Here is a 72,089-nt window from a genome sequence, read left to right as displayed (position 1 = left end):
TGCCCTATTCGGTTTGGCATATGATCAACCTATTGTGCTGAAGAAAAGAAAAGGGGAAGCTGTCCAGAACGCTAAGGGAGTAGTGACTCGAAAGGGAAGAACTCAAAGAAAGAGGAAGGCTGTCCAGAGCACCTCTAAAGCTGCTGCTTCTGCCCTAAAGAAGGTTAAATTTGTATGTGGAGGAACTAAGCCTCAGATTCCACAAGGACAGGGTGGATCTAGGTCAGCTGAGAAAAGACCTAGGCAAGCTGAGCCTGAGACAGAAGAAAGAGAGGTTGATGACTGTAGACGAAAGCCTACCTCACGAGCTTTCACCCACGGGAGGTCCGTCATGACTACTACGGTGCTGTTTGGACTCGAGGTCCACTAGAGAAGACGACTAGCTCGGCAAGGCCGGTGTCGGAGAAAGAGTCGCCACCCGCATTTTAGGTCCGAGAATGTTACTGAGATTCCTTGCGGGAAGCAAGTGGGTTCGGAAAGTTAGGTACGCTTGGGGAAGGTTAATATCTCCTCGAAAGGAAATATTAAGCACCCCCAAAATCGCCCGGTGAACCCACCGGCCTCCTACTTAGCATTTCTAAATACAATCAGGCTATTAATAACTCTTTTAAGCTTTTTAAATTCGTTTTGAATATGATTTGTTTGAAAAAATCATCTTTTCGTGTCATATTGCATAGTTGTATACAAAAGAAAACAAACAACAAAATATTACAATCCCAAAACCAATGATATATGTACAAAATTAAATACAATTACATCCGGGCATTCCCGGGTCTTCAATCCGCACCAAAATAATGTTTCTTCATACTCATATCAACCAAAATAAAATATTAGAAGCAAATAACATAGTTGTACAATTAGTTATGGTGTAAAAATGGACAAAGGACTAAATTGAATAAACTTAAAAAGTTTATTTAATGACCTAATTGAAAGAAAGTGGAAAACTTTAAATTAAGGACCAAAGTGAATAAAATATAAAGTTCCAAAATAGAGACTAGAATGAGTAAAAGAAAAAATTCTAAATTAGGGACTAGAGTGAATAAAACAAAAAAAAAGTTCTAAATTAGAGACTAGAGTGAATAAAACAAAAAAAGTTCTTAGATTAGGAATCAAATAAATAGAAAAGAAAGTTTTATCATAACTATTTGTGCATGAACAATCGTGAGATAGAATTTATCTCGAGTTGATTCGTTTATCCCAAATCATTGTTATGAACAAAGTGATTTAACTGGTAAATCATTGCTTTAGGGTTAATTTAAATCAATTTAGGGATCAAATATATATAGAAAATATATTTGACAGTCTATTGATGATAAAAATCGAAACTAAGAAATAAAATAAGGAAGGAGATGAACAATCTATATTTCAGAGTACCAAAAATTAAATAAGAGATAAGATTTGTCCCTCAGAGACCTTTACCTAGGTTGTGGGATGATTGGAAAAAATCACAAATAATGGAACACGGAATTAATATTCAGACGGCTCGAGTGGTAGAGACAGAGTTGCGGCTATTTTTAGTGTAATCTCCCTTTTTTTTAAAGCTGTGTAAAGGCTGCTATTTATAGGCTAGAATTAGGGTTTCGGGTCAATTTTGAGATTAATTAAATGAGGCAGGGGTTAAAAGGGAATTTATGGCATTAGGTTTGTAAAAAAAACCTAAAAAATGAGCAAGGGGGCGAGCTGGGCCTGCTGCTGGGCCCTGCGCGCGGCCCAGCGGCCAGCAGCAAGAGCCCAGTCGCACCAACGGATTACTGACGGAATTTCCGTCGGTAATCCGTCCCAGCATTTGTTTTATATGAAAATTGATCTTATCGATCTCCGATTTTGACGATTCTTATTCCGTTGGACTCGTTTTGACGAGAGGGACATTTTTGTGTCTAATGGGCTAAGGCTAAAAATGACCCGAACTAAGGTTATTGTCCATTTTATCCCGATTTTGACTTAAAAACTTCAACTAGTCACAGATTCTTCGTTAGACCTCTCAATTGAGCCCGGAAAAGTGCGTTATGACACTCTCGGGGGACATGACTTACTAAGATATCCTAAAATTCAATTTGGTTCTCTGAAAACTTTGATTTTGGATGAAAGATGGTTGACTTTGACTTTCTAACGAGGGATTTTTCCGTGATCCATTTCTGATCATATTTCCAATCATCTTTAAAAGGGTTTCATCACAGGGCTACGGCTCCAATGTCTACAGTTACCCCTACTTTATCATGTATTGTGAGTTGTGTGCATTTTTAGAAAACTGAATTCAAAGTAGATGTTTTGAGAAAAACGGTTTTTGCCCCTACTTTGAAGATGTAGAAAGAAAATGTGTGTAATGGAACAAAGTATGATAAAGTAAATACTCATCTGGAGTTGGAGGATGTTGTGATTGATTCATCGATCCAGTCTCTTAAGCGACTGGGAACATATGGACATCTGATTATTGATCTCTTCAGCGATCTCAGATTGTAGGTCTCTTGAACGACCTGTAGTTGTAGATCTCTTGAACGATCTGTAGTGGTGGATCTCTTGAACGATCTTTGATTGTAGGTCTCTTGAACGACCTGTATTTGTGGATCTTTTGAACGATCTGTGATTATAGGTCTCTTTAACGACTTGTGGTTGTTGATCTCTTCAGCGATCTCAGATTGTAGGTCTCTTCAACGACCTGTTGTTGTGGATCTCTTGAACGATCTTTGATTTGTAGGTCTATTCAACGAACCATGGTTGAGGATCTCTTGTGTGATCCTAGATTATGGTCTCTTCAACGACCTGTTATTGTGGATCTCTTAAGCAATCCTGGATTGTAGGTCTCTTCAACAACCTGTTGTGGTTAATCTCAGCGATCTCAGATTGTAGGTCTCTTCAACGACCTGTAGTTATGGATGTCTTCAACGATCCTGGGTTGTAGGTGTCTTCAACGACCTATAGTGGTTGATCTCAGCGATCTCAGATTGTAAGTCTCTTCAACGACCTGTAGTTGTGGATGTCTTCAACGATCCTGTGTTGTAGGTGTCTTCAACGACCTATAGTTGCAGATGTCTTCAACGATCCTGGGTTGTAGGTGTCTTCAATGACCTGTAGTTGCGGATGTCTTCAACGATCCTGGGTTGTAGGTGTCTTCAACGACCTGTAGTTGCGGATGTCTTCAACGATCCTGGGTTATAGGTGTCTTCAACGACCTGTAGTTGCGAATGTCTTCAACGATCCTGGGTTGTAGGTGTCTTCAACAACCTGTAGTTGCGGATGTCTTCAACGATCTTGGGTTGTAGGTGTCTTCAACGACCTGTATTTGCGGATGTCTTCAACGATCTTGGGTTGTAGGTGTCTTCAACGACCTATAGTTGCGGATGTCTTCAACGATCCTAGGTTATAGGTGTCTTCAATGACCTGTCCCAAAAGTTGATTATTCTTGTCAAATAATCCACTTGTGAGCTACAAAACCCCACTCTCCCTTCAGGAGCCATTTGGCTTTGTTGAATTGATGATAATTTTTCTGTGACCCAACTCTTCCTTCGGAAGCCATTTGATCTGTAGAGGACAAAACTCCACTCTCCATTCAGGAGCCATCTAGCCTTGTTGAATTGATGATGATTTTTTCTGTGACCCAACTCTTCCTTCGGAAGCCATCTGATCTGCAGAAGACAAAACCCCACTCTCCCTTCAGGAGCCATCTGGCCTTGTTGAATTGATGATCATTTTTTCTGTGACCCAACTCTTCCTTCGGAAGCCATCTGATCCGCAGAAGACAAAACCCCACTCTCCCTTCAGGAGCCATCTGGCCTTGTTTAGTTGATTGGAATTCTTCTCGTGGGCTGACTCTTTCTTCAGGCCGCTATTGAGAAATTTTTCTGTCTGTTGACAATTCTGTTGTTTTGCTTAGGACTAAATTTTCTCATTCAATGCCCTTGGATTCTCTTGCTTCAGAAGATGTTGTTTTGGTGATGATCCCTGGAGTTTCAGGTATTCCCTTCAATAAAGCAAGATGCCCATTTTCTCGTAGAGTTGACATCAAATCAAATGACAAATGTGTAGTGATGCGTATGTAGCCTAATGTATGCATGTATGCATGTGTGTGTGAATGAATGTGTGTGCTAGACATGCATTTTACTCTGTGTTGTTACACTGGTACATGTGTGAAGATTATGCATGCATGGGTGAAATGATTTCACAGATTCTCTTTTCAGACTCGAGAGATGGGGCGTCTTTAGGATCAATGAATGGTGTTTTGACGATATGCCCAGTTTGTGAGAGCTTATACTGTCTGCAAATGATGAGGATAGATAAGTCTGACATGAGAAGCTCTAGGGTGAGGTTTCAGGGGTAAATTTCATCAATGGTGTACAACCTTTGCTCCATTTCACACTTTGGTGTATAACCTTCAATTTGTCTCAGTAATATGTATGAACTTATAGGTGACCTCCCACTTTGGTGTACAACAGGTAAAAATGACCGGTCAACACGAAGTCAACGCGCCACATCAGCAATTTGACCGGTCAAAAAGTCAAAATTTGACCACCTAATTTAAAATGACCTCTATACCCTTCTCTTCTACTTTCTCCTTTCCCTTTGCTCCTCTCTCTCTCCTTTATTTCTCTCTCTAAATCATTCGTCCATCTGAGCAATGGTAACTTGTATTTAGCTTCAGCTTCAGTTGCATCAGCTCTTACTTTCATTCTCTTATTTTCGTCCAACATTTTCACAAATGGAACCATTTTCACGATTTGCTGGCTTCGCTGCAAGATACTACAGGGTCTTCTCTTTGGCCCATATTCGACCTCCACAAAGAGGATTTTCTGCCGCTGCAGAAATTGGTAGTGTCGGTGATCATTCCGGTGATGAGCCGAAACCCTCTGCTCCCATCGGAGAACCTGAAGCAAGTGTCTATAATGAAAAAAAACTCATTTGTATAAAATCGATTAGGCATCAAATTTTGTTTTTCTTAATAGGAAATAAGAGATCGTTACGAGCCAGAAATGGGTAAGCGAGAAACCGATGAAGAAACGGAACACATGCCGCCAAAAAAAGGAACAGAGCCATTGGTACATCCAAGAGTGGCATACAGTTCTTCCTCTAGATTGGAAAACAGTGGAGTAAATAATCCTACTGTTAGACGAGGTGCCGCGGCCTAATCTCCCGGGCGGACCGGGGGGTGGACAACCTCATGGCGACGTAAGCGGTGATTGGCGCCGAAAGCAACCAATCGTGGAATCAAGCTGCTCGGCAGGACCGGAGCTCGGAGATATGGAAGAGTCGCCACCCACGAATGGGAAAATGAACACTGATCCCTTGCGGGAGACCGGTGTGGGTTCGGGAAACTTAGGTACGAGACGAGAAGGCTAGCTCCTTTCCGGAGAAAGGCTACTAGGCACCCCGACATCGCCCGGTTATGAACCACCGGCCTCCTACTCAGCATGTTAGGCGATAACGGACTAATCGTATACTTCTTTAAGTTTAAAATTCATTTGAAACTCTTTTCTTTCTCTTTTTAGAAACCGTTTTGAGCATATATTATTGAAAAGCCACATCAGTAAAGAATCACCCATTTATGTTTATACATACACAGAGAGGGGGAAGAAAGAAGTGATTTATTTACACCCGTATTAAATGTGATGTTGTGTGTTCATTCTACATTAACTTATTTCCCCCAAAACGAGTTCATTTACATGGTTCGCACCTTAATCGCCGTTGGAACGATTTAGGTGCGTTTTAAAACCCCGTTTGATGAAATTTACCCGAATCGCCGTTGGAACGACTCGAGTATTTGAAAACTTTTGAGATAAAAACCTTTTAATGAGAAAACATGGTTTAAACATACAAGTCAATTTTATTTTGTACAAATTCTTTGAGAAAATGATTCAAAACTCTATTATTCACAAAGAAAACGATTTTAATTACAATGATCATTTAATCCGCCTTTGGAACGGATTAAGGTTTTAAAACGTGGTGTTTTGAGAAACGATTTGAAATATTAACAAGAATGACTCTATTTATTTACATTAGAAATCTAAAAACTCATTAGTTTAAATAATTCAATTGAAAACTCTCTTTTTGTGATTTATTTTCCCCACTTATTTAATGGACTCTTTACTAATTATAATTACCATAATAAACCGATTTAAACCACCATCCATACTCAAACAAAGTCCACTTGAAACATGGACCCATGATTAAGCCCAAAAGAATAAAGAAAGCAATTCAAAAATAGAATATGAAAAAATGAAAGTTAATACAAAAGGAACTATATGTATATAAAAATAATAGGTGCAATATATCTATACTTTGAAAATGTAAAAATAGTAAGTAAATCCTATAACTAAGAAAATAACATTTACCCAAAAATAATTTCATTCAATAATCAAGATAACCCAAATATCCCAAAACTATATATATGTATACATAACTAATATAGTTTTAAATATAAAAAATGACACATATTAACATTTATCCATTATTTCTCAAAATATCAAGTAACTAATATTCAAAACATAGCCTAAATCAATAAAAAGGAAATACATATATATATATACTTATACTCATATTGTAAAATAGAATAAAAATTATATACAAATATTCTAAAATAAATATATATGCTAAAGTTCTAAAATAATTTAAAAAACATATATTACGTAATTATACATATATATACTAAGGATCAAAAGCTTAAAAGTTAAGAAAAAGGGACTGAAATGGCATTTTTCACATTTTGGCAGATTTACCGACGGAAAATCCGTCGGTAAATAGCATTTAGTGACAGAATAGGTAAATTACAGCAGCACTCCTAAATGTTTCCAGATTTATTCAAAAGCTTCAAATTAAATCTAATTCAAATCGTTTTGGGTTTCCGAACTACCAAAAATAGATCATAGTCGAAAACGGAAGTTCCTAAAACGACGTTTTTATTTTAAAACATTATTTGAAAATTTCTTTTAAATTAAAATGTTATGATTACAACGTTTTCGATACCCGAACTACCTTTTATCGGATCACGGTTCGTATTGGGACATCAAAACGAGGTTTTTTATTTTAAAACAAAACCGAATTTTATTTAACACGAAACGAAAATTAAATAAATACGCTAATTAAATAAAATGTGACAAAATAAATAAATGACTAAATGAATAAAAACTATAGTATATAAAAAAAAAATAGGAGAAGAGAATAAATTAAATAAAATAAAGAGTCTAGTCCTCGGATAATACCTTGAATTTGGTATCTGACAGTCGAAGCCGATTGATTCCACGAACCGCGAGCTTCCGTTTTTTATGAAAAATTTAGTAAAAATTGAACTTAGGGAATTTGGAGATTTTCAATTTTTAGGAAAAAAAATGTTTTCTCCTAAAAAAATCAGCTTCTTCTCTCTAGAAAAAATATTCTAGTGTGAGAAGCTCTCCCTCTCTCCTCCTTTTTTTCCATGGGGATCCGTGCCTTTTATAGGCAAACGGGTCCCCGGACCAATGGGCGACGCCCAAAAGAAATTGGGCGTCGCCCATTGGGGTTGGGCGGCCGCCCAACATTTGTTGGGCGAGCGCCCAACGCTAGGTTGGGCGTCCGCCCGACGACCCTCGGGGCGTGCCTCGAGCCATCGGGCGTGCGCACCCCGCGGCCGCCGAGCGCGCGTCCCGCGCCGCCGGACGCTCACACGTCGCGGCCGCCGAACGCGCGCTTCGCGCTACCGGGCACGTGCGCTCAGCGGCCCACGAGAGCGCGCCCCGTGCCACCGGACCCGGGCATTGCTCGGACGTCGAGGGCGTGCCACTTGCGGTGCGTCCGACGGACGCCGAGCGCACGTCCCGCGCCGCCGAGCGGGCGTTCGACCATTGTCGTCCGCGTGCCGGATGCCGCTAAGCATCCGCGCCGTGCCGCTAATTTTCCTTCGCTTATTATTCTTTATATATTTTTCAAAACTTCCGGAATCAATCGCTTCAACCGTCTTGTTTTCAGGTTTTCGTCACAGGTCCTCCGACTCGGTGTCTACACCTACAGAACCTCAAATTCAACAAAGAAGAGAGAAATCAAGCTGATAACAAGAGCATCTAATGAGACAGCGGATGTGAAAGGGAAATATGTGATTGGATGGTTGCCGGAGCAGGTGGATACAACGAAGGAAGCATTGGAAAGAGCTAATAGGATATGGCGAGAAAATGCAATGCGTGGTAATCCAGATTCTCCTCATAGACGGGTTCTCAGACACCATGGGGAATGGTTTTGAGTGGTCATCCCTGTATTAAATTGTTTTGTTTTATTTTATGCATTCTTTTTATTTGGCTGCCTTGTTTTCTTTTTCCGTTCTATTATGTGTGTGTATATAGAACTAATATAATTGCAGCAGAAATTAATAATTCTTGTTATCTTGGTTTTTATGTATATATTTTTCTTTTGATAACTTCTTGGATTTTATATGAGAGAGAGGAGTTAGGAAGGGGAAGGGGAAGGGGAAGGGGAAGGGTTCTTTTTAAATTAGGTGGTTAAATTTTGACTTTTTGACCGGTCAAATTGCTGGCGTGGCACGTTGACTTCGTATTGACCGGTCATTTTTACCTGCTGTACACCAAAGTAGGAGGTCACGTATAAGTTCATACATATTACTGAGACAAATTGAAGGTTGTACACCAAAGTGTGAAATGGAGCAAAGGTTGTACACCATTGATGAAATTTACCCGAGGTTTCAGCTTGATGAGGCTCATATCTTTTTTTTCAGGAAGTGTTGATATGTTCGTTTTTTTCCTAATTTTTGCCTGAGCCGCCCTTTTCGGGTTTTCAACTCAACGGGATCTCTCTGTTGTTCTCTATCTCTCCTTTTGCCTGAACTGCCCATATGGGTTTTCAATTAAGCCTTTTAACATCTCACAGTTTTTTTCTCTATCTCTCCTTTTGCCTGGACTGCCTCTTTTGAGGTTTTCAATCCAAAATTTTTTTTTATTTCCACAGATGCAAGAGAATTTGGATAATTTGAAGTGCATGGTCCCGAGAGTCATTTTGTTGATTTCCATACTTAGCATCGAAGGTGAGTTGGTGCTCAGTCTTTTGACCAGTGGAAAAGCCTTTTGAACTAGCTGACAGGTGATCAGATCATATGGATGTACCCCTTGATGGAGATATCTTGGGTGCTAAACAAAGTTTGGGTGGATGCGCATGAAAAACTTGAGGTGGGGCCTCATTTGCGTTTATACTGTGGAACACCACCATTAGGAGTGAACCATCGTTACTGTGTATACAGATGAGGAGTGAGAACTCAATATATTCCTCAGTTTGGACTGGAGTTCACTACTCTCGATGATTACAAACGCAAGATGGTTTTGTCAAAGTCGGCTCTTGAGAGGACAACAGAGGAGCAAAGAGACCAAGCTTCAGGGAGCATAAAGATGGAGGAGTAGTCTTTTTTACTCAAATCTTATTTATTTGATTTTTTTTTTTGAAAATTCTCTTGAGGTGAGATATCTATTGATTCAAACATTTCATAGTATATACAACTTCTAACTGTTCAACTCAAACAAAACACTTGGCAAATATATATTGAATTGTTTATTGCTCAGATTCCTAATCACTGTCACTGAAGTGCGCATTTACAGGTTTTCACGTTTCAGCTATTTTCTTTCCTCACTTTTGTTCCCGGAATTTTCAAATGAATGCCTTTTTACGGGTTTTCACTCATTGGGGAAGTCCCTTATTGTTGCATAGATCGTCCTTTGCGGATTTTCAACCTATCAGGATTTTTTTTGCATTTTTATGAGAAGGATTTCCTGGATTTACTGAGGGTGATCGTCTTCCCAAACTTGTGGCCGTGCTTGTCTTCACTTAACTGCACTCTTCATCCTGGCTATGAACTTCCATGTTGGATATGAACTTCTGAGAACGTGATTGATAGACTCCAGATTTTCTTCCTTGACTAAAGTGAGCTTTTTCTTGAAGGCTTGATTAGCCACTTGTGAAGCACTATTAATTGTTTTTTTTCACCTTGAAGCCACTTAGTTGATTATGTTGGCTTTTAATCTCATTCGAATTCTGCGGGAGCTTTTTCCAAGATGGCTTTGGATGGCTTCATCTTCATTTCTTATTGCTAGACTTTGCCCTTGGATTTTTCTGGCACATTCTTTGTAGTCTTGGATTATCACATCATGGATTTGGATCGTGTCGTTCCTCGTGGAATAAGTTCATTCATCATCTATGGATCGGTTGCCTCTTCATGCTTCAATCTGAATGGTGTATCCAGGTAACTGTGTCCTTTTTGGAATTAGAGATGACCTTTCTCACTGTGCTTGGGAACGGTATGATTTCGGCTTGCTATCCTCTTCTTCATTGAGCTCTGTCAATTGTTGCTCAACCTTCTTTGTGTGAAAGTAGGTTAGAACTCTTCGCTTCATGAATTTAGGTCTGGCTTATCGCTGCAAGGCCAAGGAAACCCTTCTCATGATTTATTTTGTTTATTCACTCTATTAATTTTCTCTCTTCAGTGGTTAAGTTCTGAGCAATAAGTATATTTTTGAGACTTTCATCTGTGCCATGATAACAATGGAAGTGTTTCAAATGAGCGAATGTCAAATGCTGATATGTGGTGCAGATAAGAATGTATCAATATCGCAAAAAATGTAATTTTATTGAAATTAAAAGAGTAATTCATGATGTCTTATTGAACAAAAACAAAGATAAAAGACAAAGACTAAAAATGCAATCTCCATTCTCATGCTGCTTCAATGAGCTTTAGGTGCCTCTACTCCATTAGCATCCTCAATCTTGAGAACTTTTTCTTCGGCTCCTTTTGGTTCATTACGGAGTTCCTTTATTCAATGCATTGTTGAAGGATTCACTTGTGGGATGAATTTGGATCACTTAACTTTCCTGCATCAATAAGATCTTGAATCTCATGCTTCAACCTAGTACAATAATTCGTCTCATGACCATGCTTTTGGTGGAAATTGCAGTATCCGTTATGTTCAGCTCGTGCAGAGGCTAAGGCATCACTAACTGGCAAGGGATGGAGCAAATTAAGCCTTTGTAGCCTCTCGAGCACTTCAGACAATGATTGAGTAAAAGTGGAGAATTTCCTTTTCACTTTAACAGACTGAGGGTGTGACGAAGGGTGAACAACTCTGTTAAACTTATTGCCCCAATTGGGTGGAACTTGTTGTTGCTGAGGAGTAGGTAAATGCGAGGCAGGTCTTCATGGAGTGGATGTTGGTGAAGCAAACTGCGGTATCAAATGGAAAATAGGCTCCACAATAGCAGCTTTAGGAGTATCAATGATCAATGACTCATTCAGGATCTCTTGGATCAACGTTTTCACCCCATTCTTGAATTGAATTGAAGAAAGAATATCAGGGAGGACTTGCTTAATTGCTTCTTTGAGTTCAAGATCTCTAACCATCCCATTGGAGCTTTGAAATTCCTTCTTTAATTCTCTAACTCGGCCAACTGCTTCATCAGTCACATCATTCTCAAAAGCCTCTTTGATGTTAAGAGCATGCTTGAGCTCATCAGATAGGAGGCACTCCACTAAGCTCTTTTGCACTTTGCTCTCAAGATTGCGGTCTAAACCATTAGATTGGGCCATGACTGTGATCTAGACAAAGAAAAGGTAAAGATGCATGAGTGAAACCTTCTAGACATCATGAAATGCATGTACAAGATAAATTTTTGGAACTACCTATTTGTGTGTTCTACATATGGATGCATGATTCGTGGTGTGTGCCTTTTTTTTTATTTTTACAAAAAGAAAGAAAAAGAACACAAAACCAACAAACGGTTAGTCATAACACACATATCACATGTCACAACATTATTCCTTCCAACCTTATTCCTCCCATACACGTAGTGGTTCAGGTCCTTTCCTAGGATTTTTGGCTTTGGTTCGTTTTGCATCAACAGGGGATGCACGAAACCGACGACATGCATAACTCTCAAAGCGATGTAAATTAATCATCATACAAGGTTGGACTTTAGTTCGCCTTTAAGATAGACCGTATCGGTTTTTTAGGTCATGTGAGACCATGGGATACGACGTGGCCTATCTTAACGGTTAGGGTCTTGTTTAGGACAAACTTATACCAATCTAGTTTGTGGAATCCGCCCATTTCAACATTTGGAGTTTTAAGTCTCCTTAGGGTGATTTTCAAAACTTGGATATAGCAAAGGTCGTCTTAGACAAGTCGATGTCTTTTAAAATAGGTTATGTCAGATTTATTTCGAAAGTACCCTTAAGATAGAGTTGAAATCTCTATTAGGGTTATCTCCCGTTTCAAGTATGACACGTACTACCTTTAAATGACATGTTCGTTTCGTTTACTATAGGTTGCACCAACCTTGATCTCCACTACCATTTTGATTTGAACGAGGTAAAAAGCTCTTTTGAGTAAATGGAGACTTCGAGTGTAGTACATACTATATTAAAAGACACGAAACCCTATTCTTTTGACATGGATTATAACAAACTGAAATTTCAATTCTAATATGACATGACTTGAACAAAAGATGTCGAAGTGGTCTCTTTGAATCATGGTTTGTACCGACCTAAGATTTCATTTTTCCCTTATTGACGAAAGAGGTAAAATCTCTTTTTGGGAAACATGAAATTTTTGGGTCTAGTATAAGTCATGGTTAAAGAGACTACTTAGTTCCTTTCAGAATAGGTCATGCTAGATTAGAATTTTGCTCCTTCTTTCGGGTTTGAACAAAGAGGTAAAATCTCTATGAAAGAGGTATGAAACTTTAGGTATGTCATAGGCTATAACAAAAGACAAACAAAAGGCCAAAATACAATGGAAAATCAAAATCATTATTAGGGTCATGCTTTATCCTAGGGGAAGTAACTAAAGCCATTACATGAGGTTTGGTTGAGACATGGGGACCATTGCAAAAAGATCAAACTATTCCTTTCGAGTGGAGTTAGAATAGTCCAAAACTTTTTACAAGGGGGCATTGACACTAGGTAATCTCCAAGTATCGAATGGATCTTGGAGCACTTTCGTGAGAATTTCCCAAAAGGGTTTTCTTGATGCAAATGCTATGCAAACTTAAAAGAGAGTAAGAATAGTTCCAAGTGTACATAAGAAATTGCTTTTCGGAATCAACTTCTCTGCATCCCCAGCAGAGTCGCCAATGTAGACGAAAGCCTACCTCGTGAGCTTTCACCCACGGGAGGTCCGTCATGACTACTACGGTGATGTTTGGACTCGAGGTCCACTAGAGAAGACGACTAGCTCGGCAGGGCCGGTGTCGGAGAAAGAGTCGCCACCCGGATTTTAGGTCCGAGAATGTTACTGAAATTCCTTGCGGGAAGCAAGTGGGTTCGGAAAGTTAGGTACGCTTGGGGAAGGTTAATATCTCCTCGAAAGGAAATATTAAGCACCCCCAAAATCACCCGGTGAACCCACCGGCCTCCTATTTAGCATTTCTAAATACAATCAGGCTATTAATAACTCTTTTAAGCTTTTTAAATTCGTTTTGAATATGATTTGTTTGAAAAAATCATCTTTTCGTGTCATATTGAATAGTTGTATACAAAAGAAAACAAACAACAAAATATTACAATCCCAAAACCAATGATATATGTACAAAATTAAATACAATTACATCCGGGCATTCCCGGGTCTTCAATCCGCACCAAAATAATGTTTCTTCATACTCATATCAACCAAAATAAAAGATTAGAAGCAAATAACATAGTTGTACAATTAGTTATGGTGTAAAAATGGACAAAGGACTAAATTGAATAAACTTAAAAAGTTTATTTAAGGACCTAATTGAAAGAAAGTGGAAAACTTTAAATTAAGGACCAAAATGAATAAAATATAAAGTTCCAAAATAGGGACTAGAATGAGTAAAAGGAAAAATTCTAAATTAGGGACTAGAGTGAATAAAACAAAAAAAGTTCTTAGATTAGGAATCAAATAAATAGAAAAGAAAGTTTTATCATAACTATTTGTGCATGAACAATCGTGAGATAGAATTTATCTCGAGTTGATTCGTTTATCCCAAATCATTGTTATGAACAAAAAGGAACCAATTTGATCAATAATATTAACTTGTAATATTATTAATATCAGATTCAAAAATAAAAGTATAAAAAGGAGAGCAGATTAATTGGAATGAATAAAAAGACTCAAAACAAGTAATTTAACTGGTAAATCATTGTTTTAGGGTTAATTTAAATCAATTTAGGGATCAAATATATACAGAAAATATATTTGACAGTCTATTGATGATAAAAATCGAAACTAAGAAATAAAATAAGGAAGGAGATGAACAATCTATATTTCAGAGTACCAAAAATTAAATAAGAGACAGGATTTGTCCCTCAGAAACCTTTACCTAGGTTGTGGGATGATTGGAAAAAATCACAAATAATGGAACACGGAATTAATATTCAGACGGCTCGGGTGGTAGAGACAGAGTTGCGGCTATTTTTAGTGTAATCTCCCTTTTTTTTTAAAGCTGTGTAAAGGCTACTATTTATAGGCTAGAATTAGGGTTTCGGGTCAATTTTGAGATTAATTAAATGAGGCAGGAGTTAAAAGGGAATTTTGGGTATTAAGTTTGTAAAAAAAACCTAAAAAATGAGCAAGGGACTAAATTGAATAAACTTAAAAAGTTTATTTAAGGACCTAATTGAAAGAAAGTGGAAAACTTTAAATTAAGGACCAAAATGAATAAAATATAAAGTTCCAAAATAGGGACTAGAATGAGTAAAAGGAAAAATTCTAAATTAGGGACTAGAGTGAATAAAACAAAAAAAGTTCTTAGATTAGGAATCAAATAAATAGAAAAGAAAGTTTTATCATAACTATTTGTGCATGAACAATCGTGAGATAGAATTTATCTCGAGTTGATTCGTTTATCCCAAATCATTGTTATGAACAAAAAGGAACCAATTTGATCAATAATATTAACTTGTAATATTATTAATATCAGATTCAAAAATAAAAGTATAAAAAGGAGAGCAGATTAATTGGAATGAATAAAAAGACTCAAAACAAGTAATTTAACTGGTAAATCATTGTTTTAGGGTTAATTTAAATCAATTTAGGGATCAAATATATACAGAAAATATATTTGACAGTCTATTGATGATAAAAATCGAAACTAAGAAATAAAATAAGGAAGGAGATGAACAATCTATATTTCAGAGTACCAAAAATTAAATAAGAGACAGGATTTGTCCCTCAGAAACCTTTACCTAGGTTGTGGGATGATTGGAAAAAATCACAAATAATGGAACACGGAATTAATATTCAGACGGCTCGGGTGGTAGAGACAGAGTTGCGGCTATTTTTAGTGTAATCTCCCTTTTTTTTTAAAGCTGTGTAAAGGCTACTATTTATAGGCTAGAATTAGGGTTTCGGGTCAATTTTGAGATTAATTAAATGAGGCAGGAGTTAAAAGGGAATTTTGGGTATTAAGTTTGTAAAAAAAACCTAAAAAATGAGCAAGGGGGCGAGCTGGGCCTGCTGCTGGGCCCTGCGCGCGGCCAAGCGGCCAGCAGCAAGAGCCCAGCCGCACCAACGGATTACCGACGGAATTTCCGTCGGTAATCCGTCCCAGCATTTGTTTTATATGAAAAATGATCATATCGATCTCCGATTTTGACGATTCGTGTTCCGTTGGACTCGTTTTGACGAGACGGACATTTTTGTGTCTAATGGGCTAAGGCTAAAAATGACCCGAACTAAGATTATTGTCCATTTTATCCCGATTTTGACTTAAAAACTTCAACTAGTCACAGATTCTTCGTTAGACCTCTGAATTGAGCCCGGAAAAGTGCGTTATGACACTCTCGGAGGACATGACTTATTAAGATATCCTAAAATTCAATTTGGTTCTCTGAAAACTTTGATTTTGGATGAAAGATGGTTGACTTTGACTTTCTAACGATGGATTTTTCCGTGATCCATTTCTGATCATATTTCCAATCATCTTTAAAAGGGTTTCATCACAGGGCTACGGCTCTAGTGTCTACAATGACCAACCATTAAGGAAGAGAAAGAAGCAGCTCAATTTTGAGTTAAGACCTATCGATGCACTACCAACTGATGTCGTCGTTCCTCCTAACTCACACTATGTACAAAGTCAAGACGTTGACGCTGAGCAACAGTTAGATGATCAGGAAGAACAAGACCAACTGGGTGGTCAGTTTGTCGAGGAAGAACTGGAGGAACAGTTTGAGGAAGAAGAACTGGATGATGAGTCTGAAGAAGAAGAAAGTGGTCAGGATGACACTGAAGAAACAGCTGATGATGAGCACCTTGAACCAATCAACACTGAGTTGGTTGACGAAGAAGGAACTGAGCACACAGCAAATGCTCCCGCTGTTCAAAGGGAAGCTTCACCCACTGACTCCATTGAGTCCATTCCTTGTGACCCTACTCCTCCAAAGCTAAAGAGACTAAGGAAGAAGAAGGCATTTCGAGCACCCGTCATTGACCTAATGGGTGACACACCGCTAAGGGATGAGATCTCAGACCTTACAGATGTACATCTTAGGTTCTTCTCCACCCCTCCTGAGTCTCAACCAGAGCAACAAGAAAATCAAGCCTTTGTTTCTCAGCCGAAGGAACATGCTGACTTAAATGCTTCCGCCAACCAAAGTAATGCCGAGCAAGTGCTTGAAGATTCCGCTCCTCAACATGTTGAGCAAACTAAGGAATTACCTGCTCAGGTGAACACTGAACTTCCTCAACTTCCAACACATAGTCAGCTTCAGCCTGTTCCTGAGCAAGCAACACCTTCTGCCGATCCTCCACTTCCACAACTCAATGTGCAGAATCAAATCCAGACAGTTTCTACTGACAATCCAAATTCCAGGCCAGCCGCTGACAATGTTGGGCCTTCTAATGATGAGCAGAACCAAACACCGCCTTCATTCGGTTCTACTCCTCCTCCGGCATCTGGGCCAACAAATGATGGATCCTTAAGCTATCTGAATGCCTTTGAGTCTGGTCGAAGAATCGTTGACTCAGCTCAAGCTCTTATCCAGGACCTCCATCAAACAAGTACCAATGCCGCTGGGTCTACTAATGTTGAGACAACTCCACTTTCATCTGTCACTCAGCTTCTTACTGAGATCAAAGGTCTGAAGGACCTTTTGAGTGTCATAACATCCCTACAATCTCAACAGCCCAGGCAGGACTCTTTAACAAAGCTGGCCGAACTCCAGCTGACCATGGTCAACCACATGAACTCACTGCAAGGGGAGATTCATCAATTGTCAGCTGCGAACTCCGCATATGCCACTTCTACCGAAGTACATCATCTCTTCAGCCAGCTTCATACTGAGCAAAAGAAAACAAATCACCAACTCTCTTCCTCCTCCCAATGCTCCATTGAGCAAATTAGCGAGGCTGTGCGTTTGCTGAACTTAAACAAGCAAGAGATGGACACTGACCAGCTCAAAACAAACGAGATCCTGAAGTACTCTCGCGTAACTTTCAATCATGTGCGCCAAATCAACGCTCAGCGTGAGTATTTTGATTCATCTTTGCTAAAGATGTTTCATCAAGCTTTTGCAATGCTCACTGAAACCATACACTGGGTTGGCAAGTCTCAAGCCTATGTTTTGAGTATGCTGAGTGCTGCATCTATCGGTATTCCTCGAGCTATTACGGAATGAATGAAAGCACAAGAAGGCTAAAGGCATTTTCTAGACGCCTAACTCAAGCTGCCATTGAAGAAACCTTCATTGCCAAAACCGATGCTGGAAAAATGGGGGAGAAAGAACAAGCCCCAAGAACTCAGCGAACTGAAGAAGCTTCAGTTAGTCAGCAGACAGTCAAGAGTAAAGGCAAAGCTACTACAGAACATGCTGTTCAAATTAATTACAAGAAGAAATAGCTTCACTTATACTGACTAGAATAGCTAGCTTTTTGAACCTTCATATCTGTATTCTTTTTGTGAACTTTGTTGTGCTGACTTTAAATTTCAAACAAAGTATATGCATCTCTTTCATACTGTCTACTCTTATGCGATGCCTACTTAAATGATTTGTTAAAACGGATCTTCATTAAATCAACTGTGCTACACTGTCTATATTGATTAATGATATGTCTGCTGTGTTGATCAAATATGTTGACCACTTCTTATATGTCCACTTAAAAAAAACTCATTGAACAAAGCTTACTCAGAGCTCTCTGATTTTTTTAAACCTTCCGCGTAAAACTGAGTTGAATAGAATATGTTCCATGAGCTGACCTATTTCTGAAAACCGACCTTAGACTTACTCGATTAACCTTAAAGTGTTTAGAGTAAAACTAACTCAGCAGCTCAACCCTTACGAGGGAGTTATTTGATAAAATTAGGTCAACTATCATGGGGGAGCTCAACACTGAGTTCTTCAACTGAATATTTTTGCCAACATCAAAATGGGGGAGTTTGTTGAAACACCTTTCCACATGATTTTGATTTGACAAAATTATTTAAGTGATGATAAAAATATTCTAACACATTAAATTTAAATGCTTTGATTTATTACACTAATGTGTTTGTTCAATGTTGAGTTTAATTGTTTATAAGACATTAAGATTAAAAAGCCCAAAGGCCCATAAAGTGGAAGTCAAGCCCAAATCAACACATCAAGACCATTCGGCTCAAGAGTTCAAAACGAAGCTGTATCAAGTAAAACGACGACTCAGCAAGAGAAGGATCGAGAAGCCTTCGAGGCAAAAGCTTCAAGTGGAAGCTGCTGAGTTGGACGACAATGCAGTCTGGACAGCGGCAGACAATCTTCAACTTCTAGACAAAGTATTTCTACTTTGGAAAAAGTTCAGAAGGCGCAGGAAGCTGTCTCGTGGACTTTTCCTTAAATGTCGAAACATTCTGCCGAAGACTGACGAAGACAGAAGATGCAAGAATCCTATTGGCCAACGACGCTGAGCACACCCAGAGTGACAACGACATGAAGCTGTTTCCCTCCAACGGTTATTTCGAAATTCGAAATGACCAGGTGCCTCAAGTGTCACTATATAAAGGCCATCCATTTGCTTCAATCGACGCAGATCTTCAATTAGTCGAAACGCTGACCAAATTCATACTTGAAGTTTCTGTGAGAAAAGCAAAGCAAATACCTTACACCAATTCTTAATCTTTGTGTAAAAGTCTAGAGTGATTTTCAATCATCTAAAATGTCTTAGCAATCGTTGTTTAGGACAAACACTTTATCATTTCTAGAAGAATAAAAATGAGAGGCTGAGTACTCGGTTATAGTACTCAGCGTAGATATAGGAGTGAGTAGAGGTATAGAGGAAGGTACTCTTGTTATACTCAGCTTCTATCTGTAAAAGGTTTCGTGCTCTACCTTTAAAGAGCTCAGTAGAGAATTCAAAAAGTTCGGAACGAGTTCTGGGGACTGGACGTAGGCGGAGAGGCCGAACCAGGATAAGTCTGCTGAGTAACATCTTTCTAACCCTTAAACTCCTTTAATATATATTGCTTGCTATAAAACTGACTAAGTAAAGAACTCACGCTGAGTTAAGTTTACTAAGAAGCTGAGTTCATGATTAGACTCTAAGTGCTATTTCCTGACTCAAGTAAAGAAGCGGACTTAGTCACAAGTTGACTAAGCTTGTGTCTTGAATCTACTTAGTGACGCTGTGTAAACCTTTTCATAAGAAAAGAAGTCAGCCTCAACGGACAAATTTTTTAAATAGTTCCTATCCCTCCCCCCCCCCCCCCCCTTTGGAACTAACTTGTCACGTTATAAGGGACCAACAATCCCTAGGGAGGATTCTTCTCCAAACCTCTAAACTTTTCTCACAGTCCCTGAGGGCATGGCATAACGTCTCCTCAAACCCTCTGCATCTGCCACAGGCACCATAAACCACCAGGTGCCTCCTTTTCCGATCCGAATTAGTAAGCAACCTATTCTTGGCTCCAAGCCACAGGAAGCTTCTAATACGGTAAGGCACTTTTAAACCCCAAATCGTCTTCCACACCCCTGGAGAAGAAGACTCCACATCCAGATGGAACGCCTGAAAAGCAGACTTACCCAAATAGGCCCCATTGTTTGTTAGCGCCCAATAGTAACTGTCCTTATCCTCCAAATGATTACTAATGTGGACACCTCTAATAGAAAGGAGCGATTCCAGACTGAGGTAAGATTCAAATTTATCCCAAATCCACTCACCTTTAGAGTTCACAACATCAGCAATCCTCCAGTCCTGCGCGTCTAACGGAGGCAAGGAAGTACAAACTTCCAGTAAAGGCTTCTCACCTACCTACCTATCCTTCCAGAAACTGATGGATCTGCCATTACCCACATTCCACCCAATCCCAGTACAAAACTCAGCAAACACAGCACTAATGCCTTTCCAAAGAAAGGAACAATTTACCACCCTCTCCTTAGGCCCCCCAAACACCTTATCCTTCCGGTACTTCCCACATAAGAGTTGGACCCACAGAGCAGAGGGACACTGCCACATTCGCCAAAGGAGTTTCATTAATAAAACTTTATTATTATCCTTAGCTTTCCTAATGCCCAGACCTCCAGAATCTTTAGGCTGACAAACCTCACTCCAAGGCACCAGATGGACCTTTCTCCCCTCCTCAGCTCCCCCCCATAGGAACCTACGGTTAATCTTATCAAGATCATTAAGCACAGGATCCGGAAGCTGACAAGCCTGCATAATCCTTTTCATAATATTATAAACAAATCACTTTTTTTTATCAGATTTTGTTAAATTAATGGTTAAAGCTATATTAATAAACATAAATATAATTTATTTTTTGTAAAATTTGTTTGCAGTGTTATCGGTAAACATAAATATTTATCTATGGTATAAAGTTATATTTATTAATTAGCGACTCCCAATTTAAATATAAATTATAAAAAAATAGTAATAAAAGGTCAATATTTTTGTTTATCATTTTATACAAATAATTATTAACAATTAGTTAAGTTTTACTAAGGGTTAAGGTGAAAAAATACCCCTAATATTTTGGGTCAGAAGCAATTTTACCCCTAACGTCTAAAATGGTGCAATTTTACCCCTAACGTTGGAAGTTAAGAGCAATTTTAACCCTAACGTTAATAAATTGGGTCAATTTAAGAAATAATTCATCAAATTGTCTTCTCGGTCATGAATCTTGTTATCTACACTTCATACGTGTGTCATTTTATCAGTAACAAATCACAAACATTTGTTGGGATGTGAAAAAAAATAAAAAAAAAAATATATATATATACTATCTTTTTTGTACAAATTAGATAAAAAAAATTCAAAAAATCCACCGAATTTATAAATATTAATCTTAAATTCTATTATTAAATTATAAAAAACATGAAATCATTTTTTTAGAACGAATTGTTATGCAATTGGTGCAGAATAATGAACAAAAATATGTGTTTTATAATACTGTCTGAAATTGACCCAATTTATCAACGTTAGGAGTAAAATTGCTCCTGGCTTCCAACGTTAGAGGTAAAATTGCACAATTTTAGACATTAAGGGTAAAATTGCTTCTGACCCAAAACGCTAGCGGGTATATTTACACCTTAACCCTTTTACTAAACAGACTTAGGTGTTGTTTGATAAAACTGAAAATTAAGTGCTGAAAAAATAAGTACTGAATTTTAAGTGCTGAATATTATAAGTGCTGAACTTATTGAATGATTTAATTTTTAAAAATGTATGAGTTGATAATGTTTAGCTTAAAATGATAAGTTAAATATTTTGACTTATCAAAATAAGTGGTTTTTAACTTAATTAACTAATTTAAGTGGAGGAAAAACAATGGTTATCAAACGCACTTAAATTAAATAAGTGCTTAACATTTTAATTTAAACAATTAAATGCTTTATCAAACAAGGCCTTACACAACTAATAACAAACAACTAATAAATTCAACTAATCAAACAACGGCTCATATAATAAGTTGATAGCTAACAACTAACTCCATTTAACGAATATGATATATAGTTTCTCTATGTGATATCAAAAAAGTAATATCTTCAAACCGAAAAACTAAACAGAACTATGATTATTCGGTTTGGTTCATCCTACAATTTTATGATTATTTATCTGGGATAAAACTAAATTTAACCCTCATGTTTTAAGGGAAATGCAGATTTAATATTAACATATGAAATGGTATAAATTTAGCCCTAACGTTTTCAAGTAAGACCAATTTTAGTCTTATTTTATCGAAAATTCGAAAAAAACTGGTTTTAACTGGTATTTAATTGTCACTTCAAACCTTCTAAATATCAATTAAATCTAAAATATTTAGTTTATTACTAAAAAAATTACAAATTTTTTTGTTAAAATGCTAAAAACTAAATCTACTACCTATAAGTTAATTAAAAAAATTCCAAACCCTCTAAAATATTTACAATATTAATAAGTTACATAAAACCAACAAAAAAATATACGAAACTGCTTCAATTTATCGACAAACTTGTTTGTGTCACGAACCAATTGAACTAAAAGTTTAAGGTGGTAGTTAAGGCGCAATAATATTTTTTATATTAATCTCGGGATAAGGTATCAAAATAGGCCTAAGGTTTTTGGAGAAGTACCAATTTAGGTTCTATGTCCGAAATAGTACCAATATAGGCTTAACGTTTACAGCATAGCATCAATTTATGACTTACTAACAGAACGTGACATGTCATCCGTTAAATCTTTCAACCCAGCGCTACGTCACATAAAATACCAAAATAGGCCTAAGGTTTGTAAAAAGTATCAATTTAGGTCCTACGTATAAAATAGCATCAATATAGGCTTAACGTTTATAAAATAATACAAATTTAGGCTTAACGTTTATAAAATATATCCAATTTAAACTAAACTTCACAATTAATCATATCATATTCTTCCTCTTTATTTAATTCTATTTTGTATTTATTATAATACAACTAATCAGTATTCTTACTCATTGAAACTTTATATTAACATTGCTTTAAAATGAAACGACGAATTTGTACAGACTAATTTTATTTACTATTTGACTGGTTTTTTCATCATGAAACCTAAATTTCATGGCCTGTTTTAACCGATAAAAAGAATTTTTCTAATTCACAAAAATACTAGATTAAGGTAGCACTAGTCTTTTTGGTAGAGTTATATAGACTTCTTCCAACAAATAGCCATGAAGAAAAGCATTATTTATATCATACTGGTATAGTTTTCAATTTTGAATTGATGTTATAGCTAAAAACTAACGTCATGGAATTTAGGTATCATGAAATCATTGATGAACCAGTCACAATGTAAAGTAAAATGAATCTGCAGAAATTGGTCATTTTACTTTAAAGCAATGTCGATATAATGTTTTAATGAGCAAGAATACCGATGATTATAATACATAAGAAAGTAGAACTAAATAAAGAAATACCATATATTAACTTAAATAGAGAAAGAATATAATATGTTTAATTGTGACGTTTAGTGACGTTTAGCTTAAATTGGATATATTTTGTATATGTTAAGCCTAAATTCGTATTGTTTTGTAAACTTTAAGCATATATTGGTGTTATTTTTATGCGTGAGACCTAAATTGATACTTTCTACAAATCTTGAACCTATTTTGGTACCTTATGTGAAGTGGTACTGAATTGGCACACTTAACGGATGACGTGTCACATTCTGTTGGTGAGTCCTAAATTGATACTATATTGTAAACATTAAGACTATATTGATGCTATTTTGGACGTGGAGCCTAAATTGGTACTTCTCCAAAAACCTTAAACCTATTTTGGTACATTATCCGTTAATTATTTCCATATGATCATCCAAGTATCAGGCTGATATCATAAAAGTTAATTTCTTAAGGTTTAATACATCATTTATCCCGTGAAGTTGTCCAAAAAGCTTTATTGACCTCCTGAACTTACATAAAATATTCAATTAGCCGTCTAATGCGTAAAATATAATCAATTAATCACTTAATCGCAAATAAAGTAAGTTAAATATGAAATATATATTGCATGCGTCTAAAAAAAAGTGAAATGACCAAGATCGGGGTACGCTATCCTAATACTAGAGAAGACAAGTTTTACAGTTAAGCAAGTAAGAACTTCTTTTTTAATCTATTGTGTAATAACATTCTAAGATGCTTGCAACACATCTTCTACACGAGGTCTTATGTTAAGTACTGAGTCTTCCACGTCATTTGAAAGACCCCCAGTTCATATTTGGACATATGTATATAGCCCCACTTAATATTTAATATAATATGTATGGATCCATATTACACATGGTAAAATATATATAGGAGATCATCGATTTGACATGAAAAACCGGATGCTCCTAATAATTTCCCCTTCCACATGCAACTTACCTTTCTGTAACCAAATGATTAATTGATTACATTTTACATAAGTTCAGAAAACATTACATTTTATGCAAGTTGAAAGAGCTACCAAAACACTTAATTCAAGAGGCAATCAAGTTTTTTAGACAAATTTCAAGGAGCAAATGATGTATTAAAATCATTTCGTAATAACAAAATCATTCAGCTTTACATTTGATTTCTCCTATAATCGTTTTACCCAGATTTCAACAATAATAATCACTACAATATACACGTAGATAACCCGTGCACCACATCTTTTTGTATGGATTAAAAAAAAATAAAAAAAAATACATATATCCACCAAATCCAACCAAGTCAATTTCATCCATCCTCTCCCATGAAGGACCAAATATGTAATAACAAAAAAGTAAGTTGCAAGCAGAACACAAGATGTGTTGCACGCGCCTTTTAAGTTTGTTTCAACTGAAGTTTCTAAACTTGTTCCGGCCTATATATTATATACCAATAAATACACATATATATGTCATAGTGAAGTACTTTGGTGGGCCTTGATAAGGAAAGGCATTTCGCGGAAATATATTGACATCATAAAGGACATGTATGAGGGAGTATGCACGAGTGTACGTACTAGTGTTGGGAAGACTGAAGAGTTTCCTATTACGATTGGAGTGCATCAAGGTTCCGCACTAAGCCCATTTCTTTTTGCCATCGTTATGGATGAACTAACAAGTTCACTTCAAGATGGTATACCATGGTGCATGCTGTTTGCAGATGATATTGTATTGGTTGAGGAGACGAAAGAAGGAGTGGAGATGAAGTTGAAACTATGGAGGCAAACTCTAGAATCTAGAGGCTTTAAGTTGAGTCGAAGTAAGACAGAATATTTGGAGTGTAAGTTTAGCGGCCGTAGGAGTAGGGAGGCAGGGACAATCATCCTAGATGGGAGAGTTGTTCAGGCCTCGGATTGCTTCTGGTATTTAGGATCTATTATCCAAACGGATGGAGAAGTAGATGGAGATGTTGCTCATAGGATTAAAGCTGGTTGGTCGAAGTGGAAGAGTGCTACGGGTTTCCTTTGTGATCCCGGCATGCCTAATAGATTGAAGGGAAAATTCTACCGGACGGCAATTAGACCAGCATTGTTATATGGTACGGAGTGTTGGGCAGTGAAACACTGCCACATCCATAAGATGTCGGTGGCGGAGATGCGTATGTTAAGATGGATGTGTGGTCACACGGTGCGTAATGAAATAATTAGGACAAAAGTAGGGGTCACATCTATTGAGAATAAAATGAGAGAAAACCGACTAAGGTGGTTTGGCCATGTGAGACGTAGAGCGCTTGATGCGCCGGTTAGGAGAACCGAAGAGTGGCAAAGGGATGTAGTGGTGAGGGGTAGGGGAAGACCTAAGCAAACTTGGAGGAGGGTGATCGAGAGTGATATGAGTTTATTGAGAATTGAGGAAAATATGGTAGTGGATAGGACGGAGTGGAGGGAGCGAATCTGTGTCGCTGACACGACTTGATTTTCACGGTTTTATATGATGGTTCATGTTAGCCGACCCCGAATCATTTCGGGACTAAGGCTTTGTTGTTGTTGTTGTTGTAGTGAAGTTTCTAATCTTGTTCTGGCCTAGTCAGGCTGCCCAATTTGATTAAACCCATATTACTCCTGCTTCAGTCCATGGCGGACGACCAACACGATATCCATTGGCAGGATGAAATTTCTCACCAGCCGGGCAAAATATACAACCATGGTTAAATCCTGCATCAAGTGCATAATCAATGTGAGAATTCACATTAAAAAAAAACAGAGCATATAATTTTTACTTGACGCTATGGAATTTAAACTCATCTATTAACTGCAAACTGATGAATATGTAACCAAGAGACTTAATTTGCAAATTATATATTGAAATCCAACAGAATTAACAATTAAACAAAACAAATGCAGCAAAGTATAATATGCACAATTACCAGGATCATCACTAGGCTCGAATGTACAACAGTAAATTGCATCCCATTTCGATGAATAATCTCTTTGCAACAATTCAGCAAACAAGTGTTTTGGAGAGACATCACTGCAGTCAGCATTCTTGGGTTTAGCAATGAAGCTGACATGACACCATTCTTGACTTCTCTTATATTCAGGGTGAATTAACATCGAACGTTGTGCATTGAAGACTTCTAAAATTTCGAAGTCAGCATCCTACACAACAAGTGTAAATTAGAAATACTGCAGCACAAGTCATGATTTGGTTAAAATAAATATGAAAGAGAGACCAAATGAGAAACCTGGCTCTTTTCATAAAATTCCAAAGCTTTCTTTGCATACATAAGATCCACAGACTTGATGACTTCCATTAATCTGATTTGCTCAAATCATGTTCAAAATTAGTGTTATAGTCGTACTAATAGCTGAACAGAAGCTAGCAATAACTAAAAAAAATTATTTATCATGAAAATATTAAGTAAAGATTGAAGCTTAGGATTTATTTGATGCTACAAGTCATAATTTCTTCTTTTCTATACCACTTGTGAAGGCAAAACAAACAGATGAATCTTTTGCAGGAATCTTTCAGACTTATCTATCAACTAATCATAATTTGGTTTGTTCTCGAGCAATAGTATTTGACTCGCTAATATACCAGATCAACTACTACGTTCAATCACAAAGGTTGAGAGAGGCCAAAATTCAAAACTCTGACAATTAATAAATCAATTAATTATAAATTAGAAACTTTACCTAGCGTCAACTACTTTGTTCTTGAACCTATAGAATGGAAAAGGCTCGACTCTATCCATCTTTCCTTCATTGGCAGCAATCGATCTTTGCCACCTTTAATTGCAGAACAAACAAAATGAAAAGCAGACTAATGATAAACATGTAATACGAAAGCTTTTCGGAACACAGCAATAAGGAAAAAAAAAACCTACAACCAAGTCACGCTAGAAGTGACAACAACAACGTCGAATTGACATGAATTAATGATACCTTGTGCAGTAATTTTTCACAATGTATCAATCAATATTATTAACTAATCAGGATTTCATCTGTAATCAGACCGTGGTATTTGATTCACCAAAAATCCAAACCCTTACCCTAAGAATAGGTGAAGCAATTAGTTATAAATTAGAAACGTTACATAATGTTTAAGTCCTTCTCGACTCTCTTAGTCTTGACTTGGTGACGCTTGGAGCCTCCTTGAGAGGCATCAGTTCCCCTCTGCATCCTGTAATTGCAGAACAAACCAAATGAAAAGCACAAACTAATGATAAACATGTAATGCGGAAGCTTTTCAGAACACTTCAATAAGAAGGAAACATCAAACCCTACAACCAAGTCATACTAAAAATCACAACAACAAGGTCTGTTTGACATGAATTCATAAAATCTTGTGCAGTAGTTTATCATCTAAGAATAGGTGAAGCACTTAATTATCATCTAATTATGATTTGGTTTGTTACCAGAACATGGTATTTGACTCGCAAAACATAACAGATCAACTACTTGGTTCAATCACATAACTTGAAATAGACAAAGCGTTGAATCATTGAAGCAATTAATTATAAATTAGAAACTTCACCTAGAGACACGCTTCTTCTTGACTCTCTTACACTTGATTTGGTGATGCTCGGAGCCTCCAGCCATCTCTCCTTGAGAGGCATCAATTCCCCTTTGCACCCTTTAATTGCAGAACAAAAGACAACCAAGTCATGCTAAAACTCACAACAACAATGTCTAATGGACATGAATTCATGAAACATTTGATTAGCAAAAAATCCAAACCCTAGGAATAAGGTGGAGCAATTAGTTATAAATTAGAAACTTCACCAAGGGAGACGCTCCTTCTTTACTCTCTTACGCTTGACTTGGGAACTAAGAAGAAAACATCAAACGAAATGAAATGAAAAGCACAGACTAATGATATTTGACTCGCAAAATATAACAGATCAACTACTTCGTTCAATCACAAAAGTTGAAATTGAGAAAAATTCGAAACCCTAAGAATCGGTGTAGAAACTTTACCTAGAGTCTCGCAGCTTCTTGTTGACTCTCTTACGCTTGATTCTTCCACTAATCTCTCCTTGTGAGGAATCAGCCCCTCTTTCCATACTTTAATTACAGAAAAATCCAAGTGAGAATAAAAAAACACAAATATTTTAGATTAACAATAAACAGACATGTAAGATAATGAAAGCTTTTCAACATACAGTTCATACGATTTCGGTTCTTCAGATACAGCTCCTTCCATCGATCCCTAATTTCGATAACGAACGGTATTCTCCTGCTAGGGTTTTAACTATCGATTACGTCAACTAGCTAAATAAAAGTTTAATCCCTTCCCAAAACTTTGTCAGGGGAAAAAGGATGGAAATGAAGATTATTTTTTATTAAAAAGTTTTTATTACTTCAGTTTAATTCGGTTTTGGAGGTTAAAATATAGAATTAATATGAATAAAATATTAACTTTCATTTATTTGCTTTCAATAAAAAAACGCTCAAATTTATATTTAATTACTTTCATTAATTTTCACTAACTTTTTTTTTTGAATCATTAATTTCCAAAAACTTCTTCGCAAACAAAGGACAAAATAAATCGAATATATATATATAAACTTTCAATGAATATTTTTTTAAATTTTAATTATTACTATAAATTATTCAAACATTTAATATATATTATTTTAAAAAATAAATAAATAAAATGGGAAACATGAAAGACGAAAAAAATTATAAAAATACGAAAAAAAGAAAAAGAGGTGGAAAACAGTAAAAACATTAAAAACACAAAAACACAAGAAAAAATGAAATAATAATGGAAAATTATGAAAACATGAAAAACATATAAACGGGATAACACAAAAAACACGCAAAATATGAAAACACACAAAAAAAAATGTGCAAACGGTAACACACAAAAAAATAATGTAGAGAAGTAGAAAGCTGTGAAAACGCAAAAATATGAAAAAATGTAGAAAAAACCCATGAAAACAAGATAATGCAAAAAACACAAAAAACATAAAAAAAATATGGAAAAAATGAAAATGCAAAAAACGTTAAAAACACGAAAACCTGAAAAATGTGAAAAAAAGCAAAAAAAAAACGTGAAAATTGTTAAAAACACGAAAACATGTAAATACGGGAAATACCATTTTTATGGAGTTAAGGGGGTAAATAGGACATTCGATGAGTTGAAGAGGTAAAATGACCAATTTCGACAACTTAAGGGGGCTGGAGGAGCATTAGGCCTTTAATAATTTCATTACTTATAATATTCAACACTTAAAATTAAATACTTATTTTTTCAGCACTTAATTTTCAGTTTTATCAAACGACACTTAAGTGTGAGTTGTAGAGCCAACGTACCATAGAATGTGGTTATACTTGTCTATATATTGGTTTAGGCTGAATCCCTTGTCTTCAAAGAATTCTTTATCTGTTAGGATTCCTTCTCATGTTAGGAGTCTAGTTCTAGGAGAAATCCTCCATGGTAGGAAGTCTTTAACCTAGCTGCATGGGGGCTCCTTTTTAGGAAAGAGACGTTTCATGAAAGCTTCTTTAGTAGATCCGAAAGTCCAAATTAGGACACGTGGTGGTAGATCTGAAGGCTTCTAAGGTGCAATGTATTTGATTCATTTTGTACAATATCATATGCCTCCCTCTCTCTTCTGAACTCTTGTAGGGTGCAATATACGTGGGAAAAGTGAAGTGGCTTCTTCGGCCTTCAGCTTTCCCCTGGTTGCCTCTGTTTTAGTCATGACTCCCTTTCTTTTGACATGTGTCATTCGTGTTTTTCTCGTGAATTTATTTTTGCATAAACATATGTTGTCCATGTGTCTTGCATTAACTAGCTTTGTTATCCGTGCGGGTAGTGTTTTTTGAACTGACGCCTGTTTTTAATGATTATGATCATTTATTCTTGGCATTGTAAACTTCCTGAATGAGTTTGACATTTACCGTTATCCCATAATGGTTGGCTAAAATAAAGGGATGTAGGGAAATTAACTTTAAGATTATTAGGTAATTTAATTTTGTGCACGTTGTATGAAAAAATTAATTATATTCATGGACTGAATATAAAGGATTTTCGGTTATCTCTTATGATACAAAAAGTCCTTTGGATAAATTGTGACGGAAGAATGAAACCACGACCACGTATTATTGATCATGAATCAATTACGCTGAGGGAAGATCGACTCTAGTATTTTAGAGGTTATAGGTAGCTTTCATACTATATATTTTTACAAATTTAAATTTAATATATATATAATTTAATTATTATTTTACTAGGCCGAAAATAATCAGATAATCAAACTTTTGTGATAATTTGTAAAGAACAAATCAATTAACAACTATATTATTATGAGAGATAATGTATTTAGCCCCCACGCACAATAGAATGCAATCTTAAACCTAAAATTTATTAGACGGTGCAATTTCAAACCCCATTAAAGGTAAAAAAGATTTCTAATATGTGCAATTTCATTTTTTTGTACCACCTTAAAAGGCTTGAAATCCCACATTTTCTTGCTAATGAAAAAAAAATCATTATTTATCCATTATAAGAAATTATAATAAATATATTAGGAAGATTTAGAAATAACTAATTTGTCTAAAATTCTTCTCAAATTTGGAAGTTTACCTTTTTAATATGTCGATCTGTTGCATTAATCACACTAAATAAAATAATTTTATAACCACAGTTTTGTTTCTACTGTGGAATAATTGGGCATGTAGATAAATTCTGTATACAACTTTTCGACAACAACACAGGCACAGTAGAGAGACGGTTTGACAGTAGCCTACGTGCAGTCAACAGAAGGGAAGGAATACAGATTGGAAGAGAATGGCTACGTGATACAAAAGAGGAGAGCAAACGACTAGACACTAACGAGAACCTGCAAGAGGGTTCAGCTATGTTTCAGGAAGCTAATGATAATCTTACAGAAGAAGAGGAGAACCTAATCCTGGACCCCAAACGACAACGAACGGGGACTAGTTTCAGGGGTGTTGATTCAAGCTGTATCGGTCAGCCAAAAAACGGAGGAGAAGCGGGACCTAGAAACCAGGCCCGATAGGGACCGTGAGTATATTGAACTGGAACTGTCGGGGGCTGGCCAACCCTCGAACGGTTAGAGTCCTACGGGACTTGGTGCCGGCCCATAAACCAGTGTTTCTATTCATCATAGAAACTATGGCTATTGAAGAAAGAGTTGTGGAAATTGGGAATAAGCTGGGTTTTGACGGACATATAGTTGTGGACAGACAGGGACATGAAGGAGGATTAGCGCTTTTATGGCGCAACATTGCATCGGTAACACTAAACAGCACATCTCAGAACCATATAGATGTCATGGTCTCAATCAATCACCTAGAACCTTGGCGGCTGACGGGTTTTTATGGCCTCCCAGAGAGAAGCAGAAGGCAAGAATCATGGGACATGTTCCGCGCTTTGAAAGAAACATCGAATATGCCATGGTGCTGCATTGGTGACTTCAACGACTTACTGGCCAGGAGGAGAAAAAAGGAGGAAACAGACATCCGAATTGGCTAATACATGGATTCCAATCAGCTATCGACGATTGCAGGCTGACGAGTCTAAGAATGCGGGGACACCGCTTTACATGGGAAGTAAGCAGGGGATCAACGAAGTGGATTGAAGAGCGTTTTGACAGAGCTCTGGTAAATTCAAAATGGAAGGAGCAGTTCCAAAATTCGGTTCTGAAAAATCTGATCACGGTTTGCTCAGATCATTCAGCTCTCCTATTGGAATTTAAGGCGTGGATAAAGACTCAAAGAGTGAAGCGGTTCCGATTTGAGAACTTTTGGCTCAAGGAAGAGGGATGTGGCGAGGTAGTTCAGCAGAGCTGGTCGGCTAGCGAAGCAGGAAATATTGTGCAGAAAATTGAAAGATGCTCGGAGGCGTTGAAATGGTGGAGCGAGACCTTGGAATCAAATTTTAACACGCTTCTCAAAGACCTGCGATGCGAGTTGAGCCGTCTCTAGGGATTAACAGATCAGTACAGTGTGGCATTATACAACACGATATCAGAAAAGTACAGCTATACTCTCTAAAAATAGACGGAATTTTGGAGTCAGCGTGTAAAACTCTTCTGGTTGCGTGACGGTGACTCGAACACCAAGTATTTCCACTCACAAGCTTCAGCAAGAAAGCAGAATAACTCAATTATGGCATTGAAAAATAATCAGGGGGAGTGGCAGAGTTGGGGAGAAGGTTTGGAGGAGCAGTTGATCGGGTTTTTTGAGAACATTTTTACGAGTGCTGAGGGCCAGTTCGATGGAGTTTTAACCCGGGTCAGGGCACGGATCACCGCTGCAGATTTACAAGTGCTGGACACACAATTTAGTACGGAAGAAGTGAAGAATGTTTGCTTTGAGATGCATCCAGACAAGAGCCCAAGGCCGGATGGTTTAAACCCCGCCTTCTATCAGCATTTCTGGAGCATAGTGGGACCAGATGTTACGGCAACGTGTCTAGCAATTTTAAACACTACAACAATACCTCCAAAATTGAACGATACATCTATTGTGCTTATACCAAAAAAGAAAGATGTTGAAGTAGTAACGGACTTGAGGCCCATATCTCTTTGCAATGTCTTGTTCAAGATTGTCTCCAAAATGCTAGCACATCGCCTCAAACAAGTGTTACCATCAATTATATTAGAACACCAAAGCGCTTTCATTCCAGGGAGGTTGATTACCGATAACATCATAATAGCATATGAGGCAATCCACAAATTGAAGAGCTTCCGTCAGGGGAGACACGGATTGGCGGCACTCAAATTAGATATGAGCAAAGCCTATGACAGAGTCGAATGGGGGTTCCTGAGAGCTATGCTACAGACTATCGGTTTTCCGACTCAATGGGTGGAATGGTTAATGATGGGGGTGACCACAGTCAGATACATGATTACATACAGAGGGAGAGAGATCGGACCGATTACACCGTTAAGAGGGCTACGAAAAGGTGATCCGCTATCCCCTTTTCTATTTGTAATTGTTGCGGAAGGTTTATCAGCATTACTAGCAGCCGAAGAACGCGCTGGACGTATTCATGGCTGCCAAATAGCACGCACAGCACCACAAGTCTCTCACCTTTTTTTCGTGAACGACTGCATGCTTTTCTTTAGAGCCAACCATATTAAAGCGGTCATAATCCAGGCATGTCTGGAAACGTACGAAAAAGCGTCTGGCCAAAAAGTAAACTTCCAAAAGTCCGCAATCCAGTTTAGTAAGAACACCTAAACGGAACTGCGAGAACAAGTTGTGAGAGTGTTGGGAGTTCAAGAGGTCAGTGAGCTTGGAATATATCTGGGGGCACCAATAGCAGTGTGAAGGAGCAAGGTTCACACATTTAGTTATCTCAGAGACAAAATTAGAAACAGGATTGAAAATTGGAAGGAAAAATTTCTCTCACGCGCGGGAAAGGAAGTACTGATCAAATCTGTCATTCAGGCCATACCGACATTTATCATGAGCGTGTTCTCCATGCCGGATCAGTTCTGTGCGGACATCAACAATATGATAAGCAGATTTTGGTGGAAGAGTTCAAACAGTTCGAGCAGGGGCATTTTTTGGATCAATTGGAAACAAATGTGTAAACAGAAAATGGAGGGAGGAATGGGGTTCCGAGATTTGTGGTGCTTTAACTTAGCACTTTTAGCAAAGCAAGGATGGAGGATCTTGATCAATCCGACATCTTTAGTGGCACGAGTACTACAAGCGAGATATTTCCCCTCGAGTCAATTCCTGGTTGCTGAAGTGGGACGGAACCCGTCCTATGTATGGAGAAGTATCCTGCGGGGCAGAGATGTTTTAATCAAATGTTTGAGGAAGAAAATAGGAAACAGAGTATCAACGTCGACTTGGTCTGACCCATGGCTTCCGGACCCGAAAAATCCGTTTCCTGAAAGCATTGCTGATCTGACCAGGGGAACTAATACGATCCGAACTTTGCTGGACGAGGAAGGGCGTTGGAGGGCAGATGTGCTGGCATCAACGTTTATTGAACGTGATCGTCGACTAATTGGATCAATTCCTATCAGTGATTTAACGCGAAGGGATGAATGGAACTGGTTTTGGGAGAAGAATGGCGTTTATTCGGTCCGGAGTGGATACAAGTTAGCAAACGCCAACCATGAAGATGTAGTGTCTATACAGAACATAAATTGGAAAGCTTTGTAGAAGATAGAGGTGGCACCAAAAGTGAAGAATTTCTTCTGGAGATTGATTTCAGGTTGTCTTCCCACAATGGCTAACTTAGAATGGAGACACAGTACTTTGGCAAACTTCTGTCCAGTTTGCAAACAATCGAAGGAAGACGAAAAATATGCCTTTCTCAGATGTAATACAGCAGCCGAGGCTTGGCAGATTGTGTGTGGAGATAATCGGATGACACAGGTTGATTCAATCATGACCTGGATCGTGACAATTCTGAACAGGAATGGAAGTGGGGAATTAGCCGAGACAGCGTGGCTGCTATGGGGACTATGGAAAAACCGCAATCAAGCTGTCTGACTAGGCAGCACGGTACAGGCAGAAGGACTGGTATGGGAGACGATGAGGGATATGGAAACTTGGAGGAGCAATGCAGGCCACGGTCGAACACAAATACGGGGAGGGCTTCGACGAATAGAAAAATGGCGGAAACCACCGATGGGCGTTGTTGCTTGCAACGTGGACGCATAAGTTTTTGCTGATGAAGGATACTGTGCGTATGGATTCCTAATCTGATCCGCAGAGGGCCTTTGCATCTATGCGTGTCATGCCGCAGTGGAGGGTCTATACGAACCAATCCTAGCAGAAGCCATTGCAATCAAGGAAGTGCTGTCATGGTTGAAAACACAGAATATGGGAAATGTAGAGGTCCGTTCCGACTATCTTTCGGTCGTTCAGGCAATTAATAAGTCTGCTTTTAGCCTCTCTTACTTAGGAGATATTATTTCAATTTGTTCTTCTTTATTACGAGACCTTGTTAATGTCTCTATTATTTTTGTGAATCGTTCAGCGAATACGGCAGCTCATGGTCTAGCCTGGGCTGTTGCATCAGTGTCTGTTCGCGGAGAGTGACATGGACCACCTCCTTTTCTTTTCTTTCAGATTTTAGTTAATAAAGCATTCTTTGATTCAAAAAAAAATAATAATTTTATAAATCTCATTCTTATAAATAATTTTTCCTACTTTAAATATAAATATTATCCTCTTTTTATAGCAAGAATGGTCATGTATATCACTCATAAAAATAAAATCCATTATATATTGAAATAAGGAAAAAGGAAGAATAAGAAATTTGGATATATATTTTCAGTTTTCATTAATATATATATTATTTACAATTGTATAATAGAGAAAGATTAAAATTATATTTTTGACATCAATTCTTCAAAAATTATTGATCTTGTATAATTTATCTCAAAATACTGAATTAGACTTTTCAATTATTAACTTAATTATAGGGAGATAATGACAAATTTGACCCTAAAGTTTTTGGTCAAGTGAAGATTTAACCATAACATACGAAATGGTCTAAATTTAACCCTTGCATTTTCAAGTAAGATCAATTTTTATCATATATTACAGAAAATTTAGAAATGTTAGTTTTACTGTTATTTAACTGTCACATATAGGATCTTCAAAATATCAATTATGTTTAAAATATTTAATTTGTTACTAACACATTATAAAAAAAAACTGTTAAAATGCTACTCCTTCCATTCCCCTGTATAAGTCATTCTAGAGTATTTCACACAAATTAAGAAATATATTTGGGGAAAAAACTAATTTACTAGAATGACTTATATAAGGGAATGGAGAGAGTAACAATTAAGTCTGTCGTAATTTTTTTGTTAAAGTTTTTAAAATGTTTATTGTGTTATTAATATACTTACAAATAGCCAACAAAAAAATGCATTGAAATTTTTCAATTTATATTCCACTGTTTCATATTTTCGATTTTGGAACACAAAATTCAAACCTACCAATTAGCACAATCATTAAAATTCTTCAACATAATATCTACTTGGTGTGTCCAAACATAAAACATTGTAAATAAAGTAGTTGATACTAAAATAACAAAATTCAACTGTATATAATAATAATAATAAAATAAATCTTCAAACTAATTAATAAGTTTAAAAATTAGCTCATAGTGCTAGTTAACAATAGGAATACACATGCCCTTCACCGCATCAAAAGCAACGCGACCAAATCCAGATTTTCCCCAACCCATACCATAATTATCCATAAATTCCCAAAATCCTTTCATCTTTCCGGTACGGGTGCTTCTCCATTTTTTATACCCCGTTATAGTCACGGCATGAGTACACGCCGTTCCATCAGGGTGTGTTTGAATTTCACCTCTCTTTGTATGTAGAGAACGCTCCTCATGAGATGATCGTATATCGAACCAGGCAACAAACGGACCGTCCTTCCTCAAACATATAATAAGATAGTTAATACAATTTTCACTTTTACCATCATATGTTATGATGCCAATGATAGCATCGTTCAGTCTGTGCCGCTCCCACCCCTGCTAATAGACCATGTTTGATTAACTTTCAAATGAAAAAAAAACTTTGAAATGAAAAAAATAACAAAAAAAAAATTACCTGTCTATACTCATTCGGACCTTTCGGACCTCTATATTGGTAATGACTTGCAATTGTAACTCCCCTCTCATCTTCTCCAAACACAGCTTCTTCATCTCCAACTCTAACATTAACACCCAAAAAATCTAGAATGTAATCACTACTAGGACAAGCGTCAATACCGTGCTGGATTGACAACCTTGGAGTCTTTCGACGAGGATCCACCTTCAATCGAGCAAGTCTCAATCGAGCTTCAAATGCATTGATTGTTGCATGTATCATACAAGTCTTTTCTGAAAACAAAGAAACAGAAAAAAAAAACTCAACAAATTTATACCAATTTTTATAAATAGTAGATTGTATAAAACAAAAGTTAATTACCAACTCCCTGATTTTCAGGCTTTGGGAGAATCAGGTATCTCCTAGACCTTAAAGGGATCTGATCTATCCTTTCGTCTCCTGGATAATATCTATAACCCCATACCCCATCTTTTTTCTTGAATGGAAAGTATTTTGAAGGGTTTTTTTTAATTTTTTCTAGTAGAGATCTCGTTAATCGAGACATTGTCTTGTTTGATGGTTGAGAACTTGGGAAAGAAGATGAACTCTCTTTCTATCTTCTCCTTCCTTGTTGTATGTAATTATTTTCTTTAGGGTTTTTTTTATTTCCTTTGATAGTTTTCATTTTACTATTTTCTTATAAGGAAATCAAAAAACAATTTTGAGGTAAAAAAAATTAAAAGGAAATTAGAGAGGAATCACACTAAATTATTGACTTGGTTTTGAAATTACGTGCCTAAATTATGGATTTAAAAAAAGGTAGTTTTTATTGATACCATAAATTGTTTGAGATGTATTTAAAGGTCAACAAGATTTTCTTTAAGTTTTTCCTATCTCTCTCCTTTTTATATTTTTTTTTATTTCCTTTGATAGTTTTCATTTTACAATTTTCTTATAAAGAAATTTATAGGTAATTAAAAAACAATTTCACATAATACAGTAAATATTTTGGAAGGAAATTGGAGAGGAATCACATACAGTTGACTTGCTAGTCTTACCAAAATTATTGACTTAGTTTTGAAATTAGATGCCTAGATTATGGATTTGAAAAATGTAGTTTTTGTTGATACCATAAATTGTTTGAAAAAGATCTTTATCGAAGCCCCGAGGATGAAATCCCTGGCCCCCACAACCATATTTTCCCTCGTGTATCATGAAAAACATTGTCACTTCATTATCGAAGCATATCATAGGGACCATTCTGGGCAAGTTCTAGGACGATAGAGGACGTAGACAGATCTTGACTTCTCATCATATTATATAATTATATCAATCCAATTAGGTTAGTATATGTATGTGGCACATTACTAATTGATAACATCCGGATTTATTCCTGGGGCAAAAGTGTAATAATATGGAAAGATAAAGATCATATTACACCATGTCACGCCACCTGGATCGAAGGAAGATACGCCATATAAATAAAGATACGACGGAAGAAGTGTGATATGAGAGATTCGTTAGCGTATCTCATCTTGATATATATCTACCACGGTATCATATGATATTAAACCAACCATGGGTTGAATTTAAAACACTAATTTTAATCAAATGCATGGGAATAAATGCATTAAATGATGTTAATACATCAAAATAAAACTGTCAAAACATATTCAATGCATTTAGTCTGATTAAATGTATTTGAATGAATTCTTTTTAATTTCCACATTCTAAATGTGAAAAGTTGGTACTCTTTCGGTGGTTAGGTTGTCGATCGAGGACCCCTACGAGTGGCAACCTATCAAATAAACAATCAAAATAAATTGTTAACGACGGTCAAATATAATCTTATTTGAACGGTAAGCTTATTTGACATAATTCTATTAGTCATATCATCACATCATGAAAGATATATTTGCGTGTCATTAATAATAACGATGATATATTTAACTGTTTATTTGATAGAGGTGATGTGGTATATGAGGTGAAGGTGATGTAGAGACATTTTTGTACGCTATTTGAAAAATATAAAATATATTTATTTATTTATTTAATATCGGGACATATATGACATCACGAATAAATACATAACATTTACCCAAATAAAAACGACAAAAGTCTACAAATATATTCTTTTGGATTTTATTTATAAATATGCTAGAAAGTTACATTAAAGTACCTAACAGTTACCAATAATTATAGTAATTACAATTATACTAAATTTTTTTTTTAAGAATTGCATCTTACTTTGTAAAAAAAAACAAAGTAAACATAACCTTTACCTATAAATATAATATTAGGTTGGCACCCCTAACACACTTAATCAACCCTGAATATTATTAAAAAAAAATTACAAAAGGAGAGAAAATTAAAGAAAACGAACATGTGCAACATTACAAAGATCATAAAAAACAAGAGCTTGACAAAAATGTGGTACGGATGGCCACCAATTAAGAGCAGACGTAGATTTACCAAAACAGGCAAGACGATCAACCGCTTGGTTACCTTCTCTAAAGATATGGGTGATGCGACAATTCATAGCCGAGTAATGGGATAAACAACCTAGCCAATCTTGCCTAATTTTCAATGGAACCGCTGCAGATTTGTCATTTAGCATCATAACTGCATAACTCGAATCAGATTCGATCCACAGGTTGTGCCAACCCCTTTCCCAAGCGGTTTCAATTGCAAAAATGATTGCCATCAACTCAGCAATATGTGCATATGACTCAGGGATGTGAAAGGCAAAGCAACCCATAACAAAACCCCTTCCATTTCTGAAAATTCCACCAGCGCCAGCGACACCAGGGGCACCTTCCGCGGCCCCATCTGTATTAACTTTTATCCAATCCGGCAAAGGCGGGCACCAATGTACAATCATATAATCTGGTTCCGGTGGGGGTCTAGGCCGATTTGAAGACGAGAGAGCCCACTTAGGCTCGTGAATGAGGAACAGAAGCTGACTATGAATAATTTGGATTAAGGGGAGCTCATTTTATAATATATAAATGGGGTTTTTTTGTTGTTACTATTTTGACAATAATAAAAAATACAATTAAAACTCTTCTTGTTCATTTCCCGCTGCTTCGGTTATTATATATAATATAAATATGACGAATGAATAAATAACTTTTCAATTTTGATCCAACACTAATATACGAGAAATGGATTCAATTTACTATAAATTATAATATATATATATATATATATATTATATATAAATGACTTTTTAATTTTCCTTTTGTTTCTATTTTGACAACTAATCAAAAATACCTTTAAAACTATTCTTGTTAATTTTTATTTGCTTCTGTTATTATATATAGTATTTAACAATAATAAAAAATATCATTTAAACTCTTCTTGTTCATTTCTCTCTGCTCCTATTATTATATATAGTATAGGTATAACGAATGAATAAATAACTTTTTAATTTTGATCAAATACTAATATACGGGAAATAAATTCAATTTGTTATAAATTATAAAATAAATATATATAAATGACTTTTCAATTTTTCATTTGTTTCTATTTTGACAACTTATCAAAAATACATTTAAAACTATTCTTGTTAATTTCTCTTTGCTTTTGTTATTATATATAGTATAGATATTAAAATATATAATTTTACTTTAGCCTTTTTAAATTTTTAATTTTATGTCTGTGCTTATATATAATACTTTTTTTATCTCTAAATTAATTTTATTTTTGGTCTTATAAGTATTTAAATTTAATTTTTTTATTTTAACTATTTTCTCTTACAATTTGGTTTTTGTACTTTACTCCGTCTACATTATTTCTTTAAAAATTATTTAAACCAAATAGCCACAAAAGCAATCAGTAGGTATATCATTTTTTTTCTCGAACAGATACAAACAAATAGAAGAATTTAGGTCATTCATTTCATTTCTCCTTATATCTCTGATACAGATCGGTTTCGGGACATGTTAGTTTTAATCATAAACTAACAAAGATGTTCTTCTCTAGCTAAATTAGAAGGAGTGAATCTCGGGTTTTACGGACTAAATCCGTAGGAAATCAAAGATCCCCCCATTGTTGAAGGTGAAAACCTTAACAAACACTTCTTGAAGAAGATGATATAATTTTGATTGATAAAAAGTTAAAGAACAATTACAAGAAAGAGATGTATTTATATCATCTCAGGCCCTAAAACAAAATTACATAAAAGGCTAACTTACATAATTAATTAAAGAGTAAGGTTAGGGGGTAAAATAGGGCAATAATAAGGAGGTGGCATGGGTGTAAATATAGGAGTGGTAGGGTTGTAATTAGAGAGTGGCAAATGTGTAAATAAGGAGTGGCAGGATTGTAAATAAGGAGGAAGCTGGAGTAAGGAGCAAGTTTCTTAAAGTGAAGGTACGCGGAGCGTAGATTGGCTGTTGGGCTCTTCTCCGGATCAGTAGCCATTTTACGCGGAGCGTGCCCAGATCTACGCGTAGTGTAGGTTGGCTGTTGAGCTCTTCTCCGGATCAGTAGCCCTTTTACGCAGAGCGTGCCCAAATCTACGCGGAGCGTAGGTTGGCTGCTGAACTCTTCTCCGGATCAAACCAAGCTTTATGCGGAGCGTGCTATAAACTACGCGGAGCGTGCCTGGGCTGCTGTGTGGCACTGTTTTGGCCTCCTTACTCGTTTGTTGCTCGTGCTTGGTTCTTCCTCCGACTTCCTTCGTACAGACCCGATCCCAGAAGGAGATGCCCCGCATCATACACTCTCTCTTAAAAAGAACTTGACCCCAAGTTGCTTGCCACATATTGATGAGACGTGTTCGTTGTGAACGGACCCAAGCCCTGAAATCAAACCAAGGTGTTGTTCGAGATGAATTCAAGGAGTCCACTCCAAATATTGCTGGACTCACCTTCTCCTCACGAGCTTTTCCCCATATCTCCACAAGTGCCTCACCCCGGACGTCATCTTCCGTGGTACTCATCTCCCAATCTCCAGCAATATCGAATCCTCTCCCAACATCGAATGGTATGTCTTGACGAAGCTTGTCAAACCACTTCCCAATAAATGCTTAGATGGTCGTTGAACGCCCCTCACTTCGTTGAATGGACCATCCATGGGTCCTCTTGATCTCCCCATCACGAACTTGAGGAATCAACACAATCTTCTTCCACTCATGGCCTACCTCGAATGGAATGTCCCGATGACACGTATCAATCCAACTAGGATCAATCCCATAAGCACTCTTCAAAACCCCAATATGGCCTTGAGTCGAATATGCCCGGACCTCAATATACCTCACGCCATCAACCCGGATGCTAGGCTCAACCTCTACTCGCTCATAGCCAACCTCAAATGACATGTCCCGGCGCCATATATCAACCCAACTTGGAACGACCCCTTGAGTAATCTTCACAACCCAAACATGACTTTGAATTGAATATGCCCGGACTTGGCTATCACTCATTCCACTAACTCGGCTATCATGCTCAATCTCTCCTTGCCCATGGCCCATATCAGACGGAATATCCCGGCGACATTTATCAACCCACTGTTGGTCCCTTATAACGTTCAAGTATAGTTCCAATGGGGGGTTAGGAACTATTTAAAAATTTTAAGTTAGGGCAGACTTCTTTTTCGTGAGAAAAAGGTTTTAACAGTGGCGCTGAGTGAATAGCAAGATACTGGCTTAGTCAACTGGTGACTAGGTCAATTTCTTTACTTGAGTCAGGAGATAGCACTTAGAGTCTATTCCTGAGCTCAGATATTCAATGCGCACAACTCAGCTTGACCTCTTTACTTGGTCAGTTTTTTGTTTAAGCAAGCAATAAATATATAAAGGAGTTCAAGGTTAGAAATATGTTACTCAGCAGATTTATCCAGGTTCGGCCTCCAAGCCTACATCCTGTCCCCGGAACACGTTCCGAGATTTCGAATTCTCTACTGAGCTCTTTAACGGTAGAGCATCAAACCTTTTACAATATTAGCAACTGAGTATAACAAGAGTACCTTCCTCTATACCTCTACTCAATCCTAATCTCTCGCTGAGTACTATAACCGAGTACTCAGCCTCTCCTTTCTAATTCTAGAAATGATAAGTGTTTGTCCTAAACAACGATTGCTAAGACACCTTAGATGATTGAATAATCACTCTAGACTTTTACACAACATATATGAAATTTAGTGTAAGATTGCTTTGCTTTTTCTTGCAGAACTTTGCGTAGAGATTTGGTCAGCGTAATGGCTTGATCAAGTTCTGTGTTTAATGAAGCAACTGAAGGGCTCTATTTATAGAGACGTCTGAGGCATCGGTCATTTCGAATTTCGAAATAACCATTGGAGGGAAACGACTTCCTGTCGTTGTCACCCAGTCTTGCTCAGAGCTCTCGGCCAATCAGATTTGAGTATCTTCTGTCCTCGGTCAGCTTTTGGTCAGCTCGGCAGAATGTCTCTCCATTTATGGTAAGGTCAACTAGACAGCATTCTGTGTCTTCTGAACTTTACCCAAAGTGGAAACACTTTGTCTGGAAGTTGTTCTTGCTCAGCTGCTGTCTTATACTCTTTGCCAAATCAACTCAGCAGCTTCGTCCCGAAGTTGTTCCACGAAGGTCTTCTAGATCCTTCTTCCGCTGAGCTGTGTTTTGTACATAACGACAGCGTTTTGACATACGCGGGCCGAGTTGCCTTAAACTGTTTGACTTGGGCTTTTGACTTCCATATTGGGCTTTGGGCCTTTTAATCTTTGTGTCTTATAAACAATTTAACTCAACATTGAACAAACACATTAGTAGAATAAATCAAAGCATTTAAACTTAGTGTATTTAGAATATTTTTAATTACACTTAAACAATTTTGTCAAATCAAAATTATATGGAAAGGTGTTTCAACAAACTCCCCCATTTTGATGTTGGCAAAACTATTCAGCGATGAACTCAGTATTGAGCTCCCCCATGATAGTTGACCTAATATAACTTAGCAAACTCCCCCGTCAGGGTTGAGCTACTGACTTAGTTTTACTCTAAACATTTGAAGGTTTAATTGAGTAAGTCTAAGGTCAGTTTTCAGATATAGGTCAGCTCATGGAACATATTATATTTTCAGTGTTTAAGCGGAAGTTATATCATTCAGAGTGTGCTGAGTAATTTGTTGTTCAATGAGTCTTATAAGACAATGTTTTATAAACATACAAGTCAATGTCAAACATGTTATCAGCATTGATGTAATTGAAGATACATAATAACTTAATACTCAACATCGTATATAATAACTCATAACTCAGGTTTTGGATAACAAGATGCAAATATTGATATTAATAGAAGTAGTCATCGCATACAACAAAAGATAAGCATAAAATAGAGACTACAAACTTAGCATATACTGAGCTAGCCTAATTTCTATTTCTTTTTCTTAGGCTCATGCTGTGTTCTAGCTTGTGCTTTCTCCCCCATTTTATCAGCATCGGGAGGAGGAATCCTAAAGGTGTCGGTTAAGACGGCTCTGTCAGTTCTGTGGACAGCTCCTTAAGTCTATCGGCGCTTTCATTGACGCCGTCAAAGATAGCAACTCCATCATCTGAGACCTCTGCGGGTATATTGAGTTCAGCAGCGCTGATCATGCTTACTATGAAAGCTTGAGATTTACCTATCCAGGTAAGTGCATCAGATAGACCAGCAACGACTTGATGAAATGTCTTCAGCAAGGATGAGTCGTAGTATTGACACTGAATGTTGCTGTGACGTACATGATTGAAGGTTTGTTTGGTGATAGACAATATCTCATTTTGCTTCATGGCGTCAGTGTCCATCTCTTGTTTGTTCAAGTTCAACAATCGAACAGCCTCTCCAATTTGCTCCACTGAGCATTGAGAATAGGAGACCATTTGCTCGTTGGTCTTGATTTGCTCGGTGTGAAGCTGAGCAAAAAGCATTTTGACTTCATCAGAAGTTGCATATCGCGTGTTCGCAGCTGACAAGGTCTGAACTTGACCTTGAAGATTGTTGAGGTGTTGAACTATTGTCAGTTGGAGCTTAGCCAGCTTTGTGATGGAATTCTGCTTAGGTTGTTGTGCTTGAATGGAGACTATGACACTTAGCAAATCCTTGAATCCCTTAACTTCATTGAGAAGCTGAGTTACGTGGGAGAGCTGAGTTTTCTCAACAGTAGAAGACCCAGCAGCAGGTGGAGTGGTTTGATGAAGGTCTTTAATTAATGTTTGCACCGAGTCGATGATTCTTTTACCAGACTCGGTGGCATGCAAGTAGCTGAGAGAGCCTTCAGTAACTTGCCTTGTTTTCTCAGTATGACCGGTTGGAAGAGGAGTCAGTGGAATAGCATGGTCAGTGACTGGAAGTGTGTTTTTAATCTGCACTTGAGTCTCGGGTAGAGCTGATTGATCAGCAGAAGTGTTGATTGGAGAAGAAGTAATTCGAATGCTGTCTGTGCTGACTGGAGCAGGGATGTTCTGAGTCAGCACAATGCTTGTAGTGACAGCATTGACGGGAATTTGCTCCATTTGGCTTGTAGAGTTAGCGGAAGCATTCAAGTCGACGTGTTCCTTTGGTGAAGAAACAGAGGCTTGCTTTTCAAGAGAAGCCGATGGAGTAGAAGAAGGTTGTTTTCTGAAAAATTTCAGCTTGAGTGTAGAAGGGTCTTTGTCGGCTTCTGGATAACAAAGTCAGGGACAGTTGGTTTTTGAGCAGGAGGGTCAATGACAGACTTCTGACTTGCCTTAACTAATCTTCTTCTGGGAGGAGGAGTGTCAGCTTGGATAGACTCTCCTGAGTGAGAGGGAGAAGTTTCTTCTTGATCAGCATTAAGCTGGTCAGCTTGTTCTTGTTCTTTATCTGTACCCAGCTCAGTATTAGTTGGGTCAGCAGCTTCTTCTTCACTAGCTGTCTCCTCAGCGTCCTCAGCGTCATCCTGACCGCTTGCTTCTTCTTCTGTCTCCTGATCATCTTCTTCATCATCGCCATCTAACTCTTCCTCAACTTGTGCAATGAACTGGTCATCCAGATGCACATCATCTTCTTGATGCTCAGCTTCAGTTCCTAGACACTGAGTGTAGTGAGAATCACCAGGAACGATGATGTCAGTGGGGACAGCATCAATAGGGGTCAGCGTAGAAGACTTCTGCTTCTTTTGAGGTTGCTCATTAGCATCTGTTCTTTCCTCTATTTTAGGCTCATCTTGCCTGCTTCTCTTCTCAACTAACTTAGGTCTCTCCTGACCTTTTTCAGCAGCTGACTTAGGCTTCTTGGCCTGAGGCTCAGCCTTCTTTGAAGGAGTCCCAATAGCTTTCCTCTTTCGGGCAGCTGGAGCCTTTGTCCTTGTGCCCTTCTTTGGGACAGTTGACTCCTCTTCAGCCTCATCAGCAATTTTCCCTTTCTTAATTGGCTGATTGTACTTTAAAGCCCTCAGTGAAGCAGCGGTTATCTCAGATCCTCTAGCCTTAGTTTCCTCAGATAGATCAATTTAATGATCTAAGAGGATTCTGGTGATGAGCGAGCCCAGCCTGAGAGTTCCAGTGCTCCTTAAGAAACCAGCGATCAAGAAAACTGGCATGTTAATGGGCTTGTATGTCAGCATATGCCATATGAAGCATTGCTCAAAATTCGTTGCTGAGGTGGTGCAGTTGATCTTGGGATAAATGAAGTAGGTTAGCAGATAGTGGGCCATCTTTTGGTGCTGACCCATTGAGGTGCTGGAGATTTCCCCAGAGTGGCCAGCGGGCTTGCAGAAGGTGGTATCGTACCCAGTTCCTTCGTGATCCCCAGATCTCCTCAGTTTTGTTCCCTCATTCTTTAACTTCAGCAAGTTAGCAAGATAGGTAGGGTTTATAAAGATGGTCTTTTCCTTTACCACAGTTACCAGATGGTCCTGGTTATCATTGGCAACTCGGAGGTTGTGGTAGAACTCCCTTACTAGGTCAGGGTAGGTGTGATCTCTAATGGAGAACAGCCCGGTCCAGCCGTTCTTCGATATCCATTCGCATAAGGGTTGCTCAGTTTTTACGAAGGATTTTGAGACCCATCTAGAGAAGTCTATCTTACATTCTCTAACGTCTGCGAAAACTTTGGTGTAGGTTCTGACCTTGGTCGGCTTTCCCTTAGATGAGGTGGCTTGGCCAGCTTTGCCTTTGCTCGGCGTAGTGACCTTTGTAGTTTCAGGCGAAGTAGCTTGCCTTGAGGGTTCATCGGAACTGGTCTTAGGGTGACCGGCACCGGAGATGTTAACGGAAACCTTAGTCATAGTTTCAGAAAAAGATTGGGAAGCTTTGAGAGTTTTTAGAGAGAGAGAGAGAGAGTGCTTTGCTAGAGAATTCGGTAAGTGTAAAGAAAATAAAAAATGGGGATTTACCCATTATTTATAGCGGTGAAGAGTGGATCTTATCGAATCCATGTGTCGGTTTTGCCTTGGGATTGTCAACCGACAAAGATCCTGGCTTTTATGACACATTCGGCGCATACGTCATCCTAGGTGGCTATTCGCGTGCTTTTGCATTTAATGCAACGGATCTAACACTCAGCGTTTAGAATACTAAGCGTTTTATATTCTGAGTGGTCAGTAGTATATAAAAGGATGATTTTCTCAGTTTGAGATTACTACTCGGTGTGCACATTTTACTCAGTATTGATATATATTTTGTGTTAAGTACTCAACATAACAATCACTCAGCATGCATTTGCATAAATCATTCAGCATAGTAATTCACTCAGCATAAATTTACATTTAAAATAGGAATTTACTGAAGAGGATTAAACATACCAATGGCTTCTCTCAGTATGCTGAACTGCTCACGAGCCAGTGGCTTCGTGAAGATATCCGCAAGCTGCTCATCCGTTGGGACGTAGGTCAGCTTTATCTAACCCTTGAGTACATGGTCTCTAATGAAGTGATGTCTTATGCTGACATGCTTCATTCTGTTGTGTTGAATTGGGTTCTTTGATAGATCAATTGCACTTTTGTTGTCACATTTGACTTCAATTGTCTTTGTTTGAACACCATAGTCTTCAAGCTGTTGCTTAATCCATAGGACTTGAGCAACACAGTGTCCAGCAGCAATGTACTCAACTTCAGTGGTAGACAAGGCTACTGACGCCTGCTTCTTGCTGAACCAGGATACAAGACAGCTTCCTAAGAAGTGACATCCTCCAGAGGTGCTTTTTCGTTCTAGCTTGTCTCGACCATAGTCAGCGTCAGTGTATCCAACGAGTGTAAAGCCATGAGTGTTGGGATACCATAAACCTGCGTTCACTGAGCTTTGCAAATATCTAAGGATTCTTTTTACAGCTATGTAATGAGATTCCTTAGGGTTAGATTGATATCTAGCACAGTAGCATACTGAGAACTGAATGTCCGGTCTACTTGCTGTTAAGTAAAGTAGAGAGCCTATCATACCTCGATATAATTTGCTGTCTACCGACTTACCATTCTCGTCAGCGCAAAGGACAGTATCAGTGCCCATAGGAGTGGATATTGGCTTGCAATTTTCAAGATCATATTTCTTCAATATCCCCTTGGCATATTTAGCTTGACTGATGAAGATGCCATTTTTCCCTTGTTTGATTTGAAGTCCAAGGAAGAAGTTGAGTTCTCCCATCATCGACATTTCAAACCCAGTCTGCATTTGCTTGCTAAATTCCTTGCACATTGACTCATTAGTAGCACCGAAAATAATATCATCAACGTATATTTGAGCCAGCAGGGTATCTTTACCCTTTCTCTTAATGAATAAGGTTGTATCAGCTTTGCCCCTGACATAGTTTCTAGTCAGCAGGAAACTGGTCAGCCTCTCATACCAAGCACGTGGTGCTTGATTGAGGCCGTACAGAGCCTTTTTGAGTTTATAAACGTGGTTTGAGAATTTAGGATCCTCAAACCCTAAAGGTTGATTAACATAGACTTCCTTGTTTATAACTCCATTAAGGAATGCACTCTTAACATCCATTTGAAACAGTTTAAAGTTCATATAGCTTGCATAAGCGCATAAAATCCTAATAGCCTCTAGCCTTGCCACTGGGGCAAAGGTCTCACCGTAGTCAATACCTTCTTGCTGACTGTAGCCCTGAGCTACAAGCCTTGCTTTGTTCCTGACTACGTTTCCTTGCTCATCCAGCTTGTTGTGGAAGACCCATCTTGTTCCAATGGTCTTCTGACTCCTTGGATGTGGCACTAGCTCCCATACATTGTTTCTTCTGAATTGGTCAAGTTCCTCTTGCATTGCACTCATCCAGAATTCATCTTCCTCAGGATCAGCGAAGTTCTTAGGTTCCTGAACTGAGACGAAGGCTACGTTGCTGAGGTATCTCCTGAGTTGGTTTCTTATCATCAGGGTATTCTCAGCGGCATCAAGGATTGCACTCTATGAGTGCCCTCTTGGAATTCTTATCTCCTTTGGTAGATTTATGTCTTGTGTTGTATGTGTTTCAACAATCTCTGTAGGTGTAGACTGGTCAGTGAAAACAATGTTTGGTTCACTTTTACCTTTGGTCAGCCCTTGAGGGAATGACTCAGCGGCTGTATCTTGATCAGCGGATGCTGAGTGTGGATCATCCTCGGTCAGCGGCTGGTATCTACCTGCAGGGTTAGTTTCGTCGAACTCAACATGTACTGACTCTTCTAAAACTTGAGTTCATTTATTGAAAACTCTGTATGCTTTGCTGTTTGTTGAGTAGCCTAAAAAGATAGCTTCATCAGCTTTTGAGTCAAACTTAGCTAGGCTATCTTTAGTGTTTAAAATAAAACATTTACAGCCAAAGGCACGAAAGTATCCAATGTTGGGCTTTCGTCCTTTCCAAAGCTCGTAGGGGGTTTTCTTTAGTATAGGTCTAACAAGAGCCCTATTAAGAATATAGCACGCTATGTTAACAGCTTCTCCCCAAAAGAACTTTGGAAGCCTATGCTCACTCAGCATTGTCCTGGCTATTTCAACCAGTGTTCTGTTTTTCCTTTCAACAACCCCATTTTGTTGAGGCGTTCTAGGAGCAGAAAAGTTATGGTCAATGCCGCTGGCTTCACAGAATTCAACAAACTATTGGTTTTTGAATTCTCCACCATTATCACTTCGGATGTGAGCCAGTTTTAGGTCTTTATCATTTTCAAATTTTCTAACCAAATTTGAAAATGTCTCAAAGGTCTCATCCTTGCTACTCAGCAAGATGACCCAAATGTACCGAGAGAAGTCATCTACAATGACCAAGGAAAATCTTCTTCCACCCAGACTCAGCGGCTGGACTGGACCGAAGAGATCCAAGTGTAGTAATTCTAACGGACGCTTAGTTGAGACAATGTTTTTGCTATGAAAAGATTGTTTGGTTTGTTTTCCAGCTTGGCAAGCGTGGCATAATTGATCTTTTTCAAATCTAAGTTCAGGCAGTCCCTCAACCAATTGCTTTCTTGCTAATTTGGCAAGGAGGTCCATGCTTACATGACCAAGTCTCCTGTGCCATAGCCAGGAATTTTCTTCCTTTGAAACTAAGCATACAGTTTTTGAAAACTTTTTCTCTAAGTCTAGCATAAAGACATTATCAATCCGAGGGGCAGTTAAAATTAACTCATTTGTTTTTCCCTCGTATATTTTACATCCAGTAGCATCAAATATAACTTTTCTCCCATTGTCACATAGCTGAGCTACGCTGAGTAAGTTATATTTGAGTCCGCTGACTAGGGAGACTGACTCAATAGTAGGATTACCTCTGATGGTTCCTGACCCTACTATCTTACCCTTTTTGTTGTCTCCAAAACTTACGCTTCCTCCTCGTTTACGCTCAAACGTGATGAACTGAGTTTCATCACCAGTCATGTGCCTCGAGCATGCGCTGTCAATATACCACATCTTTGACTTCTCAGCACACCTCAGGCTTACCTGCATTGTAACTAGTTACTTTTAGGTACCCAATTCTTTTTGGGTCCTTGCTTGTTAGGTTCAACAGGTAAAGCATCATATTTTATTTTATGGCGACATACTTGGACAGTATGGCCATTCTTTCCACAAAAGTCATAGCTGACTTTCCGTTTAGGATTTCTCACTGACTGGTCAGCACCCCAGTGTTGAGCGTGCCAGCACACCTTTGTGGTGTGTCCTTTCTTCCTACAAAAGTCACATTGGACATTCCGCTGGGGATTCCATCTCTGCTGACCAGTACTTCGGTACTGAGCATTTAGAGGAATATTTCTTTTGTTTTGAACCTTTAGTTGTTTCTGGATATTTGTGACGTCCTTTCTCAGTTTCTTTGAATCTGATTGGACTTCAGAGACTGACTTATGTATGATCTCCATGTTATCATGCAAAGTTGAGTTGTCTTGAAGAAGGAATCTGAGGTCACTTAGCTTGACCTCTTCAACCTCGTCACAGCGCCTGCTGAGTGCTCTAATTTTCTTATTACACTTTTTGACAAGTGTATAGAGGTCACTCAGGGCATTACCCATTTCGTTTCTGAGCTGGGGAAGTGATATTACCTAATTTGATTGCTCCTCATCGTCAGATGCCGTGGAGGGGTCAGCATGCTCAGAGACGCACGGCTCAGCAAGTTCGTCAGCCATGAAGCATATCTTTGCTGACTCGGTGGCCTCAGCTTCTGTTGATGAAGACTCATCACTGTCGCTCCATGTTGCCACCATTGCCTTTTTGTCGTTCTTCTTTTCTTTCCTCAGCGTGGGGCAGCTTGACTTGATATGGCCAGTTTGATGACATTCAAAGCATGTAATGGGCTTTGAGTTGTCCTTCTTGTATTTGTTGTCGCTGGACTCAGCTTTATACTTATCAAACTTTCTGTAAGGCTTCTTAGAATATTTGTCATTCTTTCTGAACAGCCTTTTCATCTTCCTTGTGAACATAGCCATCTCCTCATCATCTATTGAGCTCCCATCAGTGGAGTCAGCTTTCATGACAAGAAATTTTTGCTTCTTGTCTTCAGACTTTTCCTTCACCTCGAAATTCTTCATCGAGATCTCATGGGTCAGCAACGAGCCGATGAGCTCATCATATTTGTAGGTGGTTAAGTCCTGAGCTTCCTCAACAGCGGTCTTCTTTGCTTTCCAGTCTTTGGGAAGGCTCCTGAGTATCTTTTTGACTTGTTCTTCCTCAGTGAAGATCTTCCCAAGTCTCTTGAGCTCATTGATGATGTTGGTAAACCTTGCATTCATGTCAGATATTCCCTCATCATTGTTCATTTCGAACAGCTCATACAGCCTCATCTGTTGGTTCACCTTGGACTCCTTTACTTTATTGGTTCCTTCGTAGGTGACCTCCAGCTTCTTCTAGATCTCTTGCGCCGACTCACAACCTGAGATTTTATTATATTCTGCAGCATCGAGCGCACAATGAAGCATGTTTATAGCCGAAGCATGATTTTGTAGCTTCTTGAGATCATCCTCTGTCCATTTGGCCTCAGCTTTAACAACTGTTTGGCCAGCCACAACTTCGACAGGTACAAATGGACCTTGGACTATGGATAGCCAGGCACTCATATTTGTAGCCTGAATGAAATTTTTTATCCTATTCTTCCAGAAGGTATAGTTAGACCCGAAGAATAGGGGAGGCCGAGTAATGGACAGCCCCTCAGGTAAGATCTGAGTTGTTTGGTTTCCTGGGAGAAACCGAGTGCTGTTTCCGCCCATAGTGGGGATCAGCTCAAGGTGGTTAAACCTTTTACAGTGAGCTTTTAAGCTCTGCTACCACTTGTTGGTCCCTTATAATGTTACAAGTATAGTTCCAAGCGGGGGTTAGGAACTATTTAAAAATTTAAGTTAGGGCAGACTTCTTTTTCGTGAGAAAAAGGTTTTAACAGCGATGCTGAGTGAATAGCAAGATACTGGCTTAGTTAACTGGTGACTAGGTCAGTTTCTTTACTTGAGTCAGGAGATAGCACTTAGAGTCTATTCCTGAGCTCAGATATTCAATGCGCACAACTCGGCTTGACCTCTTTACTTGGTCAGTTTTTTGTTTAAGCAAGCAATAAATATATAAAGGAGTTCAAGGTTAGAAATATGTTACTCAGCAGATTTATCCAGGTTCAGCCTCCAAGCCTACGTCCTGTCCCCGGAACACGTTTCGAGATTTCGAATTCTCTACTGAGCTCTTTAACGGTAGAGCATCAAACCTTTTACAATCTTAGCAACTGAGTATAACAAGAGTACCTTCCTCTATACCTCTACTCAATCCTAATCTCTCGCTGAGTACTATAACCGAGTACTCAGCCTCTCCTTTCTAATTCTAGAAATGATAAGTGTTTGTCCTAAACAACGATTGCTAAGACACCTTAGATGATTGAATAATCACTCTAGACTTTTACACAACAGATATGAAATTTAGTGTAAGATTGCTTTGCTTTTTCTTGCAGAACTTTGCGTAGAGATTTGGTCAGCGTAATGGCTTGATCAAGTTCTGTGTTTAATGAAGCAACTGAAGGGCTCTATTTATAGAGACGTCTGAGGCATCGGTCATTTCGAATTTCGAAATAACCGTTGGAGGGAAACGGCTTCCTGTCGTTGTCACCCAGTCTTGCTCAGAGCTCTCGGCCAATCAGATTTGAGTATCTTCTGTCCTCGGTCAGCTTTTGGTCAGCTCGGCAGAATGTCTCTCCATTTATGGTAAGGTCAAATAGACAGCATTCTGTGTCTTCTGAACTTTACCCAAAGTGGAAACACTTTGTCTGGAAGTTGTTCTTGCTCAGCTGCTGTCTTGTACTCTTTGTCGAATCAACTCAGCAGCTTCGTCCCGAAGTTGTTCCACGAAGGTCTTCTAGATCCTTCTTCCGCTGAGCTGCGTTTTGTACATAACGATAGCGTTTTGACATACACGGACCGAGTTGCCTTAAACTGTTTGACTTGGGCTTTTGACTGCCATATTGGGCTTTGGGCCTTTTAATCTTTGTGTCTTATAAACAATTTAACTCAACATTGAACAAACACATTAGTAGAATAAATCAAAGCATTTAAACTTAGTGTATTTAGAATATTTTTAATTACACTTAAACAATTTTGTCAAATCAAAATTATATGGAAAGGTGTTTCAACACCCACGTCATAGTGAACTCAAGAACACTTAGATTAGTTCCTCCCTCACCTTGGGTTGACAATCCGGAAACTTCAAGACTTTCCACTTTACTAACTTGGCCATTACTCCCCAAGCCTTGAATTCCGTCAATCTCCTCAACATCTCTCGAGCGGCTATTCCCATTCATCAAAGACTTCATAAACCCCACTCTCTTCATCACAAGATCGCTTTTTATTGACTCCTCATAAGGGTGATGCTTCCTCAACAAGCACACCACATACCCACACACATTCATGTCAATAAAGCACAACATACTGAGTTCCGAGTTTACCAAGTCTGGACCTCCTTCCATCTTCTCTATATTACACGGGAAGCCATTCCCATTCAATAAACAATCACCAAAGCCCACAACAAGATCACCCCTCATGGGCCCATCATAGGGAAGGTTCTCCCTCAACATAAAGCTCCCATTTCTCACAACAAGATCACCTCTCATGGGCTCATCATAGGGAAGGTTCTCCCTCAACGTACACACCCAAGATTCCTACACAAATATCTCAACAAAGCATAAAAGAATAAGTTCAGATTTTACCAAATGAGTGACTCGATTCTTTTGCATGTGGCATGTGCGAGGCATCTCGGTGCTATCAATAGGATTCATAGAGCAACCTTCATCCTCCTTTCTAGTTCATCACATGTAGATCTAGGTGCACTATCTCCCAGGTCCCAAGCTATGTCTCGTGGTAGCTTCCTCAAAGGTGGAAGCCCTTTAGGAAGCCTTTTAGGTGGCTCATTGAAAGACACGTGCTTGTCACCCTTGAACATCGGCTCTACTTCCTCACTTCCAACTTTGCTACCCCCCTTCTCAACCTCATTCTCCTCTTTGGATTTGACTTTACTAGGAGAGTGGCTAGCTAACTCATTGTTGGTCCCGTGTGATTAGTTCCAAGGGGGGTTAGGAACTAATGTAACTTTTTCGTTTAATTATGCTGACTTAATCAATTCTTTAAGTTACTTAACTTAGTTTAGGTCAGCACGGCTGAGAGATGTAAGACAGCTTTAGTCAGATGCTGACTAGAACTGTTTTACTTGTGAGTTGGGAATTAACACTTGAGGCTAGCTTCCAACTCAGCACCAAGATTACTCAGTGACAGCTTTTACAATTTATATTCTGAGCAATTTAATCAAGCAACGCACATATATATATATATATGGGAGGGATCAAGTGAGAACCCTTCCCTAGGTGAGAACCACCCAAAACTACGTAGTTTTGAGTAGAAAAATAAAATAAAAAACACTACTACGTAGGGGATTCGAACCTGGGTCTCTTCATCCACACTCCATATTACTTACCACTGAGTCAATTGCTTTTTTTGTTTATAATATCGCGCGCTGCTTAATATACCACGGTCCTTTTAGCTTCCATTGTTTAGTATTTGACGCATGCACTTATTAATATCGATTAAATATGCATAATAATGAATTATGAATAGAAAAAAAAAGTGTATAATAATGAATTATTAATAGAAAAAAAAATAAATGTGCATAATAATGAATTATTAATAGAAAAAAATCCAAGAATATGCTCTAATTTCTTATTTATTTAATTCCTTTATATTTTTGTAATTTATGTTATATAAGAAAATATATTTTTTAAAACATACGTTATAAAATATATTTTAACTTTTAAAATACGAACTATGAAGTTTAGAACGTACGACATATTTTTTAGAACATACGTTATGTTTTTTAGAACACGTGTTATGTTTTTTCGAACATGAATTATAAATTATATTATAGAACAAATGAAAAAACGATCCAGATATCTACTGATTTTTTTAGAACATTATAAAAAAAAGAAATGTGCATAATAATGAATTATTAATAGAAAAAAATTCAAGAACATGCTCCAATTTCTTATTTATTTAATTCATTTATATTTTGTAATTTATGTTATATAAGAAAATATATTTTTTTAAACATACGTTATAACATATAATTTAACTTTTTTTTGAAACAACATATATTTTAACTTTTAAAACACGAACTATGAAGTTTAGAACGTACGGCATATTTTTTAGAACATACGTTATGTTTTTTAGAACATGTGTTATGTTTTTTCGAACATGAGTTATAAATTATATTTTTGGAACAAATGAAAAAACGATCCAAATATCTACTGATTTTTTAGAACATTATACTTAATTTTTGGAACACAAACTACAAACTTTAGAACATACGTTATGTTTTTTAGAACATACGTTATGTATTTTAGAACATGTGTTATGTTTTTTCGAACATGAGTTATAAATTATATTTTTGAAACAAATGAAAAAACAATCCAGATATCTACTGATTTTTTTAGAACATTATACTTAATTTTTGGAGCACAAACTATAAACTTTAGAACATACGTTATGTTTTTTAGAACATACGTTATGTTATTTAGAATATGAGTTATAAATTATATTATAGAACAAATGTAAAAATGGTCCATATATTTACTGTTTTTTAAACATTATACTTAGTTTTTAGAACACAAATTATAAAGTTAAGAACACATGTAACAATATTTAGAACATCGTCCTTAACATTTTAAAACATAAATTGCAAAAAATATGGAGGAATTAAATAAATAAGAAATTAGAGCATGTTTTTTTATTTTTTTCTATTAATAATTCATTATTATGCACGTTTCTTTTTTTTCTATTAATAATTCATTATAATGCACATTTAATCGATATTAATAAGTGAATGCGTCAAATATTAAACAATAGAAGCTAGATGAATTAAATAAATAAGAAATTAGAGCATGTTCTTAGATTTTTTTTTCTATTAGTAATTCATTATTATGCACATTTCTTTTTTTTTTCTATTAATAATTTATTATTATTCATATTTAATCGATATTAATAAGTGCATGCATCAAAATTAAATAATAGAAGCTAAAAGGGCAATGGTATATTAATTAGCGCGCGACATAAATTACAGGGAAAGCAATTGGCTCAGTGGTAAGTTGTGTGGAGTGTGGAGTGTAAACATAGAATCATAGGTTCGACTCCCCCAAGCAGCAGCGTTTTTTATTTTATTTTTCTACCCAAAACTACGTAGTTTTGGGTGGTTCTCACCTAAGGTGAGTTCTCACCTAGGAAAGGGTTCTCACAAGAGCCCTCTCCTATATATATATATATATATATATATATATATATATATATATATATATATGTATTGAGAGAGAGTTAGAGATTACTCAGCACGACTTATCCTGGTTCGGCCTCTCCGCCTACGTCCAGTCCCCAGAGTCCTTCTGGGCTTTTTCAATCCAATACTGAGCTCTTTAAAGGTAGATCACAAACCGTTTACAAGGCAGTTGAATATGCAAGAGTACCTTCCTCCATTCGTCTACTCAACTCCTACTGAGCGCTATAACCAAACACTCAGATTCTCTACCATTGAGTACTTAAAACCGAGTACTCAGCACAACTCTCTCAATTTTACAATTGATACAAACTTGTTCTTTCCAGATGAAAAACACTTTGGATGATTACAAAATCAATCTAGCTTTTACACAGAATTGGAAATTTGGTGTAAGATCTTTTTCTTGTTTGAATGTGCTTTTGTATGTTTTTCTTTTTCTCTTTTTGTTTCAGCAATCGGCAAAGGATCCAAGAATGAACTTGTCCTTTTATAGTTGAAGTCTGAAGCTCTAATGATTTGAATCTGGAATTATCCGTTGGATTCAAACGGATCTATTGCGTCATTGTTCTGGTCAGCTTCAGATTTGCAGGCCAATCCTGTCGTCTGAAATTAGCAGGCGTCAGGCTTGTCTTCTTCCCGCAGGTGCGTCTTCTAGTGCCAGTTCGTCTTTTAGCTAACGGACAGTTGACCCATGCATCTCGAAATTGACTCTGTGCGTGTGTAGACACCGGGGTCGGAGGACCGATGAAGAAAAATTATAAAAAGTGATCCGAATCAGTCGATTAAAATATGAGTCAATAAAAATAATAAATAAAAAAACGTTGTTCAAAGGAACCGTGGAGACCGGTTTGATCGACTTCGGAAATCGAATCGAGATGACGGGCGAATTGGTTCCGCGAATGAAATCTTAAATCGTCTCGCCGAGTTCGGGATATTTCATGCCCTTTTCTTATTAATTTTATTATTAATAAAATCTCGGGTCGATAAGGGTTTTGTTTTGGTATTCGAGCAATCCAAAAATAAAGATAGTTTTGTAAAGGGATCGATTTTGTAAAAGTTAATTTTATAAAATCGATTTTGACAAAAATCATTTTCGATGAAAATCGTTATTGGTTTTGGTTAACATTAGGTGTATTTTGTTTGTTTAAATATTTTTTTATTATATATATATAAACGCGGCCCCGTCGGGGGCCGCTTTTTTCCTTCACGGGCCGTTGGACGGCCCGTGACGGGGCTGGGCCGCCAGGCCCAGCCCAATAGCACTTGGCCTTGGCCAAGTGCAATTTCGCTGCACTTGGCCAAAGCCAAGTGCTTTGTTTAATTTATTTTTTTTTAAATAAAAATAAAAATAAAACAATAATAATCATTAAAGAATAAAAGTAAAAATAAAATAATAATAAATAATAAAGCTAATGATGGTTAGGAAATTTCCATGAAATTTTCTAAGCTCATTTAGCTTATTTTTGGCTCCAAGTTGGCTTGGAGCCAAAAATAAATTATGTTTGGGGCTCCATATGCCTATAAATAGGATGGAGTCCCAAGGCATAGAGGAGGAGAAAATTGGATCCGAACCCCTGAAAAAATTCAACGAGACCCGAAATCTCCCAAAAACACAAAAAACCGACTCAAAACACAATCAATCGACTTGATTTGGATCCCAATTACCGATTGAAGAGGTAATAATCCGAGGAACTAGACCCATTTAATTCTTTTATTGCATTTTGGTTATGTAGATCTCTTTATTTACTCTTTTATTGCACTTTTATTGTTTAGATTTGTCAAATTAATTTTCTGTTTTCATTCTACAAATACTTGAGTTTGGATCTAAAATAAAAACCTCGTTTTATGTCCCAATACGAACCGTGACCCCATTTAGGGGTAGTTCGGGACTAAAACGTTGTAGATCTAGATTTAGAAAATGTTTTAATTAACGTTTTAAAATAAAACATCGTTTTGAGAGTCTCCGTTATAGACTATGACCCGATTTGGGTAGTTCGGAGGCCAAAAATGATAGAATAGATTAGATCTAAAGCTTTTTAATAAATCTGGAAAGTTTGGGGCTGTTTCTGTAATTCTGTCTTTTCTGTTCTAAAAGCAGTTTACCGACGGATTTTCCGTCGGTAAAGCTGCTGGAATCCGAAAAATGTCTTTTTAATCCTCCTTTCTTAACTTTTTGACATTTATACTTGTATATATATGTATATAATTATAAAATATATTTATTAAAATTATTTTGGAAGTATATAACTAATAAATGTTCATTATATATCTATTTATTGTCCCTTTAAGTATCATGTATACTAAATTAGCTTTTATAAAAATTACATGTATATATATATATAGGTTTTGCTTGTTTGGTTTTTTTGAAATAACTAATTGATAAATGATTTTGGGGGTTTATGGGCTATTAGTACATTATTTGTGTTTATAGATATATTTGGGTTAAATTGGAGGTCATATATGTATATAGGGGTATATTAGAACATTAAATATAGTCTTTATGCTTTTTGTTTTCCTAACCATTTTTAATAATAATCTACTTATTATGTATAGTATAATAGTTATTTTCCTATTTAAATATCATTTATACTAAGTTAGCTTTGTAAAATTATATATATATATATATATATATATATATATATATATATATATATATATATATATATATATGTTTCTTTAAGTCTATTTGAGCTATATTAGTGATTATTTTGGGGATTGTTTATTTGGGCCTTTTGGAGTAATTAATTAATAAATATTTTTGGGATTCATTAAACACTATTTTAAGTATTAATATTTAGATGTACATTTGGGGGTTATTTTCTATATATTTATTATGTAAAAACTATTTGGAGTTAAAAGTTATTTTCTTATTTATGAATCTTGTTCATCGTTTTTACATGTTTTTAATTAAGATAAAAAAGTGTATTATATCTAATATTATTTTCATCACTATTTCTACCCATTAATATATATTATCTTCTCTATTTTGTTTTAATAAGTATTATTACCCTTTTTGTATATATGTATATATTTCAAATGTATTTGGTTGGGTGAATTTGGACTTAATTTGTTAATTGTTGTGATTATGTTAAAATGAAGGTTAATTGAGTGAAAAAGTGGAAAATAAACCACAAAAAGAGATTTCAATTTGGTTATTCAAACTAAAGTTTTTCTAGATATTCTTAAAGTGTAAATAAAAGGTTTTTCATCATTTCAAACGATTTCCTAAAACATCACGTTTTAAAACCTTAATTCGTTCCAACGACGGATTAAGTGAACCTTGTAATTAAAACCGTTTCTTAAATTGTACATAATGGAGTTTTGAATCGTTTTCTTATCCAAATGGTTTTGTACAAAAATAAATGGACTTGTATGCTTAATCACGTTTTCTTGTTAAAGTTTTTTATCTCACACTTTCAAACACTCGAATCGTTCCAACGGCGATTCGAGTCGATATCATGTAAATTAACGGGGTTTTGAAACGTACCTAAATCGTTCCAACGGTGATTAAGGTACGAACCATGTAAATAAACTCGTTTTGTGGAATGAGCTTAGCTTAGAGTTAGTGTATAATATGAAGTATAAATCACACTGTGAATAAATCAATTCTTTCTTCTCCCCCTCTCTCTCCTATGTACTTTAAATTTATACAAAATGGGTGATTCTTTACTAAGATGGCTTTTAATGACATGCTCAAAACGGTTTTCAAAGCGAGAAAGAAAAGGTTTCAAATGAATTTTAAACTTAAAGAAATATGCGATTAGTCCGTTATCGCCTAACACGCTGAGTAGGAGGCCGGTGGTTCATAACCGGGCGATGTCGGGGTGCCTAGTAGCCTTTCTCCGGAAAGGAGCTAGCCTTCTCGGCTCGTACCTAAGTTTCCCGAACCCTCACCGGTCTCTCGCAAGGGATCGGTGTTCATTTTTCCATTCGTGGGTGGCGACTCTTCCATACTCCGAGCTCCGGTCCTGCCGAGCAGCTTGATTCCACGATTGGTTGCTTTCGGCGCCAATCACCACTTACATCGCCATGAGGTGTCCACCCCCCGGTCCGCCCGGGCGAGGCCGTTCGGCACCTTGTCTAACAAGTGGCGACTCTGCTGGGGAAGCGAGAAATTTGATTCCGGAAGGCGTGTATTAAGCCCTTAACGGGGACGGATCGTATTATTTCTTTTCGTATGCATTCATAAGCATTATTGCAAACCTTTTGGGTAATTTCCGCGAAACCTCTAGCGAGAGTCCATTCGTCGCTCGAAAGAGGCTAGTGTAAGTTCCCTCTTACAGTAAGGCGCCAAAGGGTCCCCATCCATTCGTTAAGGGCGAATTTGTGCGGTCCTGTGAGGTCCCGCGATCAGCCGTGTCAGCATATAGTAGCCTTAGAAGTTGCCATAGGATTACCCGTTACCATTTTTTATGTGATAAATGAATCAGTTCGTGTTTTCAAATTGCCATGATACGCGTCTAATCCTAAAATATGTAAAGAAAATGAAACGATACGTTAATATATACTCTTAAACCGATATACAAACTACCCCAAAATATCGAAACGATTCGGACTAAAGACGACTTAGTCATCTCGTATGAATGAACTTGTGCGACCCGCCTGGTCCCTTTCCGTGTCCCGAAGAAGGCACATGTTCAGGAAATACGTTGTGACGTAAGCACGTATTAATACGAATCGGTTTTGGTATTAAGGATAGTTATATCTCGATTCAAAAGACTATATTAACGATAGCCGTTATTTACATTCTTTAGATACGTTGGGATAAAACGAAATTATGACAAAACAAAAACAAAGAACATTTTTGTTTCGAATGGCCCCGTTGTAACGTAAAGAGTTTCATAAACGTGGCCCGTCCCTTCTGAATAAAAAAATGAACTCTTACGTTACGCCTTGTGTTGTTCTTAAGAGAAATGGGTGTATCCACGAAGGTGACTAAGAAAATAAAAGCAAAATAAACAAACGACCAAAATCATTCCGTATCTACGATGTATATCAATCCTAAGAGTAGTTAAAGAAAATGAACCAATGTCGTTAAATACGTGCCTCAAACTGGTATATACGCCGTTTAAAATCACGAAGCCGAATTAAGCTAAAAAACCGCATTATCGCACCATATGGACGAGACTGTGGGTTTGACTAATGGCTCGATCATTTCGACCGTTACCAAAACCACAAGAAATATGGCCCGATTGGCGTGTTTGCTCAATTCGTGTCTAAATGAGGAGAGCGGTAATATCCCTGCTTCGAATAAGCATGCGATTCAACGAAACGTTGATTTTCTATAACCACGCTAGGATAGTATATCCCGTAAATTGGAAGAAATAAAGAGTTGTTAATAGCCGAAGGATTATCGTGCGCTCGAATAAGACTCGCCGTCTTTTTCACGTAGCTAAAACGAGCAAGCGGATCCTTGACGCTAAAAACAAACGCGTTACGCGATGAGTCCGTTCTCTAAGAAAAAAATCCGAAAAGTGATTTCATCACTAAACAAACACGTGGTTGCGTCTCTCGATAGATCCAAAAGATCCCGTCGTAATCCAAAAATCGAAACACGAACCCACGCGAATAAAAGGGAACGAGTCATTGTCAATAACGAATGATTGAACCAGAAGAATAACTTGTACCACGTCTAAAATCCGAGATGCGCTCAAAGGGAGTCAAAACCCAAACTAATGCGTCTCGCAAAATGACAAAAGACGAGTTATTCCGAAAGGACAATCCAACTTGGTCGATATCTTAGTCACTAAACGTTGATATGTCAAAACGAACTGTATTATCTGATGAATGATTTACTTTTCCGCAATAATCGACGGCATCACGCGTCCCCTGGACTGCAATGTGAGCCCCAAACCAAAATCCTAAGAAAGAGACTTGGACCATCGAGTGTGTGGAGGAATAAGGGTGGAAGAGAGATGCCGTGATACGTGTAATTAGACTGACGTTTGTTCTTCTTATCTCATATATCCATAAATAATAAACGCACACACCACGAATCATGCATATAAAATCATGCATACATACTAATGGATACCGTTTGCGCAGACTTCATCATTAAGCGGTTGTGGTTTCGCGAGAGTAACCGGCTAGTCAGGCAGTTTGATTAGCTACAAATTGACAATTCTGAATCGGCAGTTGTGGCTTCTGAATCATCTTCGTCCGAGTATACTCAGTCTTCTGCCAGTATGTCTGCGACCGACGAAAAGGTGGCCGAATTGGAAAACTCTGTGAACAACATTAATGATCAGTTGGCCGCAATTTTGGCCCAGCTCACTGAGCTAGCATTGAAGGATAACAAGAGTGGTAGGAAACGCGCTGAGAATGAAGTGAACACCGGTCCCCGCTTCGGGAATGAGGATGACTATCAGGATTATATCCAGAAACAACTTGAGAAAGAGAAGGCTAAGGAAGAGGAGTGGAAGCAGCACATCACTCAGGAAGTGCAGGATCTACGTGGGGGAAGTTCCGGGAGTCAAGACTTTTATAATTTGAAGAACTGCTTGTCGGCAACGGCTTTGCCCTTGAAATTCCGGCTCCCGGACATGAAGAAGTTCGATGGAACCTGGGATCCCACGGCTCATGTGAATCAGTATGTCGCAGTAATGATGCACACGATCCTAACTGAGGATCAAGTCCTGGGACTATTCAATACCTATCTGGAGGGAGCGGCCCTCGTATGGTTTCATGCGTTGCCGCTGGTGACGAAGAGAGATTGGAAGGAGTTGGCAAAGTCATTCATCGCCCAATATAGTTTCAACACTATGCTTGAGGTTACTCTGAAGGAGCTGGAGAGTACTAAGCAACAAACTGGTGAGTCTTTTTCCGATTTTGTGAGGAGGTGGGGAGCCAAGGCGGCAATCATGAAGCAGAAGCCGCTTGAGCAGGATCAGATCTGAATGGTAGTTGGTAACACGTTGCCGTATATTAAGAATGAGCTGCGGTATATGCCTTTTACCAATTTCAATCAGATGTATAGTTGTGCCTTGACAGTTGAGGGGGATGGAGAGCCGAAGAAAGCTTACACTAAGTGGACGAAGTCTGGATATAGTGCCGGAGGGCCAAGTGCGAGTACAGAATCAGCCGCAGTGAAAGTGCTTGAACTTAACGCTATCGAGAAGAGGCAGTTCGCCAAGTTTGATCAAAGCTACGCAAAAGTTTTCGAACGATTGCAGAAAAGGGGATTGTTGAAAGCTCTCACTCCTAATGGAAAAGCACCGTCTACTCCTCAGATGCAAGCTAGGGGGTACTGTGAGTTCCATAGCAACTACGGGCACACTATTGAGAACTGTGAGAGGTTGAAGCATGAGATTCAAAATTTGATTGAGGAGAAAAAGATAGCTGATCCATCATCAGCAAACCCTTCCACTAGGCGCAATCCATTTCCTAATCATAGGGTAAGTATGATCGAATCCGGGCTCGAGGAGAGTACGATGGTAGAATCCTTTGAGGAGGATGAAGAGGAGCTGTTGGACTCCGATGAGAAAATGACGATAGGAAGCAGATTGTATGTGTCTTTTCTGGGAGAGGAAACAGCGGGCGAGATGATAGATGAGGAATTGGGCGATGGAGCGCCATATGAAGAAGATGACACCGAAGAGACCGGGCAGGGGTCATCTCGGAGAATTATTCTTGAGTTAAAGATATTCAGTGGGGTGGAGGACCATGAGGTCCACTTGTATGAGTATATGTGTGCTATGTTTGTTGAACCGTTTGGGATTAATGAGATCGCTCAGTGGTTCCACCCTTCGTTGATAGGCGAGCCTTTGGAGTGGTTCCGATCCTTGCCTGATTCCATCAAGGGTGATTGGTCACAATTGGCAAGTTTATTCTTGGAAAAGTATAAGAAGGCTAAAGAGAGAGCGGCAGAAAGTAGCGCAGTGCAGGTTGGGCCCATCAAGCGCCCGTTGCCAGCAGTTAGTAAGTATAACGGCAACAAAGACCCTATGGAGCATTTGCACTTCTACTTGTCAGTGATGGGGCCGTTGGGCTTTAAAGGGGAGGAAATCACGAGTTTGTTTTACAACTCGTTGGCAGGAGAATCGCTGGTGTGGTATATGTCTCTTCCGATGAATGTTAAGGTGAACTGGGCTGAAATGACTAAGAGATTCATCAAGAAATGCACCACATGGGGACATCCAGAGGAAATGCCTGAGTCACTCGATGAGGAGACACCTAAGGCAGTATTAACCATGGCTAAGTACAAGGGAGATGAGAACCCCATCGATCATGTAAACCGTTTCCGTGCCTACATGTTTGACGCGGGACTCTATCGAAGTGAGTTGGTTCAGCATTTTCCAAAGACACTCATAGGAGAAGCTTTGATGTGGCACCGAATGCTCTCGGCAAAGACAAAAGGGGACTGGGGGTCCCTCATGGAGGCCTTTGTGCAAAGGTATGAGATGTACATTCCGTGGATGGGGTCGTTGGAAGATTTAGAAAGGATCAAGCAATTTCCCGAAGAAACATTTGTGGATTACGCAAGAAGGTGGAGGTTCAAGTATGCTTCACGTCAGGTCACCTTGAGCGATCAGGAGCAACTCATGTGCATCCGAAAGGGTGCTATTCCACTTGTGGCAAAGAGGTTGAGTAGGGTGTTCTTGAAGGATTATGATGAGGTTATAGGATGGGCTCGGTATGGATCGTCGGACCCTTCCTACGTAAATCCGAACGTCCCTCACATGATGGATCTGATTGTTGTGGATATCTGGGGAAGTTCCTCGGAAGAGGAAGGTATCAAACAAAAAGCTCCAATCCATATCTGGGATGAGTCTGATGACGAGCCGGAAATTGCCGTAATGGTAGAGTCGGGCCGAGGCACCGAGGGAAAGAATCTGCCCGGATTTAAGATCTTCAACGATGTTACTGACTGGGGCAAAGGAAAGGCAAGCTGTTTCATAAAGGGGATCATGATGCTTGACCTGAATGTTGAGGAGCAGGTGATCACTATTGAGGCCACTGTGGGAGCGGTGGATGAGCCCAGTACCTCTAAGACTTATGAGAAACTCGAGAACCCTGTTGATGACAACTAGATTACCGCTTTGTTTGAATCTGATGATGTACTCACCAATACTATCAATGAAATGAATTCTGATTTTGCTTACTTGCTTGATGTTGATTCTGATCATTCCATGCATTCTCATTCATATAACATTCCTACATTTGAAATCAATACAATAGAAATGTCAACTTTCAATCTTGGCACGGATGAAAATCCTAAACTTATACAAATTGCTCAAGAATTAACTATTGAAGAGAGGAAAGAATTTGAGAGAATAATTAAAAAAAATACGAAATAGTGTTTGCTTGGACGTACGAAGACATGCCTGAAACCGATAAATCCATCGTAGCTCACCGTATTCCAAAATACCCCGATGCTAAACCCGTAAAGCAAAAGCTCCGACGCATGAGGCCAGAATGGGTAGATAAGATAAGGGAAGAAGTGAAGAAACAGTTAGAGACAGGTTTCATCGAAGTAATTGAATATCCGCCGTGGGTGGCAAATGTAGTGCCAATCGCAAAGAAGGATGGTAAGGTGCGAATGTGCGTCGACTATAGAGATCTCAACAAGGCTTGAAGATGAATTCGCATTGCCTCACATTGATGTATTGATCGACAGTGCAGCATCAAGCGTCTTGCACACGAATGTGGATGGCTTCATGGGATACATGCAGGTTCAGATGGCCGAGAAGCACAAAGCAAAGACCTCGTTCACTACTGAGTGGGGGACATGTTGCTATAGAGTAGTGCCATTTGGTTAAAAAAAACGCCGGGGCAACTTATCAGCAAATGGCTACGGCACTGTTCCACGACATGATACACAAAGAGGTGGAGGTCTATGTGGATGACATGATGGTCAATTCGGATACAAGAGAAGGGCACTTCGTAGCACTTGAGAAGTTTTTGGCTCGAATCGCAGAATTCAAGCTAAGGTTGAACCCAAAGAAGTGCTTCTTTGGCATTTCGTCGGGGAAAATCCTAGGCTACGTAATCAGTAACAAGGGGATTGAGGTGGATCCCGATAAAGTGAAAGCCATACAGGAAATACCGGCACCGAAGAATGAGAAAGAAGTGAGAGGATTCCTGGGGCAGGTTCAGTATATCAGTCGATTCATAACATGACTCACCACAATCTGCGAACCAATCTTTAAGCTGCTACGGAAATATCAACCCACGGTTTGGAACGATAAGTGCCAGCAAGCGTTGGAAAGTGTCCGGACCTATTTGACTAATCCACCGGTTTTGAGGCTGCCTAAACTCGGAAAACCACTTCTCCTCTTCGTAGCGATCGAGGAGCGATCCATTGGAGCAATGTTGGCCCAGGAAGGGGACACCGGTGTGGAGCATGCGGTGTATTATGTGAGTAAGAAGTTCCTGGAATACGAGCTTAAGTATAATATGATCGAAAAGACATGCGTGGCAATAGTATGCCTAACGAAGAAGCTACGACACTATTTTCAGTCTTACAAAGTGATCATTATTTCCCGGATGGATTCCGTGAAGTATCTGTACTGAACTCCATCCTTAATCGGAAAGCTGGCCCGATGGTTGTTGCTTCTGTCAGAATTCGACATCGAATATGTAACGAAGAAGGTTATCAAGGGGAGAGCCGTAGCAGAATTTCTGGCCAATCAGCCCCTAAGTGCGGAAGAAGAGGAGACGAACTATGATTTCCCCGACGAGCATTTGAGCGCCATAGAGGTTATACCGTGGAAAATGTTCTTTGACATCGCCGTTAATTTAAGTGGAGAAACGGTAGGAGTGTTACTTATCTCGCCAGAAGGAGAAAGGGTACCAATGGCAAAGAAGTTATCCTTCCCTCTCACCAATAATATGGCCGAGTATGAAGCGTGCATCTACGGGTTAGAGTCGTTAGCAGCACTGGGAGCATCATATGTTGAAATCTGGGGCGACTCAAAATTGATTATCGAACAAGCACAGGGAAACTGGGAAGTAAGGGAAGAAAGGTTGCGTCCATACCTAGACCAATTGGAGGGACTGGCGCAGAGATTCAGCGAGTGTCGTTTTTATCACATTCCTCGAGCACAGAATCAAGCAGCGGATGCTTTGGCCACTTTGGTGTCGGTATGGGATAATCCCCGGAACCTTGCCTCAAAGCCTTTGGTATTGAGGAGGTCTCACAAACCATGCTACGAAGATGTAATGTTGTTAGGGGCAGATGAAAGGCCTTGGTATTTCGATATCGTAAACTTCATGAAAAGTGGAACATACCCGGCAGAATCAGAACTTAGGGATCAGGCTGTGATCAGAAGGTTAGCTTAGCAATTTGTCATCCACAATGACTTGCTTTACAAAAGACACGCCGATGGTTTACACTTCTTAGTAAGTGTATATAAGTCACTCAGGGCATTCACCATTTCATTTCTAAGCAAAAGTAAAGATGTTACCTCATTGTTGTGGTTCTCTTGGTCAGTTCCATCAGAAAGGTCAGCATGCTCAGACTGGGATTGGTCAGCTCCATCATCCGCCATAAAACATATGTTGGCTGTTTCATTTTGCTCAGCTTCAGATGATGTTGACTCATCACTGTCACTCCATGTGGCTACCATAGCCTTTTTGCTTCCCTTCTTCTCTTTCTTGAGATTGGGACAGCTTGACTTGATGTGCCCGGTTTGATGACACTCAAAACATGTGACAGATTTCGAGCTGTCCTTCTTGTACTCGTCGCTTGACTCAGCTCTGTACTTATCATTTCTTCTAAATGGTATTTTGCCATTTCTATCATTTCTTCTGAACAGCTTTTTCATCTTTCTGGTGAACATGGCCAATTCCTCATCATCGGTTGACTCAGCTTCAGTTGAGTCTGCTTTCATGACAAGGGATTTTTGTTTCTTATCCTCTGATTTTTCTTTTTCTTTGGCTTCAAAGTTTTTCATAGAGATTTCATGGGTCAGCAAGGATCCTATCAGCTCATCATATTTGTAGGTAGTCAAGTCCTGAGCTTCCTTTACGGCTGTTTTCTTTGCTTGCCAGCTCTTGGGCAGACTTCTCAGAATCTTCTTCACTTGTTCTTCTTCAGTGAAGCTCTTTCCAAGCCTTTTTAGCTCATTTATAATGTTTGTGAACCTTGCGTTCATTTCTGAGATGTCTTCATTTTCTTTCATCTCAAACAACTCGTAGAGTCTCATATGTTGATTGACTTTAGACTCTTTAACTTTGCTTGTGCCTTCATAGGTTACTTCAAGCTTCTTCCAGAATGTATAATTCGATCCAAAGAATAGGGGTGGTCTAGTGATTGATAATCCCTCAGGGAGTATCTGTGTTGTTTGGTTTCCAGGAAGGAAACGAGTGCTATTCTCACCCATTTTTAGGGATCAGCTCAAGATTGTTAAATCTCTGAGTAGTGAGCTTTTGCGCTCTGATACCACTTGTTGGTCCCTGATAATTAGTTCCAAGGGGGGGGGTTAGGAACTAATATAACTTTTTTACGATTTAATTAAGCTGACTGGAAGTAATTTTTGAGAGTTTGTTAACTCTGCTTTTGGTCAGCTTGGTGAGATATGTTCGAAGACAGATTTAATCAGATGTTGACTAAAGTTGTCTTCTTGTGAGTTGAGAATTGACACTCTTGGAGGTCAGCTTCTAACTCAGCACCACTTATTCACTCAAGGTCAGCTTAGGCAATTTATATGCTGAGTAAATTTAGCAAACAACACATACAATATAAGAGAGAGTTCAGAGATTACTCAGTATCACTTATCCTGGTTTGGCCTTTCTGCCTACGTCCAGTCCCCAGAGTCCTCCGGGCTTTTTGAATCCAATACTGAGCTCTTTAACGGTAGAGCACAAACCAATTACAAGGCATTTGAATATGCAAGGGTACCTTCCTCTATTCGTCTACTCAACTCCTATTAAGTGCTACAACCCAGCACCTAGATTTCTTTACTACTGAAATTCTTACAACTTAGCACTCAGCTTTACTCTCTCAATATTGCTATTGATCACAGACTTGTTCCTTTTTGAACTAAAGAACACTTTAGATGATTGCAACTCAATCTAGCATTTACACATAGAATAGAAACGTGGGTGTAAGATTCTTTTTGTATTTGAGTGCTTTTGAAACTTTCTCTCTTGTATTTTTCTTTTTATGCTTCTGTCTTCTATGTATTTTGGTTCTTCGATTGTCCTTTTATAGACGGAAAACTGTGGACTTGATTGTTTGAAATGTCTTGACCGTTGCAACCAAAACGGCTCTTTTGGGGAACATTTTCTGGAAATCTTCAGACTACACACCATTCCCTGCTTCTGTTTTACTTCAGGCGTCAGGTTGTCTTTTAGCGTTTGTTTTGTTTGTTTGTGACAGTTGTCTGTTTCCAATAATCTAACGTCCCATGACTCTCGGAATCAGTCTTCTTAGGTATCTTCGAGGTTCCAATTATTGGTGCAGATGATTGGCAGACTTTGTCTTTTAGTAGAACGGATCCTTCATACTGTCCTGATGAATACTCAGCTCCGTTTGTTCATGGTTCATGCTGAGTTCCTCCAAGGTCAGCTCCGTTTTGTTTAAACGCTCCTGACGAGGTCTTCAGCTTTAGTCAGCTTTGTTTTGTTTCTGACCTTTAACTCCACTCAGCTTCTATTCTGTCATGCTGAGTTCTTTGCTACTTAGCTTTGTTTGTGCTGACTTTTGTCCTGTCTTTTACCTTATATATTTTTGCACTCAAGATTCAACAAACATATTAGTACAATTAAATCAAAGCATCTAAATTTAATTGCCTCTTAATCATGGATGATTTTGTCAAATCAAAATCTTATGGAAAGGTGTTTCAACAGTGTCCACCCCCCGGTCCGCCCGGGCGAGGCCGTTCGGCACCTTGTCTAACAGCGTGATTCCAAGGTTTCTATTATTGGTGCAGATAGTTGTCGGATCTTGTCTTCTAGCAAACGGATCATTCATGTTGTCCTGACGAACACTCAACTTGACTGTATTGACGTTGCTTTTGTTCTTTGTTTCTGAGTCATATTCTTACTCAGCTTCCGTGGTCAGCTTCATCTGCAAGCATTAGATTAGAGGAAGACTTCTCTTCTTTGGTACTGAGTTGCGTTCCACTCAGCTTCTTTGGTCAGCTTCATATTTAAGTATTTGTTCTAAAGATGACTTTTCTTCTATCATGCTGAGTTCACTTCACTCAGCCTGTGCTATGTTCACATGCTGACTTCGTCCTGTCTTACTTTTTGATTCTGTTTTCATTTATACTTATACTCAACATTGAACAAACACATTAGTACAATTAAATCAAAGCACTTAAATTTAATTGCCCCTTAATCATGGATTAACTTAAATCATTTTGTCAAATCAAAATCATGTGGAAAGGTGTTTCAACAAACTCCCCCATTTTGATGTTGGCAAAATATTTAATTAATGGAACTCAGTATTGAGATTCCCCATGATTGAAATTCTTTTTATGCTTCTGAAGTTACTCCCCCGTAAGGGTTGCATATATTGACTTAAAATGACTCTAAACCTTCTAAGTTTTAATCGAGTAAAATTAAGACATGCCTATACTGACTAAGTTCAATTCTAGACCTTCCAATATCTAATTCAGATGAGCCTAGGTCAGCTTTCAGAAGAGTTCAATTCTTGAAACATATATTTACTCAGTTAGTTTTAGGTATCAGAGTCATGAACGGATGTATCAGAGCAAATGTGTACTGAGTATGTTCCATTTTAATTTTGTTTGTTTGTTCATATAAGACAGATCAGCATATAGCACAATAAGTAAGTAAGCATCACAAAAGATTTATCAATTTGAATGAAAGATGCATAAATATATAGATGGTCAGCTTAACCAGGAAAGAACACGCCAGATAAAATTACAAGTCAAGAGCTAAAACTAGCCAATCTATTTCTTCCTATTGACTTGAGCTTGGTGAGCAGGATTAACTTTGCCTTTCCCTTTGGCGGTTCCTGAACCAGATGCTTCTCCCATTTTTTGCTGAGTTCCAGCAGCTTGCATTTCCTTCTCCCCCGTTTTGCCAGCATCAGATGAAAGGGGGAATAAACGTCTCGCGAAGAACAGCACGAGCCAGTTTTGCTGAGTATGATTGGAGTTGACTCGTACTCTCCCGAAGACCG

At 38.1% G+C, this 72,089-nt stretch overlaps 1 protein-coding gene across 1 annotated transcript; it reads right to left on the bottom strand.

Moving 5' to 3' along the window:
- Positions 1 to 24,541: 24,541 nt before the first annotated feature.
- On the bottom strand, positions 24,542 to 28,601 carry LOC136233516 (uncharacterized). Its single transcript, XM_066023192.1, has 9 exons — positions 28,444 to 28,601; positions 28,259 to 28,345; positions 28,064 to 28,108; positions 27,816 to 27,914; positions 27,375 to 27,461; positions 26,975 to 27,067; positions 26,524 to 26,596; positions 26,206 to 26,437; positions 24,542 to 25,993 (listed from the first exon to the last, which is right to left on the bottom strand). Exons 1-9 carry the CDS (start codon positions 28,482 to 28,484, stop codon positions 25,884 to 25,886), a joined length of 867 nt encoding a protein of 288 aa, XP_065879264.1. The 5' UTR covers positions 28,485 to 28,601; the 3' UTR covers positions 24,542 to 25,883.
- Positions 28,602 to 72,089: the final 43,488 nt, after the last annotated feature.

This window comes from Euphorbia lathyris, chromosome 6 (assembly GCF_963576675.1).
Source record: "Euphorbia lathyris chromosome 6, ddEupLath1.1, whole genome shotgun sequence".
NCBI classification, from domain to species: Eukaryota; Viridiplantae; Streptophyta; class Magnoliopsida; order Malpighiales; family Euphorbiaceae; genus Euphorbia; species Euphorbia lathyris.
This window is presented reverse-complemented; position numbering and strand designations above follow the sequence as displayed.

Excerpts from the sequence above, each read along its gene's own strand:
- LOC136233516 (XM_066023192.1), bottom strand. The coding sequence starts at position 28,484 with ATGGAAGGAGCTGTATCTGAAGAACCGAAATCGTATGAACT. Across the intron at positions 27,915-28,063 it reads AAGAAGGAGCGTCTCCCTTG|GGTGCAAAGGGGAATTGATG; the intron begins GTGAAGTTTCTA and ends CTGCAATTAAAG. Across the intron at positions 27,068-27,374 it reads GAGAAGGACTTAAACATTAT|GTGGCAAAGATCGATTGCTG; the intron begins GTAACGTTTCTA and ends CTGCAATTAAAG.